The sequence below is a fragment of the Oncorhynchus mykiss genome, chromosome 8 (genome assembly GCF_013265735.2).
Source record: "Oncorhynchus mykiss isolate Arlee chromosome 8, USDA_OmykA_1.1, whole genome shotgun sequence".
NCBI classification, from domain to species: domain Eukaryota; kingdom Metazoa; phylum Chordata; class Actinopteri; order Salmoniformes; family Salmonidae; genus Oncorhynchus; species Oncorhynchus mykiss.
In genome coordinates this window covers 71,906,930-71,979,018 of record NC_048572.1, presented here as the reverse complement: position 1 = coordinate 71,979,018, position 72,089 = coordinate 71,906,930, and the positions used below count along the sequence as shown (strand labels likewise).

At 43.2% G+C, this 72,089-nt stretch overlaps 1 protein-coding gene across 1 annotated transcript; it reads right to left on the bottom strand.

Annotated features, from left to right (window-relative positions):
* Positions 1-45,157: 45,157 nt before the first annotated feature.
* Positions 45,158-71,460, bottom strand: wnt9a (wingless-type MMTV integration site family, member 9A). The gene is made up of 4 exons (XM_021613613.2): positions 71,256-71,460; positions 52,648-52,907; positions 52,075-52,337; positions 45,158-48,182 (listed from the first exon to the last, which is right to left on the bottom strand). The coding sequence occupies exons 1-4, from the start codon at positions 71,456-71,458 to the stop codon at positions 47,697-47,699; spliced, it is 1,212 nt and encodes a 403-aa protein (XP_021469288.1). The 5' UTR covers positions 71,459-71,460; the 3' UTR covers positions 45,158-47,696.
* Positions 71,461-72,089: the final 629 nt, after the last annotated feature.

Sequence of the window (72,089 nt, the reverse complement as noted above, 5' to 3'; positions counted from 1 at the left end):
CTGGGACATTTTTTAATATTGAATTCCAATTAAATTCCAAAGATTAAATGTTTTTATAATTCCAATTCAATTCCAAACAGTCTAATTCCAATTCAATTCCAATTCCATAACGCGAAGATTTTTTACATTTGAGTTTAATTCAATGTAATTTCCCCATTTCTTGAGTGAATTCAATTATTGAATTGGAATTTCAAATTAAATTGGAATTGATCCCAACCCGGGTGAACAGTTTTCACTTTGAAACCATTTGCATTACCTTTCTTCTGATTCCATTTTCACATAATGTTCAAATCACTGTAAAGTGAATGGAAATTCCATATGAGACCCTCTGTCAGTTTGCTCCAAGCTAATCCCAACATGTAACCACCCCTGAGGTTTCCCACTGAACTAACTGAACTGTTATTTGACCTCTGAACCCTCCTGGTTCCCACCACTGCTTTGGGGATTACAGAACTTGCCACAACCCTGGCTCATACACAGAGGGCGCACAAATGCTGCTTTCCTCTGCTTTTTTTTTCCTCTGAAAAACTTGCTAGCTTGTGTTAGCTCTATTTAGTTGGCTACATTTTAAAGAGTTGGTCTTTGTCCAAACTATTCAGATGCTGCTTTCACAAATTTCTTTCAAATTCATTGTGATACTCATTAGTCCTTAAAGAGGCCAATAGTGTCTATGTACTTTTTACCTCAGTCTTATAATTAATTCCCCAAATCCTTTCTGTCAATACTCCGTAGTTTGACCTCTGGCTGCCTCATCTATGGGATCACTGTACAAGCCATCTGCACCTCAGCTTTAAATGTCATGGGAACAAGACATTCCAAGTTACTTTATTAGGAAGGTCCTCCTCAATCTCTTCTCTCTTCTCCTCATTCTCTCGTCATCTCTTTGCATTGGACGGTAGCCTCATTGTTCTCTCAATGAATCATGGGCACGTCTTTCATGATCGTCATCCTCTCAGAATTTCAGTGTCTGGCTCACATCAACACCATCATCCTGGAAACCATAGACCCACTCCAATTCGCATAACGCCCAAACAGATCCACAGATGACACAATCTCATTTGCACTCCAAACTGCTCTTTCCCACCTGGAGAAAAGGAACACCTATGTGAGAATGCTGTTTATTAACTACAGCTCAGCGTTCAACACCATAGTGCCCACAACGCTCATCACTAAGCTAAGGATCCTGGGACTAAACACCTCCCTCTGCAACTGGATCCTGGACTTCCTGACAGGTGGCAAGGGTAGGCAACAACACATCTGCCACGCTGTTCCTCAACAAGGGGACCCCTTATGGGTGCGTGCTTAGTCCCCTCCTATACTCCCTGTTCACCCATGACTGCGTGGCCAAGCACGACTCCAGCACCATCATTAAGTTTGATGACAAAACAATGGTTGTAGGCCTGATCACCGACAACAATGAGACAGCCTATAGGGAAGGAGGTCAGAGACCTGGCAGTGTGGTGCCAGGACAACAACCTCTCCCTCAAAGAGGGCAAGACAAAGCAGCTCATCGTGGACTACAGGAAAGGAGGGATGATCACGCCCTCATTCACATTGAAGGGGCTGTAAGGGAGCACTTCGAGAGCTTCAAGTTCCTTGATGTCCACATCACCAACAAACTTTCATAGTCCCAACACACGAATACCGTTGTGAAGAGGGCGCAACAATGCCTATTCCCCTTCAGGAGACTGAAAAGTTTTGGCATGGGTCCCCAGATCCTCAAAAAGTTCAACAGCTGCACCATCGAGAGTATCCTGGCAGGTTGCATCACCTCCTGGTATGGCAACTGCTCGACATCCGACTGTAAGGCCCTACAGAGGGTAGTGTGTATGGTTCAGTACATCACTGGGGCCAAGCTTCCTGCCATCCATGACCTCTATACTTGGCGGTGTCAGAGGAAGGCCCCAAAAAATGGTCAAAGACTCCAGTCACCCAAGTCATAGACTGGTCTCTCTTCTACTGCACAGCAAGTGGTACGGGAGTGCCAAGTCTAGGTCCAAAAGTCTCCTTAACAGCTTCTACTCCCAATCTATATGACTGCTGAACAATTAATCAAATGGCTACCCGGACTATTGGCATTTGCATTACATTTTTTTCTCTGCTGCTACTGTACTTGCTGTTTCTTATCTGCGCATAGTCACTTTACCCCTACCTACATGTACATATTACCTCTATCTCGACTAACCTGTAACCCCGCACATTGACTCGGTACCTGTGTACCCCCTGTATATAGCCTCATTGTTGTTATTTTACCATTTTAAAATTCCTTGACTATATTTTAAAACTGCATTGTTGGTTAAGGGCTTGTAAGTAAACATTTCACGGTAAGGTGTTGTGTTTGGCGCATGTGACAAATACAACATGATGAGGTCATACTGTAGGCCAATATATAAATAACCCACACATGCAGCCTTATAATTTCCTCCCAGTAGTTCTACTCCAAGACTCATACAAAGCCACATCACCCAACAGAGCCTCCCTCCAGCACACAGCCCCATCACCCTACAGAGCCTCCCTTCAGAATACAAAGCCCAATCACCCACAGAGTCTCCTTCCAGCAGACATAACCACAATCCTGTTGGAGAACCAAAATAAGAAAGGGATAGGAATTAAAAGAAAAGGAAATAAAAGAAAGTGGTGGATCAATGTAAGAATCAGTGTTCTAGTGTCAGGAGGATTGACTGGCATTCTAGTTTCCCAGGCAGCCTCTAGCCCGGCCCGGCTCCGATGGGCTCCGTGCTCACAGGGGGCAGCTCCACCCAACTCCTGCTGGCTTCTCATGGGCTTAGGCCACTGGACTGGTGGCACCTGTCTCCTCTTCAGCGCCAGCCTGGCCGGGGAGACTGTGCCGCTAGCCCTGATCCCTGCACTTATTACGCTCAAAGCAGCCTGGATTTATTGTGCTCTTCTGCAGGCGCCAATAGAGTCGCAGCCTAGCAGCTCACTACTCTGGACGTCAGATTTTATTTGCCTCTCTATCTGGCCTGGGGGCAGCATGTGGGATGTGTCGTACATGTTGGAGGACACCAGAGAAACACCTATGTACTGTTCATCTTCGAGCTTCAATTGGATGGTCTGTCATGTCTAGAATAAATACATTTTCTTCCATTGGCAGGACACAATGATAACCTGGTTCATATATTCCTTTGAGAACCCCAACACCTCCAAGTCATATTCTGATGTTACTACATACAAAATGCTAAAAAGAAAATCACTGAATTCAAGTGTGAGACTGAAAATAACACAGATATTTCAGTAGCTACATAATTTATATTTGGAATAAGAACAGCCTTTATGTTAATAAGCAATTACACCAATCATAACTAAGCAAAATTCAGCTAATACACTAGCTTAACCTGTTCAACTCTATCGCCCTCTGGTGGTATTTTCTAAAGGACGTGTAATATTGTATACTACTTTTACCTAATGGTGACTCTCTAAACATGCGCAAATTCCCATAGGAACACAGACATTTTGAAAGTACAGGGCTTGTGAAACGTACGTTTTCGGAATAATATACACTACCGTTCAAAAGCTTGGGTTCACTTCGAAATTTCCTTGTTTTTCAAAGAAAAACTATTTTTTTGTCCATTAAAATAACATCAAATTGATCAGAAATACAGTGTAGACATTGTTAATGTTGTAAATAACTATTGTAGCTGGAAACGGCTGATGTTTTAAGGAATATCTGTCACGTCCGCTCCCGCTCTTCCCCCCTCTGGTGCTTGAGGGCGCCAGGCTGCCCTGAATCACTCACTCCTATCATCTATTACGCACACCTGGCTTCCCTCATCACGTGCATCAGCGATGTTGGACTCTCCTGGACTCACCTATCATCTGTTTATTACCTCCCCTATATTTGTCAGTTTCCCTGCTCTGCTCCCTGCTGATGCATTCATTGTTTTTTGTCTGTGTTACCTGTTTGCTGACGCTGTTACTGTCTTATTCCATGTCACTTCTTTATTGTTGTTTTACTCCCCGTACCGCTTCGTCTCTCCAGCATCATACCATGTGACAATATCTACATAGGTGTACAGAGGCCCATCATCAGCAACCATCTCTCCTGTGTTCCAATGGCACGTTGTGTTAGGTAACCTTTTGCAATTATGTTAGCACAGCTGAAAACAGTTGTACCGCTTAAAGTTTGTTCTGTTCTGTGAAGGGAGTAGTACACAGCGTTGTACGAGGTCTTCAGTTTCTTGGCAATTTCTCTCATGGAATAGCCTTCATTTCACAGAACAAGAATAGACTGATGAGTTTCAGTAGAAAGTGCTTTGTTTCTGGACATTTTGAGCCTGTAATCGAACCCACAAATGCTGATGCTCCAGATACTCAACTAGTCTAAAGAAGGCCAGTTTTATTGCTTCTTTAATAAGGACAACAGTTTCATCTGTGCTAACATAATTGCAAAAGGGTTTTCTATTGATCAATAGCCGTTTAAAATTATAAACTTGGATTAGCTAACACAACGTGCCATTGGAACACAGAAGTGATGGTTGCTGATAATGGGCCTCTGTACGCCTATGTAGATATTCCATAAAAAATCAGCCGTTTCCAGCTACAATAGTAATTTACAACATTAACAATGTCTGCACTGTATTTCTGATCAATTTGATGTTATTTTAATGGACAAAAAAATTGATTTTCTTTCAATTACAAGGACATTTCTAAGTGACCCCAAACTTTTGAACCGTAGTGTACATATGAACAGGAAGCTGAACTCTCTCTAAATACTTATTTTCCACCATAATTTGCAAATAAATTCATTAAAAATCCTACAATGTGATTTTCTGGATTTTTTTCCCTCATTTTGTCTGTCATAGTTGAAGTGTACCTATGATGAAAATTACAGGCCTCTCTCATCTTTTTAAGTGGGAGAACTTGCACAATTGGTGGCTGACTAAATACTTTTTTTGCCCCACTGTATATCACCTGTCTGATTCCCAGTTCACTATATAGCAATAGGTGATCACATGATGTCTCTTTGCCACTTGGATCTGGTTTGGATAGTGAGTCCTTGTGCCAAAGTGGGAGAACGGATTTTCAAACCTGACATCTTAAAACGACCCTAGCAATCAGGTCTTTCAAGTTATCAAGTTTGTTTTTTGGAAATAAAACTAAATAAACTATCCAACAATTACTGGTCTATAGAGGGACCTCTCTTTGGGGATGTTTTATTGCTTATTGTGTTTTCCAAAACCGAATTTGACAGATTGACCTGTATTGTATTGTTAGGATATGTCTTATTGGAATCAACTAAGAAATATTTATAACGTCACAGTTCCGGTTATATACAGTATTCACCTGATTATAACCAGGTAAAGTATTTGTTCCACTCCAAAGGAAGCGAACCGTAAAACACACAGACCGCTGTGCAGTGACCCTTCATACAGTAACCTATTCTCTCTAACTCTTTCCTTTACCCTGAAGTTGGACTGGGTCATTAATTTTACTAGTTCCTTGTGGCTTAATACATCCTTTGATGTTTTCCAACACACTGCACTTAACAGTCCCCCTGTGCTTCTGGTCACTTGTGTGTGTTGAAGTGACAAACAAATAACCCATGTACCGTGCAGTTATCAAAACACCATGCAGAGAAATGTTATAAAAGCAAAGTGGCCGAAGCTCTTGGCCCTCTGCCATCATATGCTGCTGAGATAAGGTCCCCCTTTTGATGTTGTCATCGGAACGAGGCCAGCTCTGGGAGGTCAGTGTACTCTTGACCCGGGCAACACATGCAAGCACACTTACTGAATATAATGGGTCAATTGACACAGGTTCGGGTCTGTGGAATGAAAAATATTCCTTCCTTGTTCCTTTCATTCAGTTCTATCACATATGACACCACCCGGAATGTATCATATACCTCACTGGTTCCAAATGTTTTCAAATAAATAACCTGATAAAAATCATATTGATAACATTGCATGAAATCTCATTGAATAATATCACATCATGATCCAAGGGGAAACTCCTAGCTTGATACATGGGTACAATAAATCTCTTTAGCAGCAATACTCAGTTAATACCATTTCTTATATATTATCAAGATCTGAATTTGATATGAAATACACTATATATACAAAAGTATGTAGACACCCTTTCAAATTAGTGGATTTGGCTATTTCAACCACACCCGTTGCTGACAGGTGCATAAAATCAAGTACACAGCCATGCAATCTCCATAGAAAAACAAGCTCAGTGACTTTCAATGTGGGACCGTATAGGATGCCACCTTTCCAACAAGTCAGTTCATCCAATTTCTGCCCTGCTGGAGCTGTCATGGTCAACTGTAAGTGGAAACGACTAATAGTAACAACAACTCAGCCACGAAGTGGTAGGCCACACAAGCTCACAGAATGGGACCGTCAAGCGCTGAAGCCTGTAAAAATGTGCCTGTCCTCCTCTGCAACACTCACTACCGAGTTCTAAACTGCCTCTGTAACCTACGTCATCACAAGAACTGTTCGTCGAAAGCCTCATGAAATGGGTTTCTATGGCCGAGCAGCCGCATACAAGCATAAGATCACCATGTGCAATGCCAAGTGTTGGCTGGAGTGGTGTAAAGCTCAACACCATTGGACTCTGGAGCAGTGGAAATGTGTTTTCTGGACTGATCAATCACGCTTCATCGTTTGGCGGATGCCAGGAGAACTCTACCTGCCCCAATGCATAGTGCCAACTGTAAAGTTTGGTTGAGGAGGAATAATGGCCTGAGGTTGTTTTTCATGGTTTGGCCTAGGCCCCTTAGTTCCAGTCAAGGGAAATGTTAATGCTACAGAATACAATGACATTCTAGATGATTCTGTGCTTTCAACTTTGTGGTAACAGTTTAGGGAAGGCCCTTTCCTGTTTCATCATGACAATGCCAACCGTGCACAAAGCAAGGTCCATACAGAAATGGTTTGTTGAGATCAGTGTGGAAGATCTTGACTGGCCTGCATAGAGCCCTGACCTCAGCTCAATCAAACACTTTTGAATTTATTTGGAACGCTGACTGTGAGCCAGGCCGAATCACCCAACATCAGTGCCTGACCTCACTAATGCTCATGTGGCTGAATGGAAACAAGTCCCCGCAGCAATGTTCCAATATCTAGTGGAAAGCCAACCCCAGAAGAGTGGAGGCTGTTATAGCAGTAAAGGGGGACCAACTCCATATTAATACCCATAACTTTGGAATGAGATGTTTGACAAGCAGATGTCCACATACTTTTGGTCAGTTAGTGTGCGTGGTTATTTTTTCTGAAACTGTAAAATGAATAAATGATGTATTCTTATAAAAGGTAAATCATGTTTAAAATCAGGTATGGCCCTCATCTCATCCTGAATTTCATTTCAACATGGTATTGTTATGAGTTGTTTACACTCTACAGATTGGCAGGATTGTCTGGAACTCTGGCAGTCTCTATGGGGGTGCCACAGGGTTCAATTCTTGGGACGACTCTCTTCTCTGTAAACATCAATGATGTCGCTCTTGCGGCTGGTGATTCTCTGATCCACCTCTACGCAGACAACACCGTTCTGTATACCTCTGGCCCTTTTTTGGACACTGTATTAACTAACCTCCAGATGAGTTTCAATGCCATACAACTCTCCTTCAGTGGCCTCCAACTGCTCTTAAATGCAAGTAAAACTATATGCATGCTCTTCAACCGATCGCTGTCCGCACCTGCCTGCCCGTCCAGCATCACTACTCTGGACGGTTCTGACTTAGAATATGTGGACAACTACAAAGTCCTAGGTGTCTGGTTAGACTGTAAACTCTCCTTCCAGACTCACATTAAACATCTCCAATCCAAAATTAAATCTAGAATCGGCTTCCTATTTTGCAACAAAGCATTCTTCACTCATGCTGCCAAACATACCCTCGTAAAACTGACCATCCTACCAATCCTCGACTTCTCGACTTTTGTCACCAAAGCCCCATATACTACCCACCACTGCGACCTGTACGCACTCGTTGGCTGGCCCTCGCTTCATACTCGTTGCCAAACCCACTGGCTCCAGGTCATCTACAAGTCTCTGCTAGGTAAAGCCCCACCTTATCTCAGCTCACTGGTCACCATAGCAGCACCCACCCGTAGCACGCGCTCCAGCAGGTATATCTCACTGGTCACCCCCAAAGCAAATTCTTCCTTTGGCCACCTCTCCTTCCAGTTCTCTGCTGCAAATGACTGGAACAAACTTCAAAAATCACTAAAGCTGGAGACTCTTATCTCCCTCACCAGCTTGAAGCACCAGCTGTCAGAGCCGCTCACAGATCACTGCACCTGGACATAGCCCATCCGTAAATAGCCCATTCAACTACCTCATCCCCATACTATATTCATTTATTTATCTTGCTCCTTTGCACCTCAGTATCTCTACTTGCACATTTATCTTCTGCACGTTCCGGTGTTTAATTGCTATATTGTAATTTACTTCATCACCATGGCCTATTTATTGCCTTACTTCCCTTATCCTACCTCATTTGCACATTGTATATAGACTATTTCTACTCTATTATTGATTGTATGTTTGTTTATTCCATGTGTAACTCTGTGTTGTTGTATGTGTCGAACTACTTTGCTTTATCTTGGCCAGGTCGCAGTTGCAAATGAGAACTTGTTCTCAACTAGCCTACCTGGTTAAATAAAGGTGAAATATATATATATATATATATATATATATATATATATTTTTTTTTTTTTTTTTGAATAGGCTGATAAACTGTCTTGTTTCTTATTGACCAACTAGTTCCTTATTGCTTACAGGTAAGAGGTCTTCAAACCATTCACCCAGCATCCCAAAGGGATCTTAAAAAAAACAGACCATAGTGTTTGACCTTTTCAAGAGACTCTTGTACCAACAGGCTAGGCTCCCCTTACAACTCATATCAGCTTCCATTGAAGTCCAAACAAAGGCTCAGTAATAGTATCCAAATAAAATTCAAGCTCTGAGTAGGAGCCCTGCTGCTAGAGCCAAGGTACCAAGACATTGTGGGACGTGTGAATGTTGCAATGATGCAGAACCAGCCATCCAGAATTAACATTTTTGCGTCAGACACAGTCAATACAATGTATCAATTCAATTGGTGTTCTCATTCTTCATCCTCGCACAGTATTTATACGTAGAAGCCACAGTACACTATGAGAGAGAGAGAAAAAAAGTTGTCCTTTTTGGATATTATAATTGATCACTTCTCAGATATTCTCAGTTGTGTTCTATTAGAACCCTGATTTGCTTGTCAGAAATGTGACAACCTTAAGAACCTGTCTGTAACACTGTACAGTATCAGTGGTCTTTGTGATATTACAAGTCTGGTATCCTCTCTATTCTTATAGATTATAATTTTCATTGACACCGGGAAGGATGGTACCTCCAGGGGAGTAGCCCATTACGACTGCATTTGTAAATATTTAGGCTAAGCCACATTAAGCTGATTTGCTCTGCAGGTCTGCCGTGAACACTTGAGACTAACTAAATCTGCTTTCATTTTTACTGTGCCACTCCACGCGAGCTTCACATTCCCCATGGGAAAATGTAAATGCCTGATCATCAGGATTTCTTTACATTAACAAAGGTACTTTATGGACGGTTTCTGATTTTATTCTCCTTTTTTAAACTCTGCCTTGGCGACAGTGTCAGGAGTATGGCGATTTCTTTTGGAATTGGGTCTGGTATTTTTGGGGATCGTCATATTAGACGAGAGAGGGACGCTTTCTTTCTTTCTTTCTTTCTTGGGAAGTTGGGAAAGTCTGGGAAGGCCTGTAATAATTGATTTGAGGAGCCAAGAAGCCAAAGGTTTCTGGCTGAGCGTGAGTCTACTGGTCTATTGGGTGAATGAGGGATCCAGCACCAGGTTCTTGTGGCGAGACATTGGAGATGTTGCTGTGAAAGGCTAAGCTCTTCGGGTGAAGGGCTGTAGTTGGGCTCCGAAGGAACAATTACTGGAAGAGTTAAAAAGGGTTCATGATGAGCATTAGGCTAGAAGTTGAAACAGAGATGTTTGTTTTTCCAAAATACACTAGTCTGTTTTAGATGTTGAGACATTTTTGTGAATCTCAATCAAAAGGTCGGATGCAGAAAGAGAAAGAATGCCTGTGGTTGAATCTTTGATCCGTTGTTTCAAGGTGCAGACCCAAACCAAAACATCCAAAATAAGGGGAATAGGATTCAATTATGAAATTATCCTAAAGTGTTTTGTTTCCTCCAAAAATTGAACAAGACCAACATTTTGAGGAAGGCATGATAATAGGGTTGTCAAAACATAATCCTGGAAATATTTCACCATCCCTGAATTTTTTTACAAAGAAGATGAAATATGCTGTAAATTAATGGGAGACTGTGTTTATTTAAATTGTGGTGTCATCTATCAAAAACCCCTCCCGCTTCCCATCAACCTTCTGTCCAGAATTCTTCCACATGTGTAGTGCAACACAGCATTCAAACGAATTGGTTTCTGTGATTCCATCTCCAACGTTAGGAGGGCAGTTACCCCAGAAATCCCTGCACTGAATCTTCTATCTCGGGCAAAATTCTTAGCACAAACCAGCCTGAAGAGCCAATGACGAGCTGGTCACACAAGTATTATGTTTTATGTTTCCCCATTACTGTCTACTGTTTCACATCGAGGTTAGGACCATCAAGCAAACTGCAGCTTACAAATGAATGGGCCCATTGATTCCCTGAGGAATAATTTTAGTGAAGGGAGAATTTAGAACAGGCCAGTTAAGAGAGAACTAGCTTCTTCTCCAGTTCTTTGATCCATGACTGGGACGCCTCAGTCTTAGTCAGAGGGGAGAAAGGGGACTCTAGACTGGCACCGATTCATTCCCGTCAGCTCAATGTGTGGGAGTGATGAAGTCATATTTAGAACGATGTTTGTTTGTTTCATTCCGGAGCATAAGATGGATATGTCGGCTGCCTCCTACCTGGAATTCGGTACAACATAATTAATCAGTGTCTGTTTTCAGATATGCCAAAGTAAGATAAGCAATACCTGTGAGATAAACACAGTAGTTGTTCATTTCAAAAGCTATTGGGTCGTTCCACTTCAAAAAGCAAGAACGAGAATTTCGACACCCACCATTTCAGTTCTGAAATTGTTTCTGTTGTTAGATTAGCATCCTGCAACATTCTTTTGTTAAAATTTAATGTAATCTCTGAGAAATTAACCTAATTGATTGCACCCAAATTAGCCATTTTAATTTATACGATTCACATAATATAGAAGAAATATAGTTCCTAACATTCCATTTGGACCAAACCTTTTTCTAACAAGGAGTTAGACATGAGGAATCCAAAGAAATGGTGAAAAGCCACCCAGGAATCCCCCACACCCCACGCCAATCCCACCCCAACAATGAGTATATACTGAGTATACACTGAGTATACCAAACATTAGGAACAACTTCCTTATATTGAGTTGCACCCCCCCCCCCCCCCCCCACCCCTCAGAACAGCCTCAATTCGTCGGGGCATGGACTCTACAAGGTGCCGAAAGCGTTCCACAGGAATGCTGGCCCATGTTGACTCCAATGCTTCCCATAACTGTGTCAAGCTGGCTGGATGTCCTTTGGGTGGTGGACCATTCTTGATACACATGAGAAACTGTTGAACATGAAAAGCCCAGCAGCATTGCAGTTCTTGACACAAACCGGTGCGCCTACTACCACAATCCATGCCTCGGTTGTCTCCAGGCTTAAAAATCCTTCTCTAACCTGTCTCATTCCCTTTGTATTGTTTCTTCATAATTTTTTCTCAATGAATTTGATGGTTTTTTCCCCCCCCCACTTCAGAGACATTAGTCATTGAAGCTGTTGGTTTTATGTCCCATTGTACATCCTAATATTACCAGGTTCTGACCATTAGACGGTAATGTTCCTGCTATTAGGTGACCCCTCCCCCCTATTTTTAAAGCGATAGTTCACCTAAATTACAAAATTACTTTACCGTTCAAAAGTTTGATGTCCTTGTTTTTGAAAAAAATGCTATTTTTTTTTGTCCATTAAAATAACATCAAATTGATCAGAAATACAGTGTAGACATTGTTAATGTTGTAAATGACTATTGTAGCTGGAAACAGCAGATTATTTTATAGAATATAAAAGAACAGTAGGCGTATAGAGTCCCATTATCAGCAACCCTCACTCCTGTGTTCATTTTAAAAGGCTAATTGATAATTGAAAATCCTTTTGCAATTATATTAGCACAGCTGAAAAGTGTTGTCCTGATTAACGAAGCAATACAACTGGCCTTCTTTAGACTAGTTGAGTATCTGGAGCATCAGCATTTGTGGGTCCGAGAACTTTCTTCTGAAACTCGTCTAGTTGCGACATTTTTCTTTGCAAATGCACAACATCAAAATCATAAGTGCACTTATAAATCTATACATTGCATGACCTTTATATGCAATATGCATACTTTTAAAAAACAGTGACATATCATAGGCTAATAATTTAAACAGCTGCAGATTAGTGGCTGTTATACAGTACAAGGTTGTTAGCAGTCAGATAGGTCATGTTCATTGGAGTACGCACTCAGCACTCTAAAACAACACTGTAACACTCCTGTCGTCCATCACCTGGTCATGAGCTGTGCAGCACGTTGTACTGTGGTGAACTGTCGACACCTGACTAGAGGAAATATGTGCTCTCTGTGTGCTCAGCCTCTTAGTCAGCCAGTAGAAATATCGTACTACGTTTTTGAAATCCCCCCTTCACTTGAAACATCTTGGATTTCAGAGATCTTTTCAGGTAGAATTTTTTCTCCATCTAATGGCGATGAAAGTAAGACCAATGTAACCTGTTACCAGGTAAATATGCCTTCAGAAAGTACCAGGTAAATACTCAAACTGTATGTTGAATATCTAGACATACTAAAGTATAGGCCTACTCTACTGTATTCAGAGTTCATAGAGTGCATAGATCCAGAATTTTAAAAAAGCCAGTCCTCCAACAGTCTTTGTTACATCGAGGCATCACTTCATTCCACATAAAAACAAACTTGAGAAAATGGCTACACCAGGCCTCATTTGTCAGCCAGATCATGTGACGTGTGTGGAGTTGACCCAAATCATGACCCGCTGTCATTGTGATCAGAGAATGCAAGGTGCACCCAGCTACCTCCCCTGGCCCCAGTCCTAGCCGGTTACAGCCAGAAGAATGGAGTGCACAGAGAGAGAATGCACTGACAGCTGTGGAATAGGGATGAGTAAAATTAATACATGGGAACACACAGCGAGGGAGACAGTTGCTCAACCTGTCGACAGAGTCTTCATAATTCAATAAGTCAAGGTGAAGGACCATTCCTGTGTCACTGCAGCACATCCATAAATACATGTAAATGTCAGGCTTGTGAGGGGGTTTTTCATGGTATTCTCGCCTGTCTCTCTCAACAGGTCTGCTAACGTAATTGAAAACATTGTGAAGGAAAACAAGAACCACTGACACAAGGAATGTCTCTTTGTCCTGGTCTGCTATGTGTGTGTTTGCTCTCCTGTTTTAACACGTCGCCAGAATCTCCCAATCCGTCTCCGGGTCAACTCGTTTGACAATGCACCCCTTGTTCCTAACAGTCTCTCCAAATGAAATGATCTATCACTACGTGTGTTTGATACAGATGATGACAATGTTTGAATGTTTTGCATCGCTATGGAAAATATTCTTAGGTGGTATGATTTAACAATAAATATTTGTAAGAGATGGCAATGTATGACTGCTTGGTTTTTTCCTCAGTCAATTTGTCTTTCTGACATGTTGTTTAGTCCAACATAGTTTAGTTAACCTTGATTACAGTCTGGCAAAATTGTCTAATACCTTACCATTCATATCTTAATCGTCTTATCCAAGTAAACCTGTGATAATAAAGATAAAGTACATTAACTAAATCGGTAACAATCATGTTCAACTCCATTGCATTGATCAGGTAGCGGAGATGAGGAGGAGTATCCATGGAGTTGGTTTTATAGTGAAACAAACCTACCGCAGACCACCGTTCCAATTTCCTCTTCAGACTGATCTTCAAATTCCCTCTTTTTGTTAAAGAAAAGCAGCATTTCAACTTTCCCACCATCTCCTCTCAATATCTCCCCCCCAGTCCTCATTGTGACTTAAGTCTCACTTGGAACCAGGCCAGTGTGTTAACTCCTGCAAAATCAATGGATTAACGAATTTCACCCCCCTGATCTGAAAGGGCCGACCTCAGCCAACAAATGATCAAATTCACACAAAATGGAGATCCGCCCCCTCTCTCCATGTCCTTCTAGAATAGATCCCCGTCCTTTATGAGAGGTTCCCATTGAAATCCAGCAAGCCACACTTGTTGAGTTCTTCGTGACAGATATTTAAGTGCCTCTTGGTTAAACAAGACCCCCCCTATCCACTGGGATTCAATTTGGTTGGCAAACACTGGCCTTGCCGACAAAAACCAGCCAGTGTGGGAATTCGCACTAAGGCAAACTATCTAGCATTTGTGGTTGGGATTACAGCAGTAGCTAGTGCTGTAGGGTTGTAGGACTCAGTGCATTCCTCAAACTCACTCACAATTCTGCCACGTTTCATTATGTCATTTACTATTGGCATGTCTTACGAAGTTAAAATACAATGGAAAAGAAAAGAAAAAAAGAATGGGGATGGACCCTTATTTGCACAACAACATAATTAACTATAACACTGTTGGTTGACAATGAATAAGACAACATTTAATTCAGTAAATTGAAAGTGTGTTTGAATTGGCATCATGGACTTTGACATTGACTCAAATGAGGACAAATGTGACAGTGCTCCGTGAGGTTCTCTATTAATGTAGCTCACTAAGTAGACTGTTTGAATTGCACAGCTGGTGAGACAGAGGGATGAAAGGCAGTCTGCCCACTGCCTTTCATCCCGGACACTAAATCCCTGTTCTGCTGCAGCTCTACAAGGGAAAATGTTTCCTTTATACAGCAATACTGTTTAATATTGTTTACTACTGTTGATAGAATACCAGAAAGATTCTGAGAGTCATTGAGAGAGTGAGACAGATAGCGAGGGTGAGAGAGAGGGAGGAAGAGAAAAAGAGAGAGAGAGAGAATGTGAGAGGCAGAGGGAGAGAGAAAGCAAGTAAGTAAGAGGCACTGCACACTCACAGGTTGAGCAGAGAATATTTGTGTTAGAATATCTGTTTTACGGGCTACTGCAATAACTACCTTACTTAAGCTAGGGCTGGTTATGACCCATGAGTTCAGCATTTCTGTTGACTCTGAGCCATAGTGTCTGGTACTGTGTGTGTGTGGACTCCTTGAACCGTGTGCAGCTGTGCAAGGCTCTGAGCTGGAGGGCCTCGGGTGCTCACAGCACACACCATGCTGTCACACTGTTTGTCATTCCACATGTCAGTCAATTCAAGCACTACCCAGCCAACATGAACACATTTCGGTAAGAGGATACGGTGGAAAGCCAGGGTTATTCCTATTAACGTCACTGTTTCCCATGTTTTAAAGTTTTCCCATGGTTCCCATCAAGACCTTGTAAGTTGTTCCGCTTTGTAGAAATCAATGACTTCCCAATAGTTACTCTTCAGTGAGAGCATGTATTCAATGTTTAATCGGCTGCAAAGGGAACTTGCTATTATGGTAATTTGGACTGTATTAGAATCAACACGTTCATCTGGGTAAATTCTCTGCCTACATGAGCTGGTATTTCTCTACCTCCAGGGTTGTCCATGGATGGCCTTTAGTGTGCCCATGCCCAGCCTCATGGTGTGTTGTGCCCAATCCTGCCCATCCCATCTCATCCCATGATGGCATCACCCATCCCATCTCCCATCTCACATTCCCGGGGTGGGCCAGAGGCGCCTGGTCTAGCCACAGTGCCATGTGGCCTAATCACGTAAGCACAAAGCCTAATCCTTGGGACAGCTGGATAATCTTTACTGGACAAACTTTAGCAGGATCTGCTATGGACTGCAAACTGCAGCCTCACCGTCCCCATCGCCATCCATCTGAACCCCCTGATTGATCAGACTTTCCAACAGGCTACAGGCAGGGCATAGAAACAACCTAATAATTGTCCCATAGTCAATGATCTTGTAGAGAGACGATTCCATGTTTACTAATTGGCTAAACGCTAAAGTGGGTATAGAATTTCACCATTGTTTTTATTTTGTGTAGATGTTTGCGGTAAATTGTGTCATACAGTATTAATGTTTACCATGTTGAACCTTACCGTGCCCTTTGTTGTTCTTACACACAGCCGGTTGAGTTATTACAGACAGCCAAAACTAACTTTTGGATATCAGAGCGGCAGTAACTCACCAGCATTATGACCAGGAATATGACTTTCCCGAGTTGGATCCTTTGTTCGCACCCCCAAGGGCAATTTAACTTATCCCAGAGGCTGTTCCAACACACCACCGGCGGAGAAGAGGTATACGGAGTGGACTTCTAGTCTGACTTAGGAGGCAGGCACACCATCCATCGCTTAAGAGTATATTATTTTATAATGTTCAGTCTCTGCACAATAAAGTAGACGAGCTCAGGGCGAGGATTTCCTTCCAGAGAGACATCAGGGACAATAACATACTCTGTTTCACAGAATCATGGCTCTCTCTGGATATACTGTACCCGTCAATACAGCTATCTGGGCTCTCAGTACATCGCACAGACAGGAATAAAGAACTTTCCGGAAAAAGAAGGGCGTTTTATGTTTTATGATTAACCACTTGTGGTGTGATTGTGACAACGTACAGAAACTCAAGTCCTTTTGTTCACCTGACCTAGAATACCTCAGAATCAAATGCTGACCGTATTACCTCCCAATATATTTATCCTTCAGTTACAGTCACAGCCGTGTATATACCCCTCAAGCCGACTCAACGGCGGCCCTCAAGGAACTACACTGGACTTTATGCAAACTGGAAACCACATATCCTGAGGCAGCATTTTTTTGTGGCTGGGGATTTTAACAAAGCAAATTTGAGGAAAACGCTACCAAAGTTCTATCAACACATTGACTGTAGCACTCGCGCTGAGACAACACTCGACCACTTCTATTTTCTCTTCCGGGATGCCTACAAGGCCCTACCCGCCCAGAACATGATTCAATTTTGCTGCTCCCTTCCTATAGGCAGAAACTCAAACAGGAAGTACCCGTGCTAAGATATTTTCAACGCTGGTTTAACTAATCGGAATCCATGCTCCAAGATTGTTTCAACCTGGGATATGTCCTGGGTAGCCTTGGATAATAACATTGATGTATACACGAACATGGTCAGGAAGTTTTTAGGGGATGTTGTTCCCACTGTGACTATTAAAACCTACCCAAACCAGAAACCGTGGATAGATGGCAGCATTCGTGCTAAACTGAAAGCGCATTTAACCATTGCAAGGTGACTGGGAGTATGGTAGTATATAAACAGTGTTGTTATTCCCTCTGTAAGGCAAAAAAACAGGCAAAAAATCAGTACAGAGACAAAGTGGTGTAGGAATTCAATGGCTCAGACACGAGACATCTGTGGCAGGGCCTACAGACAATCACGGATTACAAAGGGAAAACCAGCCACGTTGTGGACACCGACGTCTTGCTCCCAGACAAGCTAAACACCTTCTTTCACTCACTTTGAGGAAAAAACAGTGCCTTCAATGCGGCCCGCTCCCAAGGACTGTGACCTCTCGTTCTAGCCGACGTGAGTAAGACATTTAAGTGTGTTAACCCTCGCAAGGCTGCCGGCCCAAATGACATCCCTAGCCGCGTCCTCAGAGCATGCGCAGACCAGCTGGCTGGAGTGTTTACCGACATATTAAATCTCTCCTTAGACCAGTCTGCTATCCCCTAATGCTTCAAGATCTCCACCATTGTTCCTGTACCCAAGAAAGAAAAGGTAACTGAACTAAATTACCATAGCCCCGTAGCACTCACTTCTGTCATCATGAAGTGCTTTGAGAGGCTAGTTAAGGATCACCTCTACCTTACCTGTCACCCTAGACCCACTTCAATTTACTTACCGCACCAATGGATCCACAGACGATGCAATCGCCATGCACACTGCCCTATCCCATCTGGACAAGAGGAATACCTATGTAAGAATGCTGTTAATTGACTATATCTCAGCCTTCAACACCATAGTATCCTCCAAGCTCATCATCAAGCTCAGGCCCTGGGTTTGAATTCTGCCCTGTGCAACTGGGTCCTGGACTTCCTGATGGGCCGCCCCCAGGTGATAAAGGTAGGAAACAACACCCCCACTTCACCGATCCTAAAAACAGGTGCCCCACAAGGGTGCGTACTCAGCCCCCTCCTGTACTCCCTGCACAATTGAGAGCATCCTGTCGGGCTGTATCACCGCCTGCTTTGGTAACTGCACCGCCCGCAACCGCAGGCCTCTCCAGAGGGTGGTGCGGTCTGCCCAACGGATCACAGGGGGCACACTGCCTGCCCTCCAGGACACCTACAGCACCTGATCCTCATGGACATCAACCACCCGAGCCACGGCCTGTTCACCCAGCTATCATCCAGAAGGCGAGGTCAGTACAAGTGCATCAAAGCTGGGGACGAGAGACTAAAAAACAGCTTCTATCTCAAGGCCATCAGACTGTTAAATAGCCATCACAAAATCCAAATAACTCCAAATAACAAAATAACAAAGATCTTCATTGTAAAGGATTTATGCTTGTTCAATGAACCATAAACAATTAATGAACATGCACCTGTGGAACGGTAGGCGGTAGGAACGGTTATGAAAACTCAGGACACTAAAGAGGCATTTCTACTGACTCTGAAAAACACCAAAAGGAAGATGCCCTGGGTCCCTGCTCATCTGCGTGAACGTGCCTTAGGCATTCTTCAAGGAGCGATGAGGACTGCAGATGTGGCCAGGGCATTAAATTGCCATGTCCGTACTGTGAGACACCTAAAACAGTGCTACAGGGAGACAGGTTGGACAGCTCATCGTCCTTGCAGTGGCAGACCAACACCCGCACAGGATCGCTGTATCAACACCCGCACAGGATTGGTACATCCGAACATCACACCTGCGGGACAGGTACAGGATGGCAACAACAACTGCCCGAGTTACACCAGGAACGCCCAATGATCCTCCAGCATGACAATGCCACCAAACATGCTGCTCGTTCTGTGCGTGATTTCCTGCAAGACAGGAATGTCAGTGTTCTGCCATGGCCAGCGAAGAGCCCAGATCTCAATCCCATTGAGCACATCTGGGACCTGTTGGATCGGAGGGTGAGGGCTAGGGCCATTCTCCCCAGAAATGTCTGGGAACTTGCAGGTGCCTTGGTGGAAGAGTGGGGTAACATCTCACAGCAAGAACTGGCAAATCTGGTGCAGTCCATGAGGAGGAGATGCACTGCCGTACTTAATGCAGCTGGTGGTCACACCAGATACTGACTGTTACTTTTGATTTTGACTCCCCAATTGTTCAGGGTCACATTATTCCATTTCTGTTAGTCACATGTCTGTGGAACTTGTTCAGTTTATGTCTGTTGTTGAATCTTGTTATATTCATACAAATATTTACACATGTTAAGTTTGCTGAAAATAAACGCAGTTGACAGTGAGAGGACCTTTCTTTTTTTGTTGAGTTTACATAGACATGGAATCACTGGTCACTTTAATAATGGAACACTAGTCACTTTAATAATGTTTACGTACTGCTTTACTCATTTCATATGTATATACTGTATTATATTCTACTGTATTTTAGTCAATGCCACTCCGACATTGCTCAAGCTAATTTTTATATATTTCTTATTTCCATAATTTTATTTTAGATTTGTGTGTATTGTTGTGAATTGTTAGATATTATTACACTGTTGGAGCTAGGAACACAAGCATTTCGCTACACCCGCAATAACATCTGCTAAATATGTGTGTGACCAATAACATTTGATTTGATTTGATGTACCTAATTTGTTGAAGCCTGCCATTTCATTTAATGTAGGCTACCTGTGGATTTTGTGAGAAAGCACAGCCTCTCCACTCGTCCAACTGGTCAATATTTCATGCCTCCCTGATGCAAATAACATGTGGAAGTCCGGTGGCGGGAAGACTGTTATAGTCCTTGTTTTTCAATACTTAGCCCAGATTCTTCTACACTGTAGGTCCATTCACGTCCTCTGAAGAGGGCATTGTACAACTATTGAGTGATGAAGTCAATAGGAAGTGTGTATCCCATATGTCCTTCAACTTTCACATATGATATGCGTTTCTTTCCTAGTTGGATATCTATGGGGATGAATCGTTTTTATTCGGACTCGTCTCTGCTAGAGCATTTAGAGCGTCCAACCCCTCTGAGAACATGATGAATAATGGAGAAATAAAAGGAATTTCCTCTCAGAATAAAATGTTGCTAACCCTGCATCTCTCCTGGCAAGTGCACCAATTCCCCCGATGCAATCGCGAGATCATCAGCTCTGCCAAGAGTGTAAGGCTTCTACACAGATCTATGTTTATCCAATCCCCCTAGAAACACTGCTATGGGATCTCCAGGGCTTTTCGCACTCCCTAAGTATGTAAGCCAATGAAAGAAACACATTCTCCATTATTATTTATATGTATGTATTTATTTTGATGATATTTCTCCTGAATGAATCTTTTTTTTTTTAAGTGAAAAACAGTCCCAGACCATAATTCCTCCTCCGCCAAACTTTACAGTTGGCACTATGCATTGGGTTGGGGTAGGTAGCACTCCCCTGGCATCCCCTAAACCCAGATTGGTCCGTTGGACTGGCAGATGGTAAAGCGTTATTCATCACTCCAGAGAACGTGTTTCCACTGCTCCAGAGTCCAATGGCGGCGAGCTTTACACCACTCCAGCCGACCTTTGGCACTGCACATTTTAATCTTAGGCTTGTATGCGGCTGTTTGGCCATGGAAACCCATTTCATGAAGCTCCCATTGAACAGTTATTGTGCTGACATTGCTTCCAGAGGCAGTTTGGAACTCGGTAGAGATTGTTGCAACCGATGACAGAAGATTTTTATGTGCCACGCACTTCAGCACTCTGCGGTCCTGTTCTGTGAGCTCTCATGGCCTGCTACTTCTCGGCTATGCCGTTTTTGCTCCTAGACGATTCCACTTCAATAACAGCACTTACAATTGACCAGGCAGCTCTAGCAAGGCAGAAATTTGACGAACTGACTTGTTGTAAAGGTGGCATAATATGACTGTGCCACGTTGAAAGCCACTGAGCTCTTCAGTAAGGCCATTTTACTGCCAATGCTTCTCTATGGACATTGCATGGCTGTGTGCTCGGTTTTATACACCTGTCAGAAACGGGTGTGGCTGAAATAGCACACCACACCACGGGGCCGGGCGTGGGCACGCCTTACCATGGAGCTGGACGTGTGCACACCACACCCGTGACGTGCACACCCACTATGTATTAAATTGTTTTTTACGTCATCAATTTACACACAATCCCCCATAATGACAAAGCAAAAACTGTTTTTTTCAATGTTTGCAAAAAAAAATTACAAAAATGAAACATCACATTTACATAAGTATTGAGACCCTTTACTTAGTACTTTGTTGAAGCACTTTTGCAGCAATTATAGCCTTGAGTCTTCTTAGGTATGAAGCTATAAACTTGGCACACCTGTATTTGTTTTTCTTTCTCCCATTCTTCTCTGCAGATCCTTTCAAGCTCTGTCAGGTTGGATGGAGAGCTTCGCTGCACAGCTATTTTCAGGTCTCTCCAGAGATGTTCGATTGGTTTCAAGTCCGGGCTCTGGCTGGGCCACTCAAGAACATTCAGAGACTTGTCCTAAAGCCATTCCTGCGTTGTCTTGGTTGTGTGCTTAGGGTTGTTGTCCTGTTGTAAGGTAAACCTTCACCCCAGTCTGAGGACCTGAGTGCTCTGGTGCAGGTTTCAATCTCTCTGTACTTTGCTCCGTTCATCTTTGCCTCAATTCTGACTAGTCTCGCCGGCCCCCTGCCGCTGAAAAACAACCCCACACCAAGATGCTGCCAACACCATGCTTCACCATAGGGATGGTGCCAGGTTCCCTCTAGACGGGATGCATGGCATTCAGTCCAAAGAGTTTAATCTTGGTTTCATCAGACCAGAGAATCTTGTTTCTCATGGTCTGAGACGCTTTAGGTCCATTTTGGCAAACTCCAAGTGGGCTGTCATGTGAAACAAGATTTTGCTCTGGCTTGGATTTTGCTCTGACATGCACTGTCAACTGTGGGACCTTATATAGACAGGTGTGTGCCTTTGCAAATCATGTGCAATCATTTGAAATCACCATAGGTGGACTCCATTCAAGTTGTAGAAACATCTCAAGGATGATCAATGGAATCAGGATGCACCTGAGCTCAATATCGAGTCTCATAGCAAAGGGTCTGAATACTTATGTAAATAAGGTATTTCTGTTTTTATTTTTTATACATTTGCAAACATTTCTAAAAACCTGTTTTCGCTTTGTCATTATGGGGAATTGCATGTAGATTGATGAGGACAATTTGTAATTTAATACATTTTTAGAATAAGACTGCACCGTAACAAAATTAGGAAAAAGTCAAGGGGTCTGAATACTTTCCAAATGCACTGTATATAGTGTATGACTAGTAAGGCTAAATTCCACCCATCATTAATCATACGTATGTGTTTACTAACTATTGATTCTCATTCTCATTTGTGTCAAATGCATTGAGTGATATGACTTGGTAGTTGCTCCAAATTGTTGATCGTTCACCACTTTGCTCAGACACCTAACTGACTCGAAGATTCCACTACTATCACATAGCAGACCAGCATTTGAGCTCAAACAAAGTTTTCCTTGTCTTCACAGCAAATACCTTAGCACAACTCACAACCAGATGCGAACAGGTGTAGGATATTACTTTGAGCCAGCAACAGGAAATGTAAATTATTATGTGAATTATAATGAATGGACATTTTTTGTGGAGGTTGAAACATTTCTCATTAGGGCAAATCTAGTCCTGTGTTGCCGTACCTCCAAAATATCATCGTTGTCACAGCTCCCTTGGGGATCTGGAGAATGTTGTATTGCAGAAACGGTTTGAATGGCCCTCCTGGCTCCCAGCGGCAAGATTTTGATTGAATTTCAAGAACCTTCCCCCCACACGCCCGTAGAAGGGATGCTGTGTGTTATATGCATCACTGTTTTCCGTCCGGGTAGTTGTTGACTATGCTACTTGTGGCCGACAGCCTGCAATTTATATGTTCTAAACCGCTCTTGAGACAAACACTTTTTTCATTGTCTCCATTCGTCCACATGGCTGCTGGTTGTGCTTTGCTTCCCCCAAAAATATTGTGAAGATTGCCCATTATTATGTTTTTGTAAGGACCCAAACAATGGAGGCAGTGGCAGAACATATTCAAGTAAGTAAATACATTTTTTAAATGTAAAAACGATTATCTATTATTAGCTAGCTAGCTAGATGGCTACATTAGGCCACTTTATAGGCTAACTCAATTGAGCTGCTAGCTAGATATCTAGTTAACTTTACACACTGTTTAGCTAAGTGAATTAAATGTAATCAGCTAATGTTCTATTAGCTAGCTATCTTGATTGTAAATGATTGCAATATAATATTCAGTGCTGTCTAATTTGAGTATAATGAAGCCTTTTTCTTTATGATGTTTTCTGTCCTCTGATAATCAAAGCTGTGAAAGCCTGTTTGCAGATGAAGAGAGTAGGGTATATCCTATATGGATAGGCCTACCTATGGGTGCTTGACTGCAGTTGTTGGGTCAGCTAGCTAATGTTATGTGTATCTGTGTAGTAATATTATTCATATCTCAGAGCCATTTGCTTTGCTAGTTATAGCCTAATGTTAGCTAGTTAGCAGATTCATGCAGGGTAGTAACGTCATGAGTTGGGATTATGGTTCATTGTTTACCTAGCTAGCTAGCTGCATTTCTTAACAAAAGACTCCACTATGTAAGTAACCATTTTAATAGAACGTCACTGCGACATCTGTTGATAGACATAGCTGGTATATTAGCTCTGGCTATCTACTCCCGTCTGAGTGTGCCAGAACGTAGAATAACTGACAAATTTACAAACGCTCAACACCCGATGATTATGGCCGGTGTCTGTAAACGTTGGCAAAAAAACGTAAATTGTTGTCAGCAGCACAGTTGCAGTCACCAATCCTCTGAATAACATAAAAACAGCCCAATCAGCTCTTCTAGGGTGAGTAAAATTGTCAGTGAGCTGTTCTCTCATTTATGTCTGGAAGTAGCTAGCAAGCTAGGCAATGTTAACCAGTTAACTTGGGTCATTGACTGCTGTTGTTCAAAAAAATCAAATGTTATTTGTCACATGCGTCGAATACAACAGTGAAATGCTTATTTACAAGCCCTTAAACAACAATGCAGTTTTCAGAAAAATAAGTGTTAAGAAAGTATTTACTAAACAAGCTGAAATAAAAGCAACAATAAAATAACAGTAGCAAGGCTACATACAGGGGGTACAGGTACAGAGTTAATGTGCGGGGACACAGGTTAGTCGAGGTATTTGAGGTCATATAGGTAGAGGTAAAGTGACAAAGAAATAGATAATCAACAGAGCAGCAGCATAAAAATGGGGGTGTGGGGGGTTAAGGGTCAATGCAAATAGTCTGGGTAGCCATTTGATTAGCTGTTCAGGGATCTTATGGCTTGTGGGTAGAAGCTGTTAAGAAGCATTTTGGACCTAGATTTGGTGCTCTGGTACCGCTTGCCGTGTAGTAGCAGAGAGAACAGTCTATGACTAGGGTGGCTGGAGTCTTAGCAATATTTAGGGACTTCCTCTGATACCGCCTGGTATAGAGGTCCTGTATGGCAGGAAGCTGGGCCGTACAAACTACTCTCTGTAGTGCCTTGCGGTCGGAGGCTGAGCAGTTGCCATACCAGGCGGTGATGCAACCAGTCCGGATGCTTTCGATGGTGCAGCTGTAGAAACTTTTCTGCCCTCCTTTTCCTGTAGTCTCCAATCATCTCCTTTGTCTTGATCACGTTGAGGGAGATGTTGTTATCCTGGCACCACACTCCTCCCTATAGACTGTCTCATCGTTGTCGGCGATCAGGCCTACCACTGTTGTGTCGTTGGCAAACTTAATGATGATGTTGGAGTCGTGCTTGGCCATGCAGTCATGGGTGAACAGGGAATACAGGAGGGGATTTAGCACGCACCCCTGAGGGGCCCCCGTGTTGAGGATCAGTGTGGCAGATGTACTGTTACCTACCCTTACCACCTGGGAGTCCAGGATCAGGGAGAGAGTCCAGGATCCAGTTGCAGAGGGAGGTGTTTAGTCCCAGGGTCAAGGACAGGTTGAAAATGTCAGTGAAGACACCTACCAGTTGGTCAGCACATTCCCGGAGCACACGATCTGGTAATCCGCCTGGCCCCGCAGCCTTGTGTATGTTGACCTGTTTAAAGGTCTTACTCACATTGGCTGCGGAGAGCGTGATCACACAGTCGTCAAGAACAGCTGGTGCTCTCATGCATGCTTCAGTGTTGCTTGCTTCAAAGCGAGCATAGAATTATTTTAGCTCATCTTTTAAGCTTGTGTCACTGGGTAGCTCGCGGCTGTGCTACATCCGACGAGCATCGGAGACGGTGTAGTACGATTCAATCTTAGTCCTGTATTAACACTTTGCCTGTTTGAGGACGATGTCATCGATGAACTTATTGGTGAAGCCAGTGACTGATGTGGTGTACTCCTCATTGCCATCGGAAGAATCCCGTAACATGTTCCAGTCTGTGCTTGCAAAACAGTCCTGTAGTTTAGCATCTGCGTCATCTGACCACTTCTGTATTGAGTGAGTCACTGGTACTTCCTGCTTTTTTTGCTTGTAAGCAGGAATCCGGAGGATATAGTTACGGTCACATTTGCAAAATGGAGGGTAAGAGAGCTTTGTACACATCTCTGTGTATGGAGTAAAAGTGGTCTCTAGTTTTTTTTCCCTCTGGTTGCACATGTAACATGAGGTCAAGCAGATTTAACCCTTGTGTCGCCTTAACATTCTATATACTCCACTTGTCCTAAGGGTAAAAAAATGACCTGCCTTCACTAAATCCCTAAAATAAAGCAGCTTAATTTAATTTCAAACCCCAAATCTATTTTACATGAAGAAGCAACCTGTCATTCATCACAAACTTTGTCAATATCTGGGTTTTCCCTCTTAACAATGCAGAAAGACTGCATTTAATCAGTGAACACCACTCGTTTTTATTACAACACACCTGTCATAATTGTTTTCTTTACTAAAGTAGAGATGTATTTTTATTATTATTATTATTATTATTATTACCAAAGGTACTGCATAGGTATAAACATATTTTGTGTTGCAAGACATAGCACAAGAAAGTAGCAGAAACGTGCAGAAAGTAGTTTTGAATGCATTTTATTGAAGAGAAACAATAACAGTCTTGAACTTTTTGTCAACATAGTGATATGCTCAAGGTGTATGAACAACAACAATAAATAAGAATAAAATAAGATAATAGATACAAAACAAAAATGTGAAGAACATAAATCAATCAACTCTAACTAGCACATGTAGGACAGTATTCAAGTGTGTGTACATGGACTTTGCAGATGTATTTCTTACATGTGCAGGACATAGTATTTGTTTAACGGTCCTTCTTTTGGGGGCAGAAATGGCAACTCCTCCTCTTACCTACCCCAGCTGCAGCATCAGGTGGATCATGACAAGATTTTGCCCCCTGAACAGCTTTCACAAGCGCTGCAGAGGCTGCTGTGCGGGGGAGGCGCTCCCGTCTTTGAATGTGTGGGGTTACAAGTGCCTTTCCCAGCTGCTCCAAGAACACCATCCTCTTGTTCCCCTTATCAAGCATCCAGGTAGGGTTGATCTTGTTCCATATCACAAAGGCATTGTATGAGGATACATCAATGATGTTATGAAAGATGACCAGGGGCCAGCGGGCAGTCATCCTCCTGCAACTGTAAGTTCCAATCACCTTGTCCAGGTTGTCCATGCCTCCTTTGTTGTGGTCGTAATCAAGGATGATGGCTGGCTTCCTGTCCTCACGATCACTGATCTCAGCCGTTTTGTGCAGTGTGCTCAGGAGGACCACGTTCTTGTTCCTCTTTGGAAGGTAAGAAACTAGAGTGGTGGTGGGGGTGAAGGCAAACTTTGATGAAAAGGCCTCTCTCCCCGTTGTTGGGAGGAATGCGGGGGGAGCTCAGGCTTGTTCTTTCTAACTGTGCCAACCATGGTGATCTTCCTCTTCAGGATCTGCTGGCTGAGTTCATAAGAGGTGAAGAAATTGTCACACGTTGGATTGTGCCCCCTCGGTCCATCTGTCACATCAAGCACAACCCGCATCCCCTGGTTCTTCTCCGGCCCTCTACCAGTCGGCTTCCCTCTGTTGTCGTGCATCTTCCAAGCATAGCTGGATTGTGCGTCACAGGCCACCCATATCTTGATATCATACTTTGCTGGCTTGCTGGGCACATACTGCCGGAAAGGACAGCAACCTTTTGTCAAAAGTGATTACTATCAGTAATTAGTATCAGTGTCACAGATAACAATCACGATAATCAATGATATTACAGCAATACATAATACAACTAACAGTGTAAATCCCTTACATTACAGATATGTAAATATAAATGTACCTCTGAATGGAACCAGTTGCTCATTCACCGTTACTTCAGGCCCAGGGTTGTAGAGGTATGGCAGGCGCTCCACCCACTTCTCCCAGAATCTCTCTTATGGCCGCCAGTTTGTCCCTCACACATCTTACAGGTCTTGACTCATGGTTGTCAAATCGTAGCATTCTTGAGAAAGTGTGAAAGACTTTCAGTGGCATCGTGGCACAGATAATCTCCCTTCCACTCTCTGCATCCCAGAGACTACACGTAGCCTCGCCTTGGGACCTATGCACACCCGCTAAGATTCACAGCCCTATGTAGGCACGCAGGTCAAACTCATCCATCCTTTTCCAGTTGTCTCCATATTTACAGAAACTCTCCAAATTTTTCATCTGCAGGATGATTTTTTCGATGGCTGTTGTGATGACCATGTAGAATGTTGAGTCGATGTCCTGGGCATGAGCAACTGCATGTCTTGTGGGCCCTGAGTCATCCTTGTGACATTTTGTGCTGCCATCCTGCCCTGGTTGTCATATGATGACAAGGACCATGTTATTTTGCTGTTCTTGTCTCTCTTTCAGCTTAGGGGTTTTCTTCTTCATCTGAAGACCAGACCCCCAGCCTCTCCATAAACGCCCTCAAAACTCTGGACGTGAACTGGGGACCCCGATCAGAGACGATGTCCTCATCGGCACCCCGTAGTGCCGGAAGACATGGGTAAACAGAGCCTCCTCAGTCCGCAGTGCCGTAGGGAGACCGGGCAATGGGATGAGACGGCAGGACTTAGAAAACCGATCCACAACGACCAGGATCGCGGTATGTCTATGGGACAGGGGAAGGTCGGTGAGGAAGTCCACTGACAAGTGTGACCACGGCCGTTGTGGAACGGGGAGGGGCTGTAACTTCCCTCTAGGCAGGTGTCAAGGAGCCTTGCTCTGAGCGCACACCGAGCAGGAGGAGACATAAAACCTCATGTCCTTCGCCAACGTGGGCCACCAGTATCTCCCCCTAAGACTCCGCACTGTCCCCCTGATGCCAGGATGACCCGAGGAGGGTAGAGTATGAGCCCAACGAATCAGCCTATCACGGACACCCCACGGCACGTACTGAGCCCCCGCTGGACAGGGGGCAGGCTCCAACCGTAATGCCCTCTCTATCTCCGCGTCCACCTCCTATACCACCGGTGCCATGAGACGTGAAGGTGGAATGATGGGGGTCGGCTCGATGGACCGCTCCTCGGTATCATACAGGCGGGACAGCGCTTCAGCTTTTGTGTTCTGGGAGCCTGGCTTGTACGAGATGGTGAAGCGGAACCGGGCAAAGTACATGGCCCATCTAGCCTGACGCGGATTCATTCTCCTCGCTGCCCGGATATACTCGAGATTACGATGGTCAGTCCAGATGAGAAAAGGGTGCTTAGCCCCCTCAAGCCAATGTCTCCACACCTTCAGAGCCTCGACTATAGCTAACAACTCCCGGTCACCCACGTCATAGTTTTGCTCCGCCGGACCAAGCTTCTTCGGAAAAAAAAGCACAAGGGCGGAGCTTTGGTGGCGCGCCCGAGCGCTAGGACAGCACGGCCCCGACCCCAGCCTCGGACGCGTCCACCTCTACTATGAATGCTAAAGAGGGGTCCGGATGCGCCAACACTGGCGCATTGGTGAACAGCTCCTTCAGACGACTGAAAGCTCTGCCCCCCTCTGCTGACCAGTGCAAGCGCGCCAGTCCTCCCTTGAGCAGTGAGGTAATGGGAGCAGCCACCTGACCAAAACCGTGGATAAACCTCCGGTAGTAATTGGCAAACCCTAAAAACCGCTGCACCTCTTTTACCATGGTCGGAGTCGGCCAATTACGCACGGCTGTAACGCGGTCACACTCCATCACCACCCCGGAGGTGGAAATGCGATAACCCAGGAAAGAAAAGGCTTGTTTGGAGAACACATATTTCTCAGCCTTGACATATAGGTCATGCTCCAGCAGTAAGTACCTTAGTACCTTACGCATCAGAGACACATGTGCGGCGCGTGTGGCAGAATAGATCAAGATGTCATCGATGTACACTACCACTCCCTGCCCGTGCAGGTCTCAGAGAATTTCGTCTACGAAAGATTGGAAGATGGCTGGAGCATTTCTCAACCCATATGGCATGACGAGGTATTCATAATGGCCAGATGTAGTGCTAAATGCGGTTTTCCACTCATCTCCTCCCCGGATACGCACCAGGTTATATGTACTCCTCGGGTCCAGTTTTGTGAAGAAATGCGCCCCGTGAAATGATTCCACCGCCGTAGCGATGAGAGGTAGTGGGTAACTAAACCCCACTGTGATTGAATTTAGACCTTTATAATCAGTGCACGGACGCAGACCTCCCTCCTTCTTCTTCACAAAAAAGAAGCTCGAGGAGATGGGTGACGTGGAGGGCCGAATGTACCCCTTCCCCAGAGATTCAGTGACATATGTCTCCATAGCCACTGTCTCCTCCTGGGACAATGGGTACACGTGACTCCTGGGAAGTGCAGCGTTCTCCAGGAGGTTTATCCCGCAGTCCCCTCGACGATGGGGTGGTAATTGGGTCGCCTTCTTCTTACAGAAGGCGAAAGCCAAATCGGCACATTCAGAGGGAAAGCGCACGGTGGAAACATGGTCTGGACTCTCCACCGTAGTCGCACCTACGGAAACTCCTATACACCTGCCTGAATACTCCTCTGACCACCCTCGATGAGCCGCCTGTCTCCCTGAAATCACCGGGTTGTGATGAGCTAGCCACGGAATCCCCAGCACCACTGGAAACGTAGGTGAATCAATAAGGAATAGACTAATCCGTTCCTTATGACCCCCCTGCGTTACCATGTCCAGTGGCACCGTGGCCTCCCTGACCAGCCCTGACCCTAATGGTCGGCTATCTAAGGAGTGCATGGGGAAAGGTTGGTCTAACGACACCAGGGGAATCCCTGGCCTTAGGGCGAGCCCATGATCCATAAAGTTCCCAGCTGCGCCTGAATCGACTAGCGCCTTATGCTGTAGAGAGGGAGAAAATCCAGGGAAAGAGATTACTACAAACATATGGCCGACAGGAAGCTCTGGGTGAGTCTGGTTCAGACTTCACTTCCGTCATCATGAAGTGCTTTGAGAGACTAGTCAAGGACCATATCACCTCCACCCTACCTGACACCCTAGACCCACTCCAATTTGCTTACCGCCCAATAGGTCCACAGACGACGCAATCGCAACCACACTGCACACTGCCCTAACCCATCTGGACAAGAGGATTACCTATGTGAGAATGCTGTTCATCGACTACAGCTCAGCATTTAACACCATAGTACCCTCCAAACTCATCATCAAGAGACCCTGGGTCTCGACCCCGCCCTGTGCAACTGGGTACTGGACTTCCTGACGGGCCGCCCCCAGGTGGTGAGGTTCGGTAACAACATCTCCAACCCGCTGATTCTCAACACTGGGGCCCCAAGAGTGCGTTCTGAGCCTTCTCTTGTACTCCCTGTTCACCCATGACTGCGTGGCCATGCACGCCTCCAACTCAATCATTAAGTTTGCAGACAACACTACAGTGGTAGGCTTGATTACCAACAACGACGAGACGGCCTACAGGGAGGAGGTGAGGGCCCTCGGAGTGTGTTGTCAGGAAAATAACCTCACACTCAACGTCAACAAAACAAAGGAGATGATCGTGGACTTCAGGAAACAGCAGAGGGAGCACCGCCCTGTGCACATCGACGGGACAGTAGTGGAGAGGGTAGTAAGTTTTAAGTTCCTCGGGGTACTTATATATACTTATTTTCGACCATAATTTGCAAATAAATTAATCAAAAATCCTACAATGTGATTTTCAGGAAAAAATGTTCTCATTTTGTCTGTCATAGTTGAAGTGTGCCTATGATGAAAATTACAGGCCTCTTTTTTTAAGTGGGAGAACTTGCACAATTGGTGGCTGACTAAATACTTTTTTGCCCCACTGTAAGTAGCTTACCAGGTTAGCTGACTTTTTTCAACACAAATCTAATGTTGGCTAGCTACTTGTCCTTCATGCTAGCGTTTACAGACATTTCATCCCTTCAGAAATGGCATAATAAAAAATATTGATACGGACAGCTTTGTAGACCTTTTCTCCCCTCTTGCTGCAGCTTTACCTTATTTCATTCTTAAATGTTTTGTCACCAGTGCTTGTTTTGTTGACATGTTTAGTCCTCACCCACTGTTTCTCCTAACGCACAAACCTTTTGAGCTCCACCAAGCAAGGCATTTGATTGTTTTAATGTGTTGCAAGGTGTCACTGATTTACATTGGGTTCCGACCCCTCTTCCCCAGACTTCCCATTTTAGGGAAGCCTGATTCCCGACGGGGATAGGTCAAATCAAGTCTGACATTTTAAAGTGGAAATGTACTTTTAAACCTTGAATACCCTACAAAATTGCATGTCCTGCTTTGCAGGGAAATTCCCACCAACAAAAGAGTGATCAAATTAAGATACTACATCTGTATTTTCCCTCCACCTGGTGCATTTTATTTTGCTCCTGTTTTGAGAAATGCTGAGCTCACATGTTTTTCCAGGCAAGAGGGACAAGTGGGAACCTTGACAGGTACTTAACAACAATCAAAAACAGTTGTAAACAGGGGACGTTATTGGGCAGGGTGCAGGAAGTGAGCGAGCTAAGGCACATACAGTACTGCCGAGCCTACAGACCCCTCCTATCACACTTTCCAGACAGGAACTGACTTTTTCCCAAAGAGCTAAAAAATACGAATAAAAAAATCTAAATGTATAAATCTGTGCGTTCCATAGTCCTGTATGAGCTAAGGTGTTTTTACAGGGTAGGGCATTGCCCGTTTCGTCCTGAGCTTGTCTTTGGACAACAAATAATTTGCCTTGATACTGTATGAATGGTTGAAGCATTCGGATGAAAGGTCTGAAATCATATGCACTGTTGAGCTTTTGTTTAACTGGTGTTTGATAAACACTCTCTGCATCTCTCATATAACTGTTACATTTCTGTCACTGGCCAGTCTTGACAGTCTCTTCTAGGTTGCATTCTAGTTCACCAAGCAGCAGTAACTCACTTAGTAGTAGCTAAGTGGTAGCAACTTCTCTGGCCCGCACCTCCTGGGCCTCAACACTGCATTCAATTACAAAGAAATTAACTACACCACAATCAACACTCCTTAGCAAAACCTCTACGAATACAGTGCCTTCAGAAAGGATTCATACCCTTTGACTTATTCAACATTTTGTGGTGTTACAGCCTGAATTCAAAATGATTACATATATTTCTTTTTCACCCATCTACACACAATACCCCATAATGATTATTTTTGTTTTACAAATGTAATCTGAATAATCCTTCCACATTTTTTCAAGTAGTGAAAGATTTATTGTGCAAAAAAGATTCACAGCTCCCTGAACAACTGCTGGTTGACTCACAGGTGGTAACTGAGAGAACCACTAGAGCTAAAAGTCTGATGGCACCAGCGCCCATATCGCCTATATCAACCATATCGGTGGACATACCGGTATGTCAGATTAGCTCAATTAGCTCAATCGCCAATTTCACAGCCTCTGAGTATTACAGAAACACAATACTTTGAATGAATAACAGACAAATGTTCATAACAAGAACATAACAAAAACATACAAAACGTCTAATAATTCTCAATTTGGGCTCATAAATGACCCCTGTTGGCACTTTTAGGGTTAAAGATTTTATGTAATTTTCAGCATTTCAAGGGTTATCTCATAGCCTTATTCACTAAGCTTGACGGCCACAGACCTATCCTATTGTGTGCCTCAGCAGACCAGAAGGATGAGAATGAGAGAGAGTAAGGGGGGGGGGGGGGGGTTATTTGAGGCGTGTATTAGATAATGTTTTACTATTTTTTAGTTGGTCTGTGCTCTAGCTGCACCCACTTCCTCTATGGTAACAGCTGTCAAAACCTTGCTGGATTACAGCACACCACAGAGCTACGGCTCATATTAGAGCCTGGTACTGGGCAGGAAGTAAGGAGGGGTCCGGGCCGAGCAGGGAATATTCAGGACACACTGTTCCTCAGGGCAAGGCGAGTAGGACCCTGGGGAGTTATATCTAAGACCAGGTCCCTGCTGCTTGTAACTGTAGTGTCTGGTTGATTCAACTACACGTGTTGAGGATACCACAGGGCTTTTCTAGTGATGTTTTAGGTATTAGAACAGATACACTCCCTGTAATTGGGTTTTGTTTTTCACAATCTGAAGGGAGGTTATTCTTCACAGACTCAGATTCAGGGACTCAAGTCTCATTCTTTTGGATGAAGTCAGGGCTTCCAGGCTTGTGCGCATGGAGCAATGAGAAGCTTCGCCTCGTGAAGGTTGTTGAGAAACAAAATTCTTTACACATCTGGTAGGGGAATTGGGCTTGTTGAAATAATAGGAGTTCAACAAGGAGATTGTATCAGTTTTGGCAAACATGTCCTGTTCTGTGTAAACCAAAACAGACTGAAATGTTTGTAGTGATATTTCATATTAATGAGTTAGAAATTAATTGTGCTTGACTTTCTGGTAAACGGACACCATGACAGATTGAAATGTATACTGTACAATGACAGAAGACAATCGTAGGGCTTTATAATCATTTTAAAATGCTACCCTTGGGCATCGGGGGAAGACATTTGAAATGTCATAGCAAATAGTGGGTGAGTCTCCATGCTGCATATGGTAATCCAACAGGAGTGGGTATCAGATTCTAATAAACACTTATCTCGGCATGACTTAACTCAGTTCGCAGACATGACCTTCCTTGTGTGTGACATCACTCCACAACACGGGATGTACAGCTCTTTTCCAACTGAAAGTGTCTCTAATGTTCATGTGTACTTTAATCTGATGACAGAGGTGGGTACCTCTCCCTCTCTGTAGCTTCACTACTCTCAGCACCTCATCTTTATTATTTTGCACGAGGGTTTACCCCCTTTGTAGAAAAATGCATTGAAAGTTAAGCAGGAGCGTTACTTTATTCACCGCAAACAGTGATCAGTTTTACACACCTATTGTATTTCAGTACCACTACATCACTGATTGATCCCAGTTTAACATGCATCTTTAACCTCATCCAAGAATCTTCTGAAATACCTAAGTTGTGGAAGTCAGCATTTGTCCTACCTCTTTGTCCTACCTCTTTAGAAAGGAGGTGATCCTACTCTACTGAATAACGGCCCATATGTCTATTCTGGCAAAGGTATTGGAGTCCCTAGTCATAAGAAGCTTAAGGTGTACCTCCAGGAAAACAATATTTTGAGTGGTATTTCAAATCAAATCTAATCAAATGGTATTAGTCACATGCTCTAGTCGGTTAGCAGATGTTAATGCTAGTGTAGCGAAATGCTTGTGCCTCTAGTTCCGACTGTGCAGTAATATCTAACAAGACATCTAACAATTTCTCAACAACTACCTTATACACATAAGTGTAAAGGAATGAATAAGTACGTACATAAATATGTACATATAAATATATCGATGAGCGAGGGCCGTGCGGCATAGGCAAGATGCAGTAGATGGTATAGAGTACAGTAAATACATATGAGATGAGTAATGTAGGGTATGTAAACATTATATAAAGTGGCATTGTTTAAAGTGACTAGTGATACATTTTTTTCATACAATTTCCATTATTAAAGTGGCTAGAGTTGAGTCAGTATGTTGGCAGCAGCCATTCAATGTTAGTGATGGCTGTTTAACAGTCTGATGGCCTTGAGATAGAAGCTGTTTTTTAGTCTCTCGGTCCCAGCTTTGATGCATCTGTACTGACCTCGCCTTCTGAATGATAGTGGGGGGAACAGGCAGAAGCTGTGGTTGTTGTTGTCCCTGATGATATTTTTGGCCTTCCTGTGACATCGGGTGCTGTAGGTGTAAATGGAGGGCAGGTAGTTTGCGCTCAGTGATGCGTTGTGCAGACCTTACTACCCTCTGGAGAGCCTTACGGTTGTGGGCGGAGCAGTTGCCGTACCAGGTGGTGATACAGCCCGGCAGGATGCTCTCGATTGTGCATCTGTAAAAGTTTGTGAGTGTCTTCGGTGACAAGCCACATTTTTTCAGCCTCCTGAGGTTGAAGAGGCGCTGATGCACCTTCTTCACCACGCTGTCTGTGTTGGTGGCCATTTCAGTTTGTCCATGATTGTCACGCCCTGACCGTAGATTGCTTTGTATGTTTCTATTTTAGTTTGGTCAGGGTGTGATTTGGGTGGACATTCTATGTTTGTATGTCTAGGTTTTTGTATTTCTATGTTTCGGCCGGGTATGGTTCTCAATCAGGGACAGCTGTCTTTCGTCTCTGATTTTGAATCATACTTAGGTAACCTGTGTTGCCATCTTAGTTTGTGGGTAGTTAATTTCTGTTTAGTGTTATTCACCTTGCAGGACTGTTTCAGTTTTCCTTTTAGTTGTTTTGTTTATTCAGTGTTAGTGCAATTATTAAAGATGAACATGTTCCCTGCTGCATTTTGGTCTGATGATTCCTCTTCTTCCGAAGCAAGCCGTTACAGAACTACCCACCACAAAAGGACCAAGCAGCGGGGTAACAGGGAGCAGAAAGTGTTGGACTCATGGACATGGGAGGAGATATTGGACAGTAAGGGACCCTGGGCACAGGCTGGGCAATATCGCTGCCCCAAAGAAGAACTGGAGGCAGCTAAAGCTGAGCGGCGGTGATAGGAGGTAAGGCAACGCAACAGGCAAGATAGGCACACAGGGAGATTGGCGGAGTCAGGCAGAGACCTGAGCGAACTCCCCATGCTTACCGGAAGCAGTGTGGTACTGGTCAGGCACGTGTTATGCGATGAAGTGCACGGTGTCTCCAGTGCGCGTTCATAGCCCGGAGTGCTATAGGCCAGCCCCCCGCAAGTGCCATGCGAGAGTGGGCATCCAGCCAGGGCAGATTGTGCCAGCTCAGCTTGTTTGGTCTCCGGTGCACAGGTTCGGTCCAGGGTATCCTGCGCAGGCTCTGCGTACTGTGTCTCCGGGGCGTTGGGAGGGTTCAGTTCGCTCTATGCCTGAGGAGGGGTGCGTTTGGTATGCACCAGATCTCCAGTGCTCCCCCACAGCCCAGTTCGACCTGTGCCGGCACTCTGGAGGGGCCGGGTTAAAGTGGTCATCCAGCCTGAAGGAGTGGTGCCAAGGCTGCGCACCAGAGCTCCAGTGCTCCCTCACAGCCCGGTTCATCCGGTGCCTCCTCCACGCACCAAGCCTGTCCGAAGGTGCCAGAGTCGCAGCCCCTCAGTCCGGAGGTGCCAGAGTCACCTCCCCTCAGTCCAGAGGCGCCTTTCAGTCCGGGGTCAGTGGTGAGGGTCCCCGCTCTAGAGGCATCACCTAAGTGAGCCGAGCCAAACGTGGAGCGGGGTCCACGTCCCTCACCAGAGCCGCCACCGCGGAGTAATGCCCACCCAGACCCTCCCCTATAGGTTCAGGTTTTGCGACCGCAGTCTGCACCTTTGGGGGGGAGGGTACTGTCACGCCCTAACCATAGATTGCTTTGTATGTTTCTATTTTTGTTTGGTCAGGGTGTAATTTGGGTGGACATTCTATGTTTGTATGTCTAGGTTTTTGTATTTCTATGTTTCGGCCGGAAATATGGGGAATCATACTTAGGTAGCCTGTGTTGCCATCTAAGTTTCTGGGTAGTTAATTTCTGTTTAGTGATATTCAACTTGCAGGACTGTTTCGGTTTTCCTTTTTGTTATTTTGTTTATTCAGTGTTCAGTGCAATTATTAAAGATTGCACTGCATTTTGGTCCGATGATTCCTCTTCTTCCGATGAAAGCCGTTACAGAGATGTGTACGCCAAGGAACTTAAAACTTCCCACCTTCTCCACTACTGTCCCATTGATATGGATAGGGGGGTGCTCCCTCTGCTATTTCCTGAAGTCCACGATCATCTCCTTTGTTTTGTTTCCTGACACCACACTCTGAGGGCCGTCTCCTCCTCCTTGTAGGCCACCTCGTTGTTGTTGGTAATCAAGCCTACCACTGTAGGGTTGTCCGCAAATCTTATGATTGAGTGGGAGGCGTGCATGGCCACGCAGTCATGTGTGAACAGGGAGTACAGGAGAGGGCTGAGAATGCAGCCTTGTGGGGCCCCAGTGTTGAGGACCAGTGGGGTGGAGATGTTGTTTCCTACCCACACCACCTCGGGGTGGCCCGTCAGAAAGTCCAGGACACAGTTGCACAGGGCAGGGTCGTGACCCAGGGTCTCGAGCTTAATGACAAGTTTGGAGGGTACTATGGTGTTAAATGCTGAGCTGTAGTTGATGAACAGCATTCTCACATAGGTATTCCTCTTGTCCAGATGGTTTAGGGCAGTGTGCAGTGTGATTGCGATTGCGTCGTCTGTGGACCTATTGGGGCGATAAGCAAATTGGAGTGGGTCTAGGGTGTCAGGTAGGGTGGAGGTGATATGATCCTTGACTAGTCTCTCAAAGCACTTCATGATGACAGAAGTGAGTACTACGGGGCGATAGTTGTTTAGCTCAGTTACCTTAGCTTTCTTGGGAACAGGAACAATGGTGGCCCTCTTGATGCATGTGGGAACAGCAGACTGGGATAGGGAATGTTTGAATATGTCAGTAAACACACCAGCCAGCTGGTCTGTGCATGCTCTGAGGATGCGGCTAGGGATGCCGTCTGGGCTGGCAGCCTTGCGAGGGTTAACACATTTACATGTTTTACTCACATTGGCTTCAATGAAGGAGAGCCCGCGGGTTTTGGTAGAGGGCCGTGTCAGTGGCACAGTATTGTCCTCAAAGCGAGCAAAGAAGTTGTTTAGTTTGTCTGGGACCAAGACGTCGGTGTCTGCGACGGGGCTGGTTTTCTTTTTTGTAATCCATGATTGACTGTAGACCCTGCCATATACGTCTTGTGAGCTGTTGAATTGCGACTCTACTTTGTCTCTATACTGACGCTTAGCTTGTTTGATTGCATTGCGGAGGGAATGGTTCGTGCTTTCAGTTTTGCGCGAATGCTGCCATCAATCCACGGTTTCTGGTTGGGGAAGATTTTTATAGTCACCGTGGGTACAACATCACCGATGCACATGCTAATATACTCGCTCACTGAATCACCGCATACATCAATGTTGTTGTCTGAGGCTATCTGGAACATATCCCAGTCCACGTGATCGAGGCAATCTTAAAGTGTGGAATCAGATTGGTCGGACCAGCGTTGAACAGACCTGAGCATGGGCGTTTCCTGTTTTAGTTTCTATCTTTAGGCTGGGAGCAACAAAATGGGGTCATCGTCAGATTTTCCAAAAGGAGGGCGAGGGAGGGCTTTGTATGCATTGCGGAAGTTAGAGTAGCAATGATCCAGAATGCTGCCAGCCCGGGTCGGGCATTCGATATGCTGATAGAATTTAAGGAGCCTTGTTTTCAGATTAGCTTTGTTAAAATCCCCAGCTACAATAAATGCAGCCTCAGGATATGTGGTTTTTAGTTTACATAGAGTCCAATGAAGTTCTTTCAGGGCCGTCAAGGTGTCTGCTTGGGGGGGATATACATGGCTGTGATTATAATCGAAGATAATTATTTTGGTAGATAATGCAGTCGGCATTTGATTGTAAGGAGTTCTAGGTCAGGTGAACAAAAGGACTTGAGTTCCTGTCTGTTGTTATGATCACACCATGACTTGTTAATCATAAGGCATACACCCTCTTCTTCTTCTTACCAGAGAGATGTTTGTTTCTCTCGGTGCGATGCGTGAAGAAACCGGGTGGCTGTACCGACTCTGATAACGTATCCCGAGTGAGTCATGTTTCCATGGAACAGAGAATGTTACAATCTCAGATGTCTCTCTGGAAGGCAACCCTTGCTCAAATATCGTCTACCTTGTTGTCAAGAGACTGGACATTGGCGAGTAGTTTACTCGGGAGCGGTGAGCGATGTGCCCGTCTATGGAGCCTGACCAGTTGACCGCTCTGACTGCCCCTTCTGCGGCGCTGTTGTTTTGGGTCACCTACTGGGATCCGATCCATTGTCCTAGGTGGTGATCCAAACAGAGGATCCGCTTCAGGAAAGTGGTATTCATGGTCGCAATGTTGGTAAGTTGATGTTGCTCTTATATCCAATAGTTCTTCCCGGCTGTATGTAATAAGACTTAAGATTTCCTGGGGTAACAGTGTAAGAAATACTACATAAAAAAACAAAATACATGCAAAGTTTTCTAAGAACGTGAAGCGAGGCGACCATCTCTGTCGGCACCATGTTGAAATCCATGGCGCCGACATAGATGTAATCAGGTTTGAAGGTTTTGAATGATACCCACTGGGCAAAAAATGCTTGAATAAACGTTGTTTCCAAGTCATTTCAACCAAAAAATGTTTTGTGATGAAGTTGAATCAATGTGAAAAACTACACTGAACAAAAAATATAAACTCAACATATGAAGTGCTGGTCCAATGTTTCATGAGCTGAAATAAAAGATCCCAGAAATGTTCCATACTCACCAAAAAACATATTTATTTCAATTTTTTTGCATCAATTTGTTTATATCCCTCTTAGTGTGCATTTTATCCTTTGTCAAGATAATCAATCCACCTGAGAGATGTGGTATTTCAAGGAGCTGATTAAACAGCATGATCATTACACAGGTGCACCTTATGCTAGGGACAATAAAGGGCCACTCTAATACACAATGCCACAGATGTCTGTTTTGAGGTTTGAGACAGTGTGCAATTGGCATGCTGACTGCAGGAATGTCCACCAGAGCTGTTGGCTGAGAATTGAATGTTAATTTCTCTACCATTAGCCACTTCCAATGTTGTTTTAGAGAATTTGGCAGTATGACCAACCAGCCTCACAACTGCAGACCATGTGTAACCATGCCAGCCTAGCTTCTTTATCTGAGGGATCTGTTTGTAATAAAGCCCTTTTGTTGGGAAAAAATGTATTCTGATTGGCTGGGCCTAGCTCTCCAGTGGGTGGGCCTGGCTCCCTGCCCAGTCAAATCCATAGATTAGGGCCTAATAAATGTAAGGGATTTCTTATTGTTTTCACATAACTTTGAACCTAAGTCCAATGACAGGGTGACATTTTTGGGTTGATTTTTCATTGAATTCATGTTAGTTGACAACTCAACCAAGTATAAATAAAACCTAGCCATCGAACTGAAGTCTGTGCCCAGTGGGGTATTCACTGTGCCCTGGATAAGAAGTTGCATTGTATATCTGTATTCATAGAGGCGTTTGACATGTGGACCATACTGACTTGGTGCAGAGATTGGACTGTACTGGGATTACTGGTCATGTTCTGGAGTGATTTGTGAACTGCCTGTCAAATCAAACCCAAGGCAGATGGTTGTATGTCGGACACTGTAGAGTTGTGCTCGGGTGTGCCTCGAGGACCTATTGTAGGTCCCCTGTTGTTTATTATCTAGATCAACAATATTGGAAGACATATGGAGACTGCTGATGTATTATTATTTGACCCTGCTGGTCATCTACGAAGACTTGAACTTCTTGAAGAACAATCTGGCCTCAATGGCCATGTACTCTTACACTCTCCACCCGGCACAGCCAGAAGAGGACTGGCCACCCCTCAGAGCCTGGTTCCTCTCTAGGTTTCTTCCTAGGTTGCTGCCTTTCCAGGGAGTTTTTCCTAACCACCGTGCTTCTACATCTGCATTGCTTGCTGTTTGGGGTTTTAGGCTGGGTTTCTGTATAAGCACTTTGTGACATCTGCTGATGTAAAAAGGGCTTATAAATACTTTTGATTTGATTGACATTTTATGCGGATGACACTGTTCTCTATTCAAGTAGCAGCAGTTTGACTTTGGCCTTTGATAAAGCTCAAAAACAGCTTTAACATCATTCAACAGAATCTGTATGATTTGAAGCTTGTTCTGAATTCTTCTAAAACAAAATGCATGGTATTTAATAGTACTAAACACTGACAACCGTGTAATTACTACCTTGGAAGGACATTCTATAGATCAAGTCAAGATGTACACGTATCTGGGAGTTCAAGGGATGAGAAGTTGAGCTTCACCACCCATGAGAGAACCTTGTCAGGACACTCAAGCTGCGTGTTGGGGTTTATTACAGGCACAGACTTGTTTTTCCTTTGCCGCCAGAAAAGAGACGATTCGTTGTACTTTTCTCTCGGGTGGACATCACTAGCAATATGCAGGCTCTGACACTGGTACATTCTAATTTATTAGGCCATTTTATTTATCCTGTTCTAGCTCAAAATGAAAACACATACAAGCTCAAACCTCAATCTTGTTATATGCCAACAGTCCCGAAAAATAGAACCGAGCATGGAAAAAGTTGATTTCCTTACTCAGCCCCCAGGGTGCTGGAATTCTCTCCAAGCCAACCTAAAGTCACAGGACCTGGTGTCCCTGGAGGAGTTCAAAGGACAATTCGATTAACAGGTTGTTGAGACATGTAGTTGTCTCTAGTTATCACCTGGTGTTACTAGTTTGCATTGCCTTATGTAAGGAAGAGTGCTGTTTTACTTGACACACACCACACACATGCCCAGTGGTGGAAAAAGTACAAAATTGTCATACTTGAGTAAAAGTAAATATACCTTAAAAGAAAATGACTCAAGCACAGTTGAAGTTGGAAGTTTACATACACTTATATCCTCTTGAAGCTAGGGGGCACTATTTTTATGTTTGGAAAAATAACGTTCCCAAAGTAAACGGCCTATTTCTCAGGACCAGATGCTAGAATATGCATATAATTAGGTTAGGATAGAAAACACTCTAAACTTTCCAAAACTGTCAACATTTTGTCTGTGAGTTAAACAGAACTGATATTGCAGGCTAAAACCTGAGGAAAATCCAATCAGGAAGTACCCCTGTTTTTGAAACCTCTCTGTTGTTAAGCATCCCTTTTGCCCATTTAAAGGGATATCAACCAGATTCCTTTTTCTATGGCTTCCCTAAGGTGTCAAAAGTCTTTAGACATAGTTTCAGGCTTTTATTTTGAAGAATGAGCGTGAACGACCACATTGCGTAAGTGGATAGGTGGGGGCTCTCAGAGTGAGTTGTGTGCAAAAGAGAAAGGCGGCCATTGTTACTCCCGGTCCTAGTGAAAAGCCAACTGTCCCGGTTGATATATTATCGAATAGATAATAATAGAAAAACACCCTGAGGATTGATTATAAAAAACGTTTGACATTTTTCTGTGGACATTTTTCTGTGGATAATTCACTGCATCACAATTCCAGTGGGTCAACAAAGTCAAGGTATTGGAGTGGCCATCACAAAGCCCACACCTCAATCTTGTAGATAATTTGTGGGCAGAATTGGAAAGTGTGTGCGAGAAAGGAGGCCTACAAACATAACTCAGTTACAAACCTATTGTGGGAAGCTTGTGAAAGGCTACCTGAAACATTGACCCAAGTTAAACAATGTAAATGCAATGCTACCAAGTACTAATTGAGTGTATGTAAACTTCTGATCCACTGGGAATGTGATGAAAGACCGAAAAGCTGAAATAAATCATTCTCTCTAATATTATTCTTACATTTCTCATTCTTAAAAGAAAGTGGTGATCCTAACTGACTTAAGAGAGGGCATTTTTACTTGGATTAAATGTCAGGAATTGTGAAAACTGAGTTTAAATGTATTTGGCTAAGGTATGTAAACTTCCGACTTCAACTGTAAAAGTCACCCAGTAAAATACTAATTGAGTAAAAGACTAAACATATTTGGCTTACAATACATATAAGTATCAAAAGTAAAAGTAAAACAAAATGTTTTCGAATTCCTTATATTATTAAGCAAAAAAGACAGCACGATTTTCTTGTTTATTTATTTATTTACTGATAGCCGGGGGCACACTTCAACACTCAGACATAACTTACAAACAAAGAATTTGGGTTTAGTGAGCCTGCCAGATCAAAGGCAGTAGGGATGACCTGGGATGTTATCTTGATAAGTGTGTGAATTAGACAATGTTCCTGTCCTGCTAAGCATTCAAAATGTAACAAGTACTTTGGGTGTCAGGGAAAATTTAAGGAGTAAAAAGTACATTATTTTCTTTTGGAATATAGTGGAGTAAAAGTAAAAAATATAAATAGTAAAGTACAGATACCCCAAAAAAGTACTTAAGTAGTACTTTAAAGTAATTCGTACTTAAGTACTTTACACCATTGCACATGCCGGCACATACACACACACATCTACTGTTTGGTTGCTGTTGTATTTTTGCTGTTGCCAGTGTCTTCTGTCTGTGTTGTCCATTTGTCTTACATTGTTTTTTATCCCAGCCCCCATCCCCATAGGAAGCCTTTTGCCTTTTGCCAGGCCATCATTGTAATGAAGAATTTGATCTTAATTGACTTCCCTGGTTAAATAAAATAAAACAAATACATACAAAAAGTTGCTTTGACTTATGGGGAGAAAGAAATATTAGTGTTGTAGAACTTTTACTGTTTGCTTACTTAGCCTCGGACCAAGCTCCAATTAGCAATAGATAAATAACCACTGGGTATGAATGAGACCAAACATTAAAATAATTTAAAAATTAATTTATTATTTCAGATTTTCTTGCCTTTGTTTTTACAAAGATGTTAAATAACTTAAATACATTCTTACCAGTCATTCGTGATCTGTTTATACCTACAAGCTATACACATGAGGTAGAGGAAAATCATTTACGTTCCCATAAGACATGAATAAGTGAACATGGACAAAGCTTTGTTGGTATAGTATTATCACAAAGGGTAATACATGTTTGTTTTGTTATTAGCAAGCACAGCACAAATCCTAACAAAAATGTACACGGTGATTGTGACCCTCTAAATATCATTTGTTGTGATCCTTTGCAAGAACATCAGAGTATACCAAAAATTGAATGAGTTCGCACCAATACTACTTGTGTTTGGTCAGTGTGTTTATCTGCACAGATGGCTATGTTACTGGGTACAGACAGAACCCATATACCCCTCACCAACCCCTCAAACAAATGGGTCATGCTACAAATCGGGATGCTACAAAAATACTTGGTAAGTATTGTGCAATGTCAATGACATAAAACAGCTGATCATGATCCCTTTAATAGCCTTTAGAGTTGCCTTTCGATGTGTTGTACTGTATATAAAACAGTTGAAAAGGGGAAGAGAATTGTTGATTTTCTAAATTTGTTAGGATTTGTTTTGTGCTTAGGAACGGCAAATGTTAGAGTTATCTTTAAGAACAATTATGCTGACTTTACAGTATTCACTGTCTCTTGAAGCCTCCACCGCAAAGAAGCCAAAACCCCATACAAGCCTCAAGAAAATAAACTGAGTAAAAAATACAAGTATATAAAATCAGTTTTGACTTAATGTTATTTACATTGAACACATGCTCATAATATATTTTAAAATAATTTATCTTTCTGTTATTTTCATTTTTCCTATAAAATAGATTTTTTTATACATGATCCTCTGACAACTACACAGTGCAGAGCTATGAGTTCAAAAATAGAATATGAAGGACTAAGACAATGACATTGAAGAACAACCATTGTATGATGCCGTCCTTTGTCTTGAAAAACGTAGAATATAAAACATACAAAATACATGCAATGTGCATACTGTATTCCTCTCTCCATGACTCTGTTGACCATTTGTATCCATTCAATAAATGACCACTGTAGAGAACCACAGTCTTGGGCAGGGGAGTGTGGAAGCTGTGGGAAGCAGGCATTTATGCTCAGGTTTTCAGCAGAGCCATTATGGTTTCCATGTAGCGTGCAAAGTTCTATGTATATGTTTTGACCATTCTTTATTTGGCATGACTGCTCATTTTCAAAATGTTTGGAATTCAGCTCTAGAGGATGAACCAACCAACCTTCGTTAGGCTAGACTCCCTTCTGAGAGCATGCTGCCTTTTCTGGATAAATCATGGTGGGTCAAATCAGATAGAAATCCTGTGAGCGTCACTGATTTAAAACTGTGGGCGAACTGTAGTCTATCTATCATAGTCGGTGGTCAAAGCTATTTTCGAGGGTATTGGCATGCTATTTACTTGGTACTCGTTTGGCACTTGTTTTTCACTTACTGATGATCACTTACAATCAAAAGTTTACAGCAGCATTGTATTCCATATTCATGGTTTAGCCTTATATTTTATATTTTACCACTTGCCTTCCCAGCATCAAATGTCTTGGTCCTAACCTCCTTATTGCTACCAACTTCCTCTTTAATTGTCTGTGAGATTGTACCATGTGCCTCATTCTTGTCTCTATACCACAGGAGAATAAACCACTGCTTTTTACAATAAACAAAAACATCTGCACTGTATATATTCATAAATACAAGGTCTTTAAATACTTTAAAGGGAAATTATAAAGGGCTTCTGGGGCTTCAGTGCGTAAATGGGGCTATCTTACAATGTTGGGTTCCTCACTCAGTAGTTCATTCTCACCCACTTAAAACAAGGCAAAGACGGTATACCTAAAGGGAATCTAAAGATGACTTTGCATCTGACGAGTTATTGTAGCTGTTTACAGGGTTGGCTCTGCCTTTGCCACCAGTCAATATTAAATGTTAGTCATACAAATCTTACTGTACAACATAATGGTAACCTGCCTTAAAGAAAATTACTGTCAAAACAACACAAAGGGAGATTGTACCTTTGCAGTCACGGAGTTCTGTTAGCTATGCCCCAAACAATGGATAGAAAATGCATAGGCTACAGCTAGAGCATACATTTGCTTTGTTGTCGCAAACACATTTTGTCACCATAATACACCTTAAGCTTCAGCAGGACTATCTGTAAAAGACCGCATTTGCCTCAGGGTGTTAATTTTGAAGCCATTTTGCAGACATGTCAAGATGGATTTTAGTTTCCATAGCATCATACTGTTCATTTTCAACCTCAACCATTTATCCTTGTCAATCAAATGGTGCACTCTAGAGAGAGGAAGGAAGGATATGAGAGTGTATGTATAGAAATAGGGGTTACATTTCTCCTGTACCCATAGTTTGCTGTTTTCTTTACTTTATAGTAGTATTACTAGCAAGATTGGCTTTTCCTTTTTAAACAGAGTGCTAACTAAGTACCAAGAAGCAAGGTGACATAGTTGGGTTACTATTACTTAGAGCATTAGTCAGCTGATTGGAAGATGCATTCTCTATTGGTCAAGTGGTCGGTCTCCTGTTGTCATGGTGACAGTAATAGACACTAGACTCAGAAAAGCAAGGCCATTCTCTCATTGAACTTTCAATTACATGCAGATTTTCAGTTTTTCTTTTTACTCTTTCTAAATAAGTATAGTGGTTTCAGTTATTCCCTGAACATTAGTTGAGTTCGCCCAAAAGTAGCCTAAAATTACTGGCAAAAAATATATAATTTCTGTACTCAGAAATGTATTCACCAACAATTTCACTCTAGCGAAAAAGAATCAAAGACAAATGAGCGTGTTTCCTCTCCTCGGGAAGGAGTAGTCCCAAAGGGTCCATAAATGATCCACAGAGAGACACAAAGGACACAAATGTGCTGCTTTCCAAAGGGCCTTGTCAAAAGAAATTATAAAGCAAAAGAGAGCGAGAACACACAAACAACAATACATTTGTGTAGTTAGTGGTTTGTTTAAACATATTCAGAGAAGTGGCAAGTGTATATAATATCATTATAATACAATTTAATTTATTTACATACATATGCATACACACATTGGTGTGCGAGTGTAAATATGTGTGCGTATAATAAATCTTACACCCTGTCTTCTTAACAGTTTCAGAATATGGTTGCCATGATTGCCATATGAGTTGTCATTTGACTCCCCTGCACCCTCACTCGCCGCCAACACACACATTTCTACATTGGGCAAGGCCCAAAAGCCAGTCTTTTACCATTACAGTCATTCTATTGGATCCTCATTAACAGCATGCTAGCCGGAGACAGCTGCCAAGTGCTGCGTTTTCTCACTGACACATCTGACTGGATGTTGAATAGGCGAGGTAGCCTTTATCCAAGGCTCTAACTCTGCAACCAGAAAGCATGAGACACGTGTTGACCCGGTTGTCAGACATGGCCAATCTCCTGCTGCAACCCCAACCCCCATTGGCTGGGGCCACAGGGCATTAGAACCAAACCCACACGACAGAAAATCCCTCAAAGTGCTTATAAAGGTCCTCCAACTCCATTGTCTTGCTCTCTCCTCTAAGACTGGCCTACCCTTTACAGGTGTAGACCTCCTCTCTCTGCGTGCACTGCTTGCATTCGACGTAGCAGCACCAGCGCACCTGACACTGGCATGGCCGGGTCACCACGCGGCTCTGGGTATTGTGGCCCCTGCCGCAGCAGATGGCATCGCAGTTCTTGTCCTTGTAGCACTTCCTGGCCGAGGTGCCTGGCGAGTACTTGCTGGGCCGGCAGAAGCTGGGCGAGTCCTCGATGTGGAGCAGGTCCATGGTGCGTGGGATTGGGTCATTGCTGGGGCCTGGTAAGGGCTGCTGCTGGGGCCGGGCCTGGGAGATTTCCCCCTCCCCCGTGGCCTCGTTGGTGGAGCTGCCCACCTTCAGAGAGGCCTCGTAGCGCTGTTTCAGCTGCTTGCCGATCTCATGGAAGGGCGAGAGCTGCCTCCAGCATGTCTGGACGGTGCAGGAGCCTGAGACGCCATGACATTTGCAGGTAGTCTCTACCCCGGCTTTGATCACCTGGTGGTGGGAGAGGAGAGGAACATACAGACAGTCAGCCACCACAGGGGATCAAAGGGACAGCCTGAGAACAACATAAAATCAACTTTGACCGACTTTATACTTTGTATAGTAAGCAATGTTTCAAAGAAGAAGAAAACTACCTAGATACTCACCTGTAATTTCTACAGCACAATGGGTCTATGTAATACGTCCTAATATCATAATTAATAACCACCAATATGAAGACTTTACTCATATCATACACGGGACATCAATGTATTAAAATGTGATGAGCACCGAGGCCATAATGATATTTTCTGCTGATACTCCCACCACAGAGTTAGATTATCTAGAGGCTCTACTTATTGGTGATAAACTGTCATTAACATAATAACAATTTACATGACAACATTGTCACACTGACGTCACTTCCCGAACAAATACCAAAACATGTGGTACACTATAAGCAATAATTTAAAAGAGAATCTTTGTGGGTGGGAGTGACGATACATCCTGTTATGATAATATTGGGTAATCGAGCTTGCTTAAAGTCATCATGGTTATTACTAGTACTAAGTAGAGGACATAGCTGAGGCACTTTTTCTGAAGAAAAGATCCCTTGAATTCCACAGCCATGGGAAAGAAGGAGACAGGATACCCAGAACCTGGCCCCTGTTCTTGGGAGACAGGTCCATCTCTTTCACCAGGCCAACTCCATAATACTGCAGTTAGGCCAGCACGTAGAAAGCTAAACAAATCTATTTTATGTCAAATATGTTGAGGCCCGAAGATTTCTCAAAATGCATATAATGGGATCTATTCAACAGATGGCATGGAATATGGACTCAGTTCAACTTGAGAGACCACTTCTGACAGTTAATGTTCGACAAAGTAACATTTTCAGGAGTGAAAGGGTTGTTGCTTGGTCAGATACAGCACAACAGTAAATAGTACACGTTGCGACATAGCTTGAACTCTCTGTGGCAGGCAATGGTTCATTTGTGTACAGCTCAGTCAGCATCAACTGACCACAACATAAAAAAGTTGTGTGAAAATCCATAATGCATATTCTCCAAAGGAGGCTTGGACTGGACAGACAGTTTCTCTCCGGTTCTGTTCTCACACACTGGGAAACAGCTTGGGGGATAAGAAAGACGTGGTGCATATTCGCCACACTTGCAGTTCAGTTCAGGAACATTTGAGATGTCAGCTTTAAACTGTTCTAGGGATGCATAGCCCAGCACATTCCAAGGTTTGTGCTTCATATGGGACGTGGTACACCTCACTACATGTGCATATAAGAAAAAACCTGAACGAAAACAGCGTTGTAAATCTTTTATCACAAATCAAACATCCTGAGAGAATGGATTTGGAGAGCCAAGTTGAAGAGGAAGAGCACACCATGGGTCTTTGGGGAGAGCTTTCTGTCTGCTAACAATTGGGGAAGTGTGCTTCTGCTATAATTTAAATTCATACTAAAATGAAAATGGCCACAATATGAGAAAATCTGAGTAAAGCTAGCGGATGCCAGGACCTTGACTTTGCTTTGGCTTGACAATTTAAGACCATTCTCTCTTCTTTTTGATTTTACTATTAAAATCACATCCAAGCTGAAAAACCAAACCCTCGTTCCCTCACCACAAACAATTGTCTACTCCCGCCAAGGCACAAACGAAGGCTATTATCTCTCTAATTTGAGAAGGAGAACCAAAGGTTGATAAATGAGAGTTATCTTATTTGACTGAATTTAGCAGTCAATATAAGTGATTTAGGCTGGCCTTTCATCTTCCTATTAAGTGGGTTCTTTAGAATCTATAGTATGTGTTTAATAACCACAGCATGTGGGTAAATGTTTCTCTGTTGACCACTGGAATGTAGTCATAAAAACTCTGTCATTGTTATTCCTCTCGAGGTCACATTAAATTCCTATCTGGTCATTTTCACTGGTTCTGGTAATTTTGCTGTGTCTTTTTGACTGATGTCAACTTAGAGAACAATAATTTAACAACCCAACATTATATATGTAGAGATGTGTATGTAGGAGAATATATTCACCCTAGAATACGCCCATAGAACTCAACTATCTCAAGAGAGGGCAACGCATTCAGTAGCTCTACAAGGCCTAGATACAGTGCCTTGCGAAAGTATTCGGCCCCCTTGAACTTTGCGACCTTTTGCCACATTTCAGGCTTCAAACATAAAGATATAAAACTGTATTTTTTTGTGAAGAATCAACAACAAGTGGGACACAATCATGAAGTGGAACGACATTTATTGCATATTTCAAACTTTTTTAACAAATCAAAAACTGAAAAATTGGGCGTGCAAAATTATTCAGCCCCCTTAAGTTAATACTTTGTAGCGCCACCTTTTGCTGCGATTACAGCTGTAAGTCGCTTGGGGTATGTCTCTATCAGTCTATCATCTATCAAAACAGCTTGAGCTCAGTGAGGTTGGATGGTGAGCATTTGTGAACAGCAGTTTTCAGTTCTTTCCACAGATTCTCGATTGGATTCAGGTCTGGACTTTGACTTGGCCATTCTAACACCTGGATATGTTTATTTTTGAACCATTCCATTGTAGATTTTGCTTTATGTTTTGGATCATTGTCTTGTTGGAAGACAAATCTCCGTCCCAGTCTCAGGTCTTTTGCAGACTCCATCAGGTTTTCTTCCAGAATGGTCCTGTATTTGGCTCCATCCATCTTCCCATCAATTTTAACCATCATCCCTGTCCCTGCTGAAGAAAAGCAGGCCCAAACCATGATGCTGCCACCACCATGTTTGACAGTGGGGATGGTGTGTTCAGGGTGATGAGCTGTGTTGCTTTTACGCCAAACATAACGTTTTGCATTGTTGCCAAAAAGTTAAATTTTGGTTTTATCTGACCAGATCTCTGACCAGGTCTCCCAGGTGGCTTGTGGCAAACTTTAAACAACACTTTTTATGGATATCTTTAAGAAATGGCTTTCTTCTTGCCACTCTTCCATAAAGGCCAGATTTGTGCAATATACGACTGATTGTTGTCCTATGGACAGAGTCTCCCACCTCAGCTGTAGATCTCTGCAGTTCATCCAGAGTGATCATGGGCCTCTTGGCTGCATCTCTGATCAGTCTTCTCCTTGTATGAGCAGAAAGTTTAGAGGGACGGCCAGGTCTTTGTAGATTTGCAGTGGTCTGATACTCCTTCCATTTCAATATTATCGCTTGCACAGTGCTCCTTGGGATGTTTAAAGCTTGGGAAATCTTTTTGTATCCAAATCCGGCTTTAAACTTCTTCACAACAGTATCTCGGACCTGCCTGGTGTGTTCCTTGTTCTTCATGATGCTCTCTGCACTTTTAACGGACCTCTGAGACTATCACAGTGCAGGTGCATTTATAGGGAGACTTGATTACACACAGGTGGATTGTATTTATCATCATTAGTCATTTAGGTCAACATTGGATCATTCAGAAATCCTCACTGAACTTCTGGAGAGAGTTTGCTGCACTGAAAGTAAAGGGGCTGAATAATTTTGCACGCCCAATTTTTCAGTTTTTGATTTGTTAAAAAAGTTTGAAATATCCAATAAATGTCGTTCCACTTCATGATTGTGTCCCACTTGTTGTTGATTCTTCACAAAAAAATACAGTTTTATATCTTTATGTTTGAAGCCTGAAATGTGGCAAAAGGTCGCAAAGTTCAAGGGGGCCGAATACTTTCGCAAGGCACTGTATATCAAACGCCACTATCAATCAATCAATAACTAAATCACTCAATCAATCATTCCATCTGTCAATCAACCATCAACTATTCATATAGTCCTTTTTACAGCAACAGTGGTGACGAGTTGTGAGTTGTGGTCCCATCACACGAATCAACAATATCAAATGCACTGCATCATCCAACACGGCTCCACTCTTCACTCACCTTCATGCCCACATTAGTGTTGTGCATGTCCACGCGGGCACGCAGGTCCTTGTTGGAGCGTTTGCCCAGGAAGTCCTTGACAAACTTGTTGCTGTACTTCAGGTTGTCTCCACAGCCGCCCCACTGCCAGGCCTTGCGGTTCTCCAGGTCTGGTGCTTCATCACAGGTGCAACGCTCCATCCGCCCGGCGCTACACGCCTTGGCCATGGCGTGAGTCAAGCCTGCTGAGGAGACGGCATACAGGAAGGCTGTCTCCTTAAAACCTGGAGAGAGATATGGAGCAAGGGGAAGAATCAGATATCAGATATCAGTTATAAGCTACCAGCGTCCTACTGGGCGCTCAAAAGAAACCATTGAATGTTGACCTCACATTAAAAATAACCTACAACACTCTACTGTACTATCTACTATGGCCATTCAACGTTATACCATTCAATGATGGCAGCATAAATTGCAAAAATGTCTCTCCCCCTCCACCCATGAACATGAGTTATCTGCATGCTGAAAAAGTTTAACTCAGAACATATTACATGTATACTGATGTATGAAGTTGAGAAGCTTATCTTTCCCTACCTCTCTTTAAAATGTTGGCTCTGTAGCGGCCCTCTAAAGAGCAGTTCCACCTCTCGAAGCGGAACTGGTACTGGCACTCCAGGGCGCTCATGCTGATGGCCTCCATGAGGGTCTCGGCCACACCCGGGTCTCGTCGACACATCCGCCTCTGCTTTTTCTCCAGTTTGAGCCGGTCGCACAGCTTGTAGTGGGCCCTGCCCACGTTCTCCTCGGGTTGGGAGCTCAGCGGTAGGATGGACAGGGGTTCATTACCTGTCAGTCTGTTGGAGACAGAGAGAGATACCCGTTAGATACTGTCAGATTCTCCTGCTGTGCTCCTGCTGGCAACGCTTTGACCCAAGGGCCTTCCTCAAGTTTATTCCAGGCATTACCTGTCAATTTGAGGGAAGAGAGGGAGATGTTATACTGTAACACACCATTAGAAGGGTTCAGAGAATGAAAAATCAACTACGGAACACTCAGTCAGTACTGTGGACTGGAAATGTCAAGAAAATAGTATGCTAAGTCCCAGATATAGAAGGCTGACCTTTATGGTCTAAGTCAGAGCTGGTTAATGTTCGAGGGATTTCGGCTGCCATTTTTTGAAGGTTGCATTTGAGTACAATGGTTAATGTTCCGGGGAATGCAATGTTTTCTGGAGATTGAGATCAACATTCACCATGTCTGTGTATATAGCACATTCTCAGCAGCTGAAGAACGTTCTGTGCTGATTTCTCTCTTTCAGGGTAGCTACCGATAAGGTTGCTAGTCATAACATCGCTGGCTAGCTAGCTAGATTGATACAGAGTGGTTAAAGGACATGATATGACAGATTTAAAACAATGGTCCCACACAGTCAATTTGACCGTCACACCACAGGCATGCTAAACAGTAGCCAACCAATGGAGACCTATCATATCCCAGAGACTAATGACTGTCACTCACGTCAACCAGCGGTGTATAGATTTAAACATGATCACACAGCGGGCTTTACAGCCTCATTATATAATCCTCATACAAACTTTCAGTGTTCATGACTCTAAAGCTGCAATTCATTTGAAATATAATGAGGCTAAGCTTTGTTTCTAAACACGGTATAGGAGAACATGTGGTAGAGTTGCACTCCTTTCGTCAGTTTATTTTAAGGAAGCGTATATAAAACACACAAGCTAGCCCGGGGTCTGCCGCATAGCTGGCAAAATCCTCCCTGACTGACCAGCGTTCTGAGGTTGTGATGGATAGGCAAAGCAGAGCATTACTTTCACACAGAGACGCAGGGGACATGACTGTCAGTCTGTGACCATGTTGGTCACACCATCTGACAGAATTGGCAGGGTAGATGTTCATTATGTGCAATTTCAGGGCCACTTTTACACCGTTAAAGTGAAAGAGAAAAAGAAATGGATTTACAGAAGAATTCACAAACAGACTCCTACAACGGACCCAGGCACATAATATGCCATTACTGAAAGAGTTTGATGCCTTTACAATGTCAATGTTTCCCTGCTAATATTGACACCTGCTATATTTGACAACAATCTGGGGTTGTCCTGACAACAGCCATCAACAAGGGATAAACATATTAGATTTACTCTGGAGGTGACAAGGAGAGGTTGTTTTTCTTCTTGTCTCCTCAATATAACTTCAGTGCTCTGCTCAGTGCCATACGGTGACCTGTCTCTGGCCTCTGCCATCAAAATGTTGGCATTCAGCAATGTGCCTTGAGTGAACTTCCCTTCCATCAATCTCAATAAAACAGCAGAGGTTTATTTTATCTAATGGGTTTAGCATGTCACCAGACAGAAAGCTGAGGACAGGATCCTATTTTAGTTACCTTGTCATGTTCAAGTGAATCTGGTGTGTCAGATTTGGATGACACAGTTCTGATCTCATTCACAAAACAATGAACTGATTGCACCATGCACAATGAGAGTTCCATGCAGACATCACCAGTCACATGGGCAGAACAGGAGGCAATAGCTAGTCTAATGAGTAACTATGACAAGTGAACCGTACAGTAACTCTTCAGTGAGGAAAGATTCCGTCCTGGTCTATAAGAGTAGGACACAAGCTAATGAGAGAGCGAGTGAGCAAGACACAGCCAGCCAGCCAGCCAGCCAGCCAGTCAGCCACTATTAGCATTTAGCTAGCGTGTTCCTGATGCCAATGAACCAGAAACCTATTCAATTCAATTTCCAGCCCATGAGTCATTTGGGTACAACTATTAACCAAAGTCACGGCCATAGAGATTCCTTCCAGATGTCCCAGGCATAGACCATGTTGCAGCGAATGTGAACACTGATTGATTCACAGTCTGTATCTCTTAGAGTTACTGGGTACTTCTGTCATCTGTGTACATCTCTGTGTACTCCTTCAAGTCAATTGTGCTACATGTTCACTTTATGACCTCATTTGACTTCTGTCATTCAGAGCCAAACGGCCTCAATGAAGAAGTCACAGAGGTCATGTAACACAGAGAGAGAAATCTTTCAAAACGGATAATAACTGATTGTGAAGTGTTTCCCCTGGAGTCTAAAACCATGACAAATATGGTCACATACTGCATACCAATATCCTATTATGTTAAGCCTATGTTAGCTTACGTTATTAGCATGTTATTACACATTTTCTGTGGAATACTATACAGTGCTTTCATAACCTACTATGTACATGGCATGCCCCATATGAAGAACATGATCTCAACAGTCCAGTGGTGTAAAGGGCAGGTTTTGCGATTTGTGTATTCAGATCAGGTCAAATGGCTCCTATCTCTTTTTTTTTTCAAAACATGTTTGCCTTTCCTAACTTGTCTGACAACTATGAATTTTTCTAATGGAAACCTTACAAGCTGTGTCTTGACAGAAATTGTTCTCCTTTAGGGAGTAAAAGAGCTTAAGTACATAGTAGGATAGTCTGGCCTGACTGTGCCTCATTATGTACCGTACGTGTAGAGATACAAATGCTATCTTTATTCATCTTAATTGTTATTCATGTTGATACTATGTGTATCCACTAATGTATGTCTACAACACAGTGAGGATAAAATAAATAACTTATCAACTCCTGTTGATAAATGTGTACATTGACAACATTTTCACAACACTTCTGCAGTGGGCTGAGGCTCAATATTTGAATGATGGCAACACCATTTAGAGTACCTGCTTAATTCATTTCTACATGCCACCAGGAGAGCCAAGAGAATGGAAACTCCAGCCATCACTCAACAAGCCCTATGATACACAGTTGAAGTCAGAAGTTTACATACACTCATTAAAACTCATTTTTCAACCACTCCACAAATGTATTGTTAACAAACTATAGTTTTGGCAAATCGGTTAGGACATCTACTGTGTGCATGACAAAAGTACATTTTCCAACAATTGTTTACAGACAGATTATTTCACTTTTAATTCACTGTATTACAATGCCAGGGGGTCAGAAGTTTACATATACTAAGTTGACTGTGCCTTTAAACAGCTTGGACAATTCCAGAAAATGATGTCATGGCTTTAGAAGCCTCTGATAGGCTAATTGACATTATTTGAGTCAATTTGAGGTGTACCTGTGGATGTATTTCAAGGCCTACCTTCAAAATGAATGCCTCTTTGCTTGACATCATGGAAAAAAGAACAAAAAATTGTAGACCTCCACAAGTCTGGTTCATCTTTGGGAGCGATTTCCAAACACCTTATGGTACCACGTTCATCTGTACAAACAATCGTACGCAAGTATAAACACCATGGGACCACGCAGCCGTCATACCGCTCAAGAAGGAGACGCGTTCTGTCTCCTAGAGATGAACATACTTTGGTGCGAAAAGTGCAAATCAATCTCAGAACAACAGCAAAGGACTTTGTGAAGATGCTGGAGAAAACAGGTGCAAAAGTATCTATATCCACAGTAAAACGAGTCCTATATCGACATAACCTGAAAGCCGCTCAGCAAGGAAGAAGCCACTGCTCCAAAACCCCCATAAAAAAGCCAGACTACGGTTTGCAACTGCACATGGGGACAAAGATCGTACTTTTTGGAGAAATGTCCTCTGGTCTGGTGAAACAAAAGTAGAACTGCTTGGCCATAATGACCATCGTTATGTTTGGAGGAAAAAGGGGGAGGCTTGCAAGCCGAAGAACACCATCCCAACCACGAAGCACAGGGGTGGCAGCATCATGTTGTGGGGGTGCTTTGCTGCAGGAGTGACTGGTGCACTTCACAAAATAGGTGGCGTTATAAGGAAGGAAAATCATGTTGACGCAACATCTCCAGAAATCAGTCAGAAAGTTAAAGCTTGGACGCAAATGGGTCTTCCAAATGGACAATGACCCCAAGCATACTTCCAAAGTTGTGGCAAAATGTCTTAAGGACAACAAAGTCAAGATATTGGAATGGCCATCACAAAGGCCTGACCTTAATCCTATAGAAATATGTGGGCAGAACTGAAAAAGTGTGTGTGAGAAAGGAGGCCAACAAACCTGACTCAGTTACACCAGCTCTGTCAGGAGGAATGGGCCAAAATTCACCCAACGTATTGTGGGAAGCTTGTGGAAGGCTACCCAAAACATTTGACCCAAGTTAAACAATTTAAATGTGTGCTACCAAATATTAATTGTGTGTATGTAAACTTCTCATCCACTGGAAATGTGATGAAAGAAATATAAGCTGAAATAAATCATTCTCTCTACTATTATTGTGACATTTCACATTCTTAAAATAAAGTGGTGATCCTAACTGACCTAAAACAGGGAATTTGTACTAGGATTAAATGTCAGGAATTGTGAAAAACTGAGTTTAAATGTGTTTAGCTGAGGTGTATGTAAACTTCCGACTTCAACGGTATGCCTGAAACATAATAACATACCAGCTTTACTGAACTTAGATATCGCTGAAGGAATGAAATAAGCGATGTTGCCCAGGAGATACAAAGTGGAACTGATTATTCATGAACTTGACACTCTCAGTAAATTAAGTACCTGTTTTTAGAGAAAAAGAAAATAAAAAATCCTAGAGATTTGACAGATGTAAGCATCACGCTCCTGAAGTCTGTAAGAACAAAATAAACGTATAGCCTTTGTAATGTACCGTACACAGCAATTCAATTATGTTAGGCACAATGGTTGCTCATGGCATAACTCCAGACCGTTTGCTACCGGTTGTGCTAAACTATACATGGGTGTGCCATTATTACTAATAACAGCAGTTTTGAAACTCCACAGTCTTCATTTTCTCAATCCTGTCACCATGACATGTTACATTCCTTAGTGGACACGACACACATCAGGAGCCTCAACCACTACTGTAACTATCACAGTCTCCTCAGTGTTAACTCTCCATAGAGCACAGATGCCTGGCTGGCTGCCTGCGTGGCCCTGCGGCTATCCAAGACAAGAGTCAAATAAAATGTAATTCCTCAAAAGTGTCTGTGTGCTGTGACGTCTGTCTATCCGTCCGTCAGTCTGTCCATCTGTCTGCTTGCCTGTGTGTCTATCTGAGACACAAAGAAATTCTGAAGCTGGAGGGAGGCAAGAGACAACACTGATTCTTTGGGCTACTGCTTTGCCTGCCTAGCTGTGACTGACTTCCACACGAAGGCATGTTTTTATCCAGTTACCAAGAAGGCTGGGGGGCAAAGTGCGGATAGGAGGAGAGATTTGAGAAAATGGAGAAACACGTCAGGTCTTGCGAGAAGAAGCCACTGTGGCTCCTCTTGTCCATGTTTCCGCCATGTGTCAGACCAGTGTACATTAAAATGCTAACACAGATGTGCTTTAATTCCAGTTCCATTTCTGATATCTACAGGAGGAGCTGAGAGGAGGCTATCGGATTAGGTTTTAAAACACTGATTACTTCTTAGAGCTATCCTCAATATGCACTATGGTGGTCATGTTACTTTGAATTGTGCTGCTGCGTGTTGCCTAACAAGCACATTTGAAGAGGTGTTAGACAAAGAAGGAGAACCAAAAACCGTAAAGGCAAACTAGCTAAAGATCTGTTTAAAGATCACTTTACCTCCATAATGTGACCTATAGGAAACCCAATGCAACACACTCACTCAGACGATGCTGAGTTTTGCAGAGCCCAGTGTCACACACTGCAGTGTGAACTCATTTAACTCACTCAGAACAAAGGATGGAGTCGAAAAGGAGAGTATTGTGCACATACAGTAGCACTCCAGAAACTGATCTTGCAAGATCTTTGGTCTGAAAGTCATTTTTCTGTTTCTAGGAACACAGGAGTTCACAGGTTCTGAGTAGGAATAATGGAAAGCACTGCCCAACAACAATATCTCAATATCTATGATCCTTAAACATAACAAACAAACAAAACTACAGGGTGTACATGGTAAGAGGGTAAGGTATATGTTAACAAGGAGGTATAGTTTGCAGTGTAGTGAGCTACTGCTGCTAGGTCTTACACATTAGAATATAAGAGCATGTAGACCTGTGTTTTTCTATCATGAACTGTTTTCAGAGGCTGTTTCTGTTTGAGGTGTTGGCCCAGCAACACACATGTAACATAACACGAACAGAAAAATAATAAAGTTCACTATTATCCTACGTGAGGTAGGATTCTTACTGCTGTTTGCTCAGCTTTGCTTTTTCCTAACACTCACTCATTCACTCACTCATACACTCCTCACTCACACACAGACATCGTCGACCGAGGCTTCAAACAAGGCTAATCTCACTAGTTACCTTGCCTTCTTCCTCCCTGCCTGTGCCTTTAACGGTGGAGTTTGTTTAGGCCTTTCTCTCCACCTGTCAACACTCCCCATTGCCCATGACATTTACTTTATATACATTTTCCAATGCACAGGATGGCTGAGTGAAAACGACTCATTACGCAGTGTGTGTGTGTGTGTGTGTGTGTGTGTGTGTGTGTGTGTGTGTGCGTGCGTGTGTGTGTGTGTGTGTGTGTGTGTGTGTGTGTGTGTGTGTAGCCACACAGCCCTGAATCCCTGGAGGAAATCATTTATTCAGACTAAACTTTGCCGTCATCACCCTTCTGGCTTCGTGTCAGAGCACCTACCAGGACCCTGTCCTGGACTGCTGCTGCACTGGTTGATAATATGGTTGTTAATGTCACTCTTCATCTGGGGTTTATGAAGCGTTTATGAAAGGTTATTAAGGCTTACATGTGAAGGGGTAGTACAAGAACATTTAACATAATCAAATATTGGCAGCTTGATAATAATCTTGATATCACATAACCTTTGGTCTAATATTGATCATGCTAATGAGTATGTGATGAGTATGCAATGACTCATTCATTACAAACATATGCAAACATGCCGAGATGCTGGCGAGTCATTCACACTTCATAACATCAGTATGTCAGAAAGGCAGTTCAGTACAAAATCTGCAGTCACAGGGGACTAATAAAAACACATGTTGTGACACAGAGAGCTGCAGTGCAACTAACTGATTGCTCTATAACAAATTTGCTCTTGCTGTTGTGAACTACTTCATGAGTAAGTGATGAACGTAAGACAAAAACCATAACTATTGATTTTTAGACCTCCAGATTGTTCATTAATAACAGTGTCAGGCTACATTGGCTTTGATTGACATCTAGTGATGCTGAGTGAGAAAAACAATAACTGACCCCCCTACTCCAATCAGATCCATGCTTTTCCAGACTGCAAACCATTGGTGGTTTTGAGAGTTCCAATGGGCATTTGGTACATTACATATTACACTTGGCTGTAATATGAAAATACAGTATTACAATCCCCATTGTCTTTCGCCAATGGCTATTCTGGTTGCACACACTGGCGGACTTACCATTAGACAGAAGAGGCCTCAGGCCTCACATCATTAAGGGGCCTTGTTAGCTGGGCATAATAAAACAATATATATTTGAATTTGTATTAATCATTTCTCTGCTTGCTCCATACTCGGATCGAGGAATAATAAATGAATAAATAAATAATCCCCATCAAAATCTGAATGTTTTGTACCAAAGCTGTCAGACAACAGAATAAACACGTGTGGGAGTTAGTTTTATGAGGAGCACAACAGTAGAAATAACTGGGGCATGTACTGTATGTTAAATAAAGCATACCCAGCCAACTTGACACAACTGTGGAAGCATTGGAGTCAACATGGGCCAGCATTCCTGTGGAACGCTTTCAACACCTTGTAGAGTCCACGCCCCCAACGAATTGAGGCTGTTATGCGGGGGGGGGGGGGGGGGGGGGGCAACTTAATATTAGGAAGGTGTTATTAATGTATGGTATTGTCAGTGTGTATCAAACAGAGGCTACTGAAGGTTAGACAAATGTGCAGCTAGTGTGTACCCTTTCACCATCTCCATCCCACTTGACCAACAGGTGTGGGTGTGCATGTGTGTGTGCATATACTTGCATGTCTGCATTTGTGTGTGTTTGTGTGTGTCACGCACGTGCGCATGCATGTGCGCAGCATTTGTGTGCCTGTGTGTGTGTGTTTCTACGTAAAGTCAACACCTTTAAGAGTCAAGAGTCAACCCTGGCTGAACCCTCCTGAACAGAAAAGCAAGAAACTACAGTTTCTCATTCAGTCTCAACTTGCTGGTTTTGTGGTCTGGTGTCTCTAAGGTCAACTCCATCTCCCCTCTCTCCCTCCCTGTCTCCCCTCTCTCCCTCCCTGTCTTCCCGCTCTCCCTCCCTGTCTTCCCTCTCTCCCGGTCTGCCCTCTCTCCATCCCTGTCTTCAATCTCTCTCTCCCTGTCTCCCCTCTCTCCTTCCCTGTCTCCCCTCTCCCTCACTACCCCCCTACCCCCACTACCCTCCTTTCTCCCTCTCCTCTTCCCCCCTTTCCCGCTGTGTCTCTCTCTCTGCTTTCCCTCTCCTATCCCTCCCTCCCCCTCTCACGGGGCTGCTCTCCCCGTTCCTCTCGCCCTCCTCACCCCTACCTACCCCCAAAGGCCAATTTAGTCTAAACGAATGCCAATCCCTCCAGCTGCTGGCTCAAAACAAAGCCTGTTCCCAGAGAAAACAAACCACCCAGCTGTCTTACGAAAGGTAACCCAAAACAATGGCATCCAACCAGACACAGACAGACAGACAGACAGACAGACAGACAGACAGACATGTGAAAAGTGAGCAAGGCAAGCATACAGAAACAGGTTCCATATTAAAAAAGCAGCCCCCGGTCCATATAATCCTATATCAGCACTAAGACCTCCAAGACTCTTTGTAAATACAAGCCCTGGGGTAGTTCACCTTCACCCCTCCCTGTCTGTTAGGGACAAACTACCATGCTCAACTCAGAAAAGTATAAATGTGATCTAACCCTATGGTGGTAGCCAGGCTATTGTAAAGATAACAGGGGGAATTTTTAAAGAAAATTTGGGCTAGGTGTGACCTCTGGAGGGCACAAGCCATCGTCCCACCTGGTGTCTCATGGGCCAGGCCCTGCCAGAGGTAGTAGGGATGTCAGTGTGGTATTCTCCCTCTGGCCTGGTCTGAATCCAAGGCTGCTGCCTAGGCTATGTACTACTACTGACTGAACAGAAGCTCGAGTGAAAGAGAGAAAAATCAACATTCCGACTGTGGTATCCAAGTTATTGAAAATGTTTAGGTCCACATTTGATCTGTACTGGTGTAGATGACCTACACATAGTTCATAACAACTTTACCAAGTCAACCAATGAACATTACTTTGTAATTGTTGTCATCGTACTTTGCATCATAATGCCCAAGTTGAGTCACAGTTCTGATATGTCCCATTTGGGAAGGTGACTAGAGGGACAGAGATGGCATCATGCTTGGTCACATCCTGTATAGGTCAGCTGTTGAAGACAGGGGACTTCCCTCCATCCCTCCCTCACCCCCCTCTAAGACTTAGTGAACAAGACTTTGTAGTGTTAACAGACTAGGCATCATATCTTCCCCATTCAGGGAAGGTTCATTTTTCAAACGATAATGACTTACTAAAATGTAAAGTTATATGGGTCTGTTTTGGCACAGAGAGGGTGTGATATGTGTCATGTACTGTACAGTATCAATCTCAGGCCTTAAGAAGCAATAGCCATATGACTCAGTCCTCTCTCAACCAATGGCCGATCTTAGCTTTACCTCCTCAATAACCTTTTACTCTTTCCCCCATATCTGGCATAAATTCCAAGTGAAACAGTGTCATTAAGTCTGTCAAAAGGAGGACATGCATCTCCATTCTCAACAGGGCATAGCTCTGCTCTGTCCTTCCAGCCCTACTGTACAGCAGTCAGGACACACCCTCTACCAGAGTCATTATCAACTAAACTATAGTCTTTAATCTAGAAAATGAAATACATCAGCAGATTCTTATTTCCCAATCTTTTATTCCAAATGCTACCCTGATCTGAACTATTGGCTCTGTAGCCGTGGAGCGGTCTGTACTGTATGCATACAGTACGGGGTTGGTTGGGGAATGAGACCATGGAGTTTGGTAAGAGGTTTAACTGCAGTGTGAGAACTCAAGGCTCCTAGGGTCAGCGGCTCAGTTGTAGTCACTGTGTGACTGGCACAGATTGGGCGCGCCACAACAGTGTCCACATGACTCCCCTGTTCTAGCAAACGCCATGGCACAGAGCAGCGCAGAGCACCCCTGTACCAGCACACTGACTGACCGGCACACCTAACACGTTCAGCCACGGCACACATTCATACACACCCACCGCATTCACACACCATTCACACACCATTCACACACACACGCTCACACGAGAATCAGACCACCACTATTTGGTAAGAAAGTGAACCTGTGTATTTTAAAAGTGTACTTTTTGATAATACTCTGTACAATGGTTAATTGGTTATGCAGATTTTAGATTTGTAACACACACATTTACTATTTTACTCTTACTGTACAGTGGGCATTTCACTTCAAAGGGGTATCCAAGCATGTAAAGTCAAACCACTATCAGAAAAACAATAGCTGTTTTCAACCATGCATTAGCAGCTGAAAGACTGGCTAAGTTTAGTCATTATTAACGGTTATTTACAGTTTCTACTGAGAGATTGCAAGGTTTGCTTTCTTCTCTCTCAATCAGGGAATTCAAATATAATTACTGGAAAGCCAGCAGAAGCTAAATTCAATACTCAAGCTGTAAAGCCAGTAAGGGTGGTAGTGGTAGAGTATATTGTTTACACTGCAGTCCTAAGTAGAAACATGAATGAATGAAGGTGATAAACTACCGTCCTGTAGCTACACACTGGTTATAACATCAAGGTACTAACTCTTAGTTACAAGTGAAGAGATGTCATTTTGGCTCACTTTACATTAAGTACATCCACCTGGATTCAATCAGGTCATAATGAGATTCATATGGTGTTCCATATGGGTAAGAATCAACATACACTGAGAATTTATCACCCAATAAAATATGAATTTACTTCATGATTCTGACTTTGGTTTTTGCTAAACATTCCGAGACCTTAACTCTAGATTCTACATGTAGATTCATTTCTCAAGGACTTGTATTTGAATTCCAGCTATGGATCAGAGACAACATGGGGTAACGTGCTGCTTTGTGCTACCTGCCTGTATGGCAAGACTGCATGTAACTGCATACGACCTCCTTGAACCCATCACGACCTGAAAATGAGGTAAGAAGAGTAGAACAGATGACTTTTCGAAGCCAGAATCCAAAGCAAGCATTTGTCAATCTGGCTCATCCTGGCTGGAGACAAGGGCCACACACACACACACACACACACACACACACACACACACACAGACACACAGGCGTTCTCCCACAGACTTGGGTAAAAGAGGAAATTGGCCTGTGGTTAAGGACGGAAAACATATGACATGGCAATCCTGCTAATTAACGTCAGATCATCAATCCCAGACCACTAAAAGCATCATGATTCTATATTGGTTTTCCTGTTTTGCAAATTTCCCTTGTCGAGGCTATGTCCCGAGCCCCATCTGTAAAGAACATCATGTGTCTAACTCTATACCTTCTGTTACCAATGAGAATTATTTTCCGTTCCATATCTGCGAACTACCAGCCATGAAGTACACAGCTGACTGGTAAAGGCTGGATAGGAGCAGGAGCCACTCCCTCCTTTTAAAAGACAATATTTCTTAACTGTGGTCGGTCTCGGCATGCTGACGATACCAGAACCTTAAGCCCTTCGGATGTGAGTGAGCCAACACATATTTTAAAGACCTTCCCAAATGCAATAATGCCATGTAATCTTCAACATATACAGTAAAACCATATCATTATACTGTACAGAGTGTATCCAGATTATCCACTACCCAGGCCACTGCAGACATCAACTAAAACCTTCACAACAAAGGTGTGTGTGAGTACGCAAACCTCAAAATGATTCAACTCAAAAATATAACTAATCTCACTCCAACAGGCAACATTTGGTAGAGGGGCCATTTCCATGACAGACTGCCTTAACCTGCTATTCAAGGAGAAATTAAGTGGAATGAATTCTTATTTCTACATAACAATACAGCAAGGCCCTGCTGTGAGTGGGCTGAGTTGAGTGACATTGGACATGCAAGTGGATCCAAGTCAGCCTTTTGTACTTTACATTTATTTTGACCACAACAATTTTTTTTCCTGAATTTGTACTTAAGCAGTGTCCGGTGCTTTTAGATTTGGCTGTTTTCACATCTCATTTCCAACTCTCCTAAGGTTTCACAAAGGGGTTAAAAGGTGCTGAATGAGTCCTATCCTGGGCTCCAGAAAGAGGCTGCTCCCCCCTGTGGTGGCTATGGGCATAGCACCCCTTTCACCAGATGCTTCGTGGGAGGACATAGACCTAACTCTACACAGTGCAAACTCTTACTCATAAGACAAGCTTGAAACAATGCTGTGCCAAACATACCAGGATGGACAAAAACACAAAGATAACAAAGCTCTCTCTCTCTCGTTCTGTATTCACAAAGGGCATATGGGTGTTTAATCTAAGCCTCCAGCAGGTTTGTGTGGTGTGATCTCACCACTAGCCAAACTCCATGTGATCACAGCTAACCCCAAGCAGCCAGCGCTAAAAGAGAATCCTATCTTCTTGGCTCACGGTAAAGTGATACCCTTTGAGGTGTGGCTACAGCCACAGGATATCCTCTGAAGTTGGGAAATCCCTCTATCCCAGGCAGGGAACGCTTCCCACTCTGCCTGCGCCCTGCCTGTGAGCTAGCCTAGTGTCAGGGCTAATCAGTGCTTAAGGCTTCTGTAATGAGAAGCCCGCCACCACTGTCTGCCAGCCTAGCCCCACGCCAACGCCAGCCTTTATTGACTGGTAATCACCCTGAATCTTTACACAAACCACTGGTATACCAGCAGCAGCACGCACATGAGGGGAGCAGGGGGAAGTGTTTACATGGAGACTGGCTGTTGAGCAGCCTATAACCTCTTGTTTCATCTCCATACAACACTGGAAGCACACCAAATGGAGTTTGAACCTGGTCTTCCGCCCACCACAACAGTGTTAGGACGCTAAGCTAAAGCCTAAACATTAACGCTGGAGACAGTGGAGAAGCAGCACAGTGAGTATATTGAAGGCTACAAATGAATCTGCTTTGTTACGTTGTTTTAGGCATATTGCGACTTCCTCTTAATAATGTGGCTGAAAACAATGACCTTTGGGAGCTGGAACTGAGGGCAGGGAACATAAGGCTGTCGAAGCAATAAACAACCCTATTAACACTCATTGTGATGCCTTAGTGCAGGGGTTCCCAACCCTTTTTCCTCAGGGCCCCCTTTTTCACGTTTAAAAAATGTCACCCAAACACACTAATACAATACCAGTTTAATTTTATTCATTTGAGGAACTTAGAAACATTTTGTTTTGAAGATCATTTCCTGCAATTCTACATATATACAGTAGTTTAACAAGACTCACGACACATTTTAGGTAGGCTATTTCATGATAATAATAATAATAATCATAATCATAATCATTTAGTGCTCCCGAGTAGCGTAGCAATCTAAGGCACTGCATCTCAGTGCTAGAGACAGCACTACAGACCCTGGTTTGATTCCCGGCTGTATCACAACCGCCCGTGATTGGGAGTCCCATAGGGCGGCGGACAATTGGCCCAGCATAGTCCGGGTTAGGGTTTGGCCAGAGTAGGCCGTCATTGTAAATAAGAATTTGTTCTTAATTGACTTGCCTAGTTAACTAAAGGTTAAATAAATAAAAAACATATAGATAATCATAATCATTATGGATAAGGAAAATAGTTGACACCAAATGTTATTCTGCTACCAAATATGTTTTATGATGATAACTTATATGAACCCTCAATTTAATTATACATATTATCTTTTACAGAAAGTGATTAGATCAATTGAAAGCGACAGTCACACATTGTATAAGATTACTTTCCAAGAAAATAACAATTTATTTGACTCCTCGACTTTAAAAGGTTGTAGCTCAGCTTCTGAAAGCCATAGAGACAAATCAAAGATATTCCCATGTGCATCAGAGTCACGTCTTCCTCTGGCATTTTACCGTTTGTTTCTAGCCTAAAGCATTGTGGATTAATGCATCATTTTATATTGGTATAAACAATTGTGAATTGTAAAACTAATTACATTTAAAAATACATTTAATCCTCAAATCAAGGAAAGTTCCCCCTCCCCCCCCCCCCCCCCCCCCCCCCCCACCCACGAAACATTGGCGCCCGCACCCCCTATGTTGGGAACCCCTGCCTTAGTGATTGGTAATTCACCATACGTAGCGTAGCTGTGGGTATGATTCCTGTATATCCCGCAGCACGTAAACTAAATAAAAACAAATGTCTGTTTGAGTCAGTTTAAGGCTTGCATTGAATGCAGTTTACAAGACCACAAAAGGCCTTTCCATGGGCCAAAAGTAGCCTTTAAATGAATGAAGTTAGCTTGTTTAACAGCATTCTGCTGAAACTCCTCAAGGTGAACTCTTCAGCTGGGGTCAACTAAGTGAACAATCTCACTCCCTTCACTTCTCGAAAATACAACCCAACAAAGAATATTCCAGCAAGGTACAGTATTGTCTAAGCATGAGAATGAAACTGCAGCTAACTTCCTCAATGGTAAGCCTAATGATACTGGGCTGTGAGGGAGAAGCAGCACCTGCCACAACAGGCTCTACAGGGGAAAGTAAATGAGTGCTCACATTCTTGTGGTAAAGGATGACAATTTGAGTGGGTGCTTGACCACGCTAGGAATCCCACCCCACCTTCTGCCGCTGCAGACTACGGGCAACAGAGACGGTGTGTTTACTTTACACTTACGCTCCACCACACTCGGGAAATTGGGTATGCAACATCGACCATCTATTTTGAGTAAATCAGTACCCAGGAAGAAGGCCGGAGGATGTGCTGTCCTCGTGCTCATGGCAGATATTTATTTGAACAAGTGTGTGTTAGTATGTATACTCCACTCAAAGTCAGACAGCCCAGGTACAGTGTGTGTGTGTGTGTGTGTGTGTGTGTGTGTGTGTGTGTGTGTGTGTGTGTGTGTGTGTGTGTGTGTGTGTGTGCCTGTCTGTCTGTCTGTCTGTCTGTCATGGGTAACCAGGCAGGGAGTCTGCAGAGCTAGTGGGCACTGTCTGAATGGAGGAAGGAGGCCAGCGGGCTGATCAGAACAGGCTTTTCTCACTGTAGGAAGTTGGTATTGGTCTCAGTAGGGGGCAGACGTGCTCCCCTCTGAGATGATGCCTGGAGAGGATAAAACACGCTCAGTAAGGGACTTGGGAACAGTGGACTCTTGGGTGTGTGTGTGTGTGTGTGTGTGTGTGTGTGTGTGTGTGTGTGTGTGTGTGTGTGTGTGTGTGTGTGTGTGTGTGTGTGTGTGTGTGTGCGTTTGTGCGTGCAGGCAAGTGGGCATGTGTGTTGCACTAAGTGTCAGTGGTGTCCGGTTTCTGGGTAGTCGGTTTGGCTTTGGGGCAGTATCAGAAACATTTTCTGTGTATCTATGGCACCTATGTCATCTGTTTGTCTCATGTTCTCTGGTTTAAAGGGATAATTCATTCACTGACACTCATCTCATTCATAGTATCATCACATCCTCACACCAAAGGACCCTTTGCGCTTCAATCTTATTACATGCAACTGGTTAGTTATTGAGGGCCAATGGTTATGTTGTTGGATGGTTATGATCTACCACTATGTCTCTATACCTCAAAAGCTCACTTGATACACATGTGCGATGATGTGGTTTCTATACCACTGGGCTGCTGAACAACTCTCACATGTATCATTTTCAAGACAGCATAACAGTCCAGACTGAACTAGCATAGGTCTAAACTTTACAGTAAGAACACTAAGTAATGACAGTTACCCTAACATTAGGGGTTACTTATGTTTATTATCTGTAATAACATGTCGGATTTATGGTGATAGTAACTTCCTCTGTCAACATACTGTACCGGTCAGGGGACATAACCTTTTCAGGAGTGACACATTAGACCTAAACGGACACTCCTATCATATCACACAACCTCTGGCAATGCAAACCATGATCGTGATCCAAAAAGTAATTATTTCCAAACAGCGCTATTCCTTGCTTCCACCCTAGTCCGCTTTGTCCGGTCCTTCCTAATTTATTGGTTTCCTTATATGAGATCTGAGAGAAGGTTAGACCCAATTCAGCAGCCCCTGAGGCATAACAAACCAGTTTACTGCTTCATAATGTCCAACGGGTCCTGGAGGGCCCCTCCCATCCCTGTGTCCCCCCAATGGTTCACAGCTAAACAATGCCCTTATCGTATATAGGCGGCAGGTAGCCTAGTGGTTAGAGCATTGGGCCAGTAACCGAAATGTCGCTGCTTCGAATACCCAAGCCGACAAGATGAATAACCTGTTGATGTGCTCTTGAGCAAGGCACGTGACCCTCATTTATTTCAGGGGTGCCGTACTATCGCTGCCCCTATAAAATAACACATTTCACTGTACCTATCTTCTGTATATGACAATAAAACATATATATTTATTTGATACCCCTGGAACTATACTGCTGGTGTTATCACTGACTCCACTCCACAATTTGTCAAATACAGGTTATAAAGCCCAGTTAAATAAAGGTTAAATTAAAATACAATTAAACCAGCCTAAATATTTCAGTGCTGCCAGGAGTCCACATTTGTTAGTGTGAATGACTCAAATCAACTTCATGAGATCTATTGTTTGCAACACAAGGTGGTGGGGATTACTTCTGTCATCAACAATCTATTGTTTGTATATTTTAGACAGAATGTGATTGGAATGATATGGTGTTCATGGTAGAATAAATTATCCCTAAAAATAATATTACGTTTCTGACTGAACTCTCATAGTTGCTGTAAGGTTGCAGGTGCCACTGAGAATAGATTAGTGATATATAAACCACCAACTGGGAAGGAACTTTGTGTTATAACATATCCAAGCTACAACATGCCTGCTGTAGGCTACTTGTATCCTTCACACAAGAGATTTGAAGGTGATATTGCATTTCTTTTCTTGCTATCTATAGGTTAATGGTCTTCCAAGGAAGTCTGAATCCTAATTAATGAAATTCATCAGAAAAGACCAAGGCTGCCAGTAGACTCGATATATTGAGGTGGTCATAGCAGGCTACACCTTAAAAACGAAGGCGTTCCCTGGGAATAACGTGTTTAATTGTTCCTTACATTTAAAAAATATATATACTGTCCTTGATATGATAGTATCTCATGAGATTGGGCAACGAACTGTAAATGCTGGATACATTCTTTCAAACTGTTTCTAAACTTAGTGGGAGCGCGAACCATATGCCAGAATTTTCTCTATATCGATGTTTATGCTAGACGGGGTGTTTTCTATGCAAGCTGAACAGACGTTTCAGACACCGGTTAAGTGAGCTGCATTGCTTTATTGTAACCAGCTGTCGCGACTGAAGCCTTCACTCACCTTTCGCCCCATGTCTGTTTTCAGAGCCGACTTCAACAAAATAATCACACCACTCTGCTACTTTTCATTCAAATATGCCTGATAGGCCTATCAATGGCTTAGCGTAGGATACCTGTCAGAAGACTAGTAGCTTTTGGGATCAACTTTCTGTTGAACAACACTTACATAAGGGTTTTGTCAAAACTAGCCCTATTAGATCCATGTGAATGTGTTAGGCAAATACATGCTGTGTGTCTAAACCTGCCCAGAGACAGCTGATTATGGTTATTTTACTGTAGATAATCCCAACTCCTACTCCCCTTAAAAATATATATGTTACAGCATATTACCCACCCCAAAACCTTCGGTAGCTTGAGCTATTACACCGGTCTGTAAACCCACTGCAATGCCGACTAATTAATCTCACATCTACCTGCTCTCACCACCCGCAGTGACAGCCTACTCCGCTACCCAAGTGTCTCTGAACTGACAGTTCTGTGCAACAATGTTGCGGATACTTGAAATAAATCACAATATAGCTACAAGGACACCATGCAGTAAATAGCCTAACCTATTCATTTGCACCACGTTTGATATTACTAGAGGACACATCAACAGGGATGAATGAGAGTGCCATTCTTATGCCATATTTACGCGATACGAAAGTTGAAACAATTGAATGAACCGTATGCTAATATAAGTAAAGCAATTTATCCGCTCTATCAACGTTGCTCTAAGAGCGCATGATATCTCGTAATAAACTCTAATCAACGACAGTGTCATGAACATGTGGATGGATACAGTGCCTACCCGAAATAAGCTGTTGTCGGTCCGGGCAAATTGAAAAGGTACACTATAACTGTGAACGATAACCATCCCAGGAGTAGGTGTCCATCCAGCATTTTGCTGCGGCTCCAGGGCAGATCATTTCGTTTCTCCTGAGTAGCTGTATAAAATCCCTTGTTGTACGTTCGGCACTTCTTATAGAGAGAGGACATTTGCGCTCCTCCCATTAGCGGAGAGCAAATCTGAGTGAGGGAAAGGGAGTGTGTGTGTGTGTGTGTGTGTGTGTGTGTGTGAGAGAGAGAGAGAGAGAGAGAGAGAGAGAGAGAGAGAGAGTGAGAGAGAGAGATTGCATTGAGAACCTGTTTGTTACAGATTATAAATATAAATTACTTTCAATATTTTAAGTATCACTGATGTTGTCAAACTGATGTTGTCACACACACTCACAGCCTACCTTGACAGATTGATCATATAGACCTGTTAAAAGTTTTTGTTATAAGCCAAAAATAATATTATTATGGACTAATTTGTCAAGAACATATATACATCATATACATCAAAACATGTTATATATATATCATTGTAGAATAATAGTGAAGACATCAAAACTATGAAATAACACACAAATTTCAGATTCTTCAAAGTAGCCACCCTTTGCCTTGTTGACAGCTTTCCACACTCCTGTCATTCTCTCAACCTTCATGATGTAGTCAGTCACCTTGAATGCATTTCAATTAACAGGTATGCCCTGTTCAAACTTAATTTGTGTAATTTCTTTCCTTCTTAATGCGCCTGCCTGACCTCTCTGCCTGCCCCTGACACTGAGCCTGCCTGCCGCCCAGTACCGTTGCCCCACCT

Excerpts from the sequence above, each read along its gene's own strand:
- wnt9a (XM_021613613.2), bottom strand. The coding sequence starts at position 71,458 with ATGGGAGGAGCGCAAATGTCCTCTCTCTATAAGAAGTGCCGAACGTAC. Across the intron at positions 52,908-71,255 it reads CCGACAACAGCTTATTTCGG|ACTGACAGGTAATGAACCCC; the intron begins GTAGGCACTGTA and ends TGTCTCCAACAG. Across the intron at positions 48,183-52,074 it reads ACACTAATGTGGGCATGAAG|GTGATCAAAGCCGGGGTAGA; the intron begins GTGAGTGAAGAG and ends TCCCACCACCAG.